Here is a 72,089-nt window from a genome sequence, read left to right as displayed (position 1 = left end):
TCGAAAATAAGAATATGCACGCCAACCATATTTGTGCTCCTTAGTTGTGAGAAAATTTGCATGCTTGCCATCAATTCATATCCCATTTATTCATCATATGAGAAACATTTACAATTTATGATGCCTCAGAACGGACCTGGCATACTTGACAAAAATTGTGATCTAACATTTACCAGCAAGCTGGCCTTTTACTGGTAAAATTTTCATTAATTTTTTGCATTCCATGACCGTGGTATGGGTGTCCCCTCCAAGGTCTCCAAATGATATGCTCCTGGTGCTACTCGTTTGGATACTATGGTCCTTCCCAATTGGGGGATAACTTCACCATAGACCTTGGATCCAAGGCTTCCACCTTGCGTAGGACCAGATCTCCTTGTTGGAATGTTCTAGTTTTCAATTTCGCGTTGTAGTAGCGTGCTATGCGCTGTTGATGCACCATGTTTCTTATTCGAGCTGTTTCTCGGATTTCTTCCAATAAGTCTAAGTTTGTCCTTAATTTCTCATTGCTGATCTCAGGATTGTAGAATTGTATCCTCATTGATGTTTTTCCTATTTCCACTGGGAGTATTGCTTCAGTTCCATATGCCAACATGAAGGGCGTTTCTGCAGTTGCTAACCTTGTGGTTGTGCGGTATGCCCAAAGAATATTAGGTAGTTTTCCGCCCACAATCCTTTGACCATTTCGAGTTTCTTCTTAATTCCATCTAATAGAATTTTATTCGTTGCTTCTGCTAGCCCATTGGATTGAGGATGTGCTACCGAGGTTTTCCTCAATCGAATCTTATATTGGTCACTGTACTCCTTGAATTTCTGTTCAAACTGCTTTCCATTGTCGGTGATGAGGGTCCTCGGGATTCCATACCTGTATATAACCGAATGTAAAAAGAATTTCCAGACCTTTGCCACAGTGATGGTTGCTAATGCTTCTGCTTCTACCCATTTGGTAAAATAATCAACAACCACTACTGCAAATTGTTTGCCTCCAGATGCTTTGGGAAAGGGTCCCAATATATCCATTCTCCACTGGGCGAAAGGTAAGGGACTTGCAATGGAAGTGAGTTCGGTTGATAGTTGACGTGTGACAGGTGCAAACTTTTGACATTTCTGGCATTTGCGGACAAGATCTAATGCTTCTTTGCGGAGATATGGTAAAAAATATCCTTGCCAGATGACTTTGTGGGCTAGTGCTTTGCCCCCCAGGTGTTATCCACAAATGCCTTCATGTATCTCCCGAAGTACATAGTTTGCTTCCGATGGTTGGAGGCATTTCAAATAAGGCATCGTAAACGCCTTTTTATAAAGTGTTCCCCCTATCATTATGTACCGAGCTGCTCTCATCCTGATTCTCTTTGCTTCATTGATGTCGGTAGGCAACACCCTTTCTTGCAGGTAATTGATTAATGGGTCCATCCAGCAAGGTTCTATTTCCACCAATAATACTTCCTCGGATTATGCTATGCTTGGGGAAGTGAGTACATCTAGATATACCGTCCTGCTCAGATCTTGAAAATCCGAGGTGGCTAGTCTGGATAAGGCATCTGCAGAAGCATTCTATGCCCTAGGTACCTGAATTATCTTGAAACGATTGAAACTTATGATTAAAGTCTGTACTTTGCACAGGTATCGGGCCATCCGAGATTCTTTGGCTTCATACTCTCCTTTGACTTGATTAACTATCAACTGTGAATCACTATACACAGTGATATATTTTACCATCAAACTCCGTGCCAGTGTCAATCCTGCAATCAAAGCTTCATATTCTGCTCCGTTATTGGTGGCCTAGAATTCAATCCTCAGTGCATACTGTATAATAAATCCTCCAAGGCTAGTTAATATCAATCTTGCCCCACATCCTTGCGCACTAGAGGAGCCATCGACATACAATGTCCATTCCTCAGTGATCTCCTCTGGTTCTACGATGTCAATGATTTCCTCCTCGGGATTTGTACATTCTACTAAAAAATCTGCCAAGGCCCTAGCTTTTATTGCAGTTCGGGGTTTATAATGGATGTCGAATTCGCCTAGCTCAACACACCATGCTATCAGTCTCCCGGAGTGGTCAGGCTTGGCCAAAATCTTCTTCAGTGGTTGGTTGGTGAGTACTTCGACGATATAAGCTTGAAATAAGGCCTTAGCTTCCTTGCTGCAACAATCAATGCGTAGGCATATTTTTCAACATTGCTATATCTGGTTTCCGCATCTAAAAGGACTTTACTTATATAATATATCGGTTTTTGTGTTCGCCCATCTCCTCTGACCAATACCGCACTCACTGTAACAGTAGAAATGGCTAGATATAGTTGTAATATATCCCCCGGTTCAGGTTTGGATAGAAGCGGGGGTTGTGCCAGATATCTTTTTAGTTCTGTGAAGGCGATCTAGCATTCTTTAGTCCACTCGATGGTAAGTTTAAGTCCTTAGGTTCTTCGTTCTTTTGCTCGGTTTTTAAGTGCCTTGAAGAAAGGTAGACATCGATCCCCCGAACTCGAAATGAATCTCCCAAGTGCCGTGACTCTTCCTGTCAATTCTTGTGATTCCTTGACTCTACCAGGTGGGTGCATCTCAAGTATAGCTTTAATTTTGGCTGGATTTGCTTCTATTCCTCTTCGGGAAACCATAAAACCGAGGAACTTCCCAGATGTAACCCCAAAAGCGCACTTAGCTGGATTCAACTTCATGTTGCTTTCTCTTAAAACTTGAAATGTCTCCTTTAGATCTATGATATGTTCTTGTGCTTTCAGGCTTTTCACAAGCATGTCATCTACATAAACTTCTATGTTTCGACCTATTTGATGTTTGAAGAGATAATTCACCAAATGTTGGTAGGATGCCCTTGCATTCTTTAGCCTAACTGGCATACGAATATAACAGTATGTATCTCTGCCTGCGATGAAAGAAGTTTTCAAAACATCGGGCGCATACATTTTAATCTGATTGTATCCCGAATAGCCATCCATGAAAGAAAGCATTTTATGGCCTGCTGTGGCATCTATCAACAAATCAATGTGAGACAAAGGATAATAGTCTTTAGGGCAAGATTTATTCAAATCAGTAAAGTCAATACACATTCGCCATTTGCCATTAGACTTTGGGACCATTACAACATTTGAAAGCCATTCTGGGTAGATGGCTTCCTCGAAAAATCCAGCATCTAGTAACTTGGTCACCTCCTCAATTATTTTCTCTTGTCGTTTGGGTGTAAAAGTTCTCTTTTTCTGAAATACTGGCTTGGCATTGGGGTAAATGCTAAGCTTATGCTCAACTATCTTTCTATCTATCCCAGGCATATCAGTAGCTGACCAGGCAAATACATTTACGTTTTCTCTCAAGAAATTTATGAGCTCGATTTTTCTCTCTCCACCCAGGTTTGCTCCTATCTGGACAACGCGCGTAGTGTCCCCTTCTATCATCTCTATGGAGGTCAGATCTTCTACTGGTTTGCCTCTTTTTGGCTCTTTAATGTCTCGGTTATCATCCAAATGGATCAGGTTCATTTGAGGTTCTTTTCCCCTGGCCCTCAAGTATCCTTCATAGCAACGGTGGGCCATCACTTGGCTTCCTTGAGATTCCCCAATCCCGCGATCAGTGGAAAACTTCATCATCTCTATTTTTCTCTCTCCACCCAGGTTTGCTCCTATCTGGACAACGCGCGTAGTGTCCCCTTCTATCATCTCTATGGAGGTCAGATCTTCTACTAGTTTGCCTCTTTTCGGCTCTTTAATGTCTCGGTTATCATCCAAATGGATCAGGTTCATTTGAGGTTCTTTTCCCCTGGCCCTCAAGTATCCTTCATAGCAACGGTGGGCCGTCACTTGGCTTCCTTGAGATTCCCCAATCCCGCGATCAGTGGAAAACTTCATCACCTGTGGAGTAGATACCACCGCCTGTAGCGCATTGAGTCCAAGGTGTCCTAATATTCCATTGTGTGCTGAATTCACCTTTACCACCAAAAGTTCATCATCACAGTAGAGAGTTTGGGTTCTGTCCCTACCGTGACCAACAACTCAATTGATCCTTCGACCTGAATAGGGGCGCCATTGAACCCATACAATAGGGATTCTACTCTTTTCAGCATCTCGGGTTTTAGGAGCATCTTTTCAAACACATCATAATACAGGACCTCAACTAAGCTCCTATTATCAACCAAGATTCTCCCCACCGTACAATTGGCGATTACCATCTTGATCACTAAAGCATCATCGTGAGGCATCTGGATATCTATCAGATCTTCATCAAAAAAGGTTATTGGGTAGCTGGTCCTCCTCTTCTTAATGATAGTCTCAGTTTGGAGCACATTCCGCACATGCTGCTTTCGAGAGTTGGAGGTTTTTCCTCCCATACCAGGTCCACCAAATATAGTTGTGATCTCTCTCAAGGGTGCATTCTCAATGTGGGGCTTAGCTCGGAGGGGTTCTTCTTTATCTGCCTTGGGAGATGACTGCGCCTTTCCTCAGGTTCTCGAGCTCGGGAATCCATATTTCGATTGTTCGCCTCCTTTTTAACAAATCGGTTGAGACGTCCCCTTTGGATAAGTGCTTCTATCTTATCTTTTAGCTGTCTACACTCCTCAATATCGTGGTCGTGATCTTGGTGAAAATGACAATACTTATTTTTATTATGTTCATACGCTGGTTTGACCATCTTGGCTGGCCAACGCAGTGCTGCCTGATCCTTGATTTCATTTAACACACATGCCCAGGTGTACGTCAATGCAGTATACTTTGGTTCGGATTCTCTTTCTGGGACCCGAGGTATCCAAGCTTTTCTATCATCTTTTCCTTTCTTTCCATCCTCATCATCTCGGTTGCCCTTTGCTCCGACCTCCCGTGGAATTTCTTCCTTCCTCATCAGAGGTCTCTTCTCGATCTTGTCTTCTCTTTTTGCCGCAAGAACTTCAGCCAAGTTGATATACTTTTCACACCTTGAGAATAGTTCGTACATATCTCTAGGTTCATCCCTGATTAATGATTTTTTCAATTCGATATCTTGGATTCCACTTCTCAGAGCTTGGAATTTTACCATTGAATCCAGGTTTTGCACCTGCAGAGCTTCTTTATTGAATCTTGTGAGAAAATTTTTGATGGATTCTTTTGGTTGCTGCTTTATGGCTAGAAGATTGGCGGTTGTCTTCTTGTGTATCTTACTGCTTACAAAATGAGCTAAGAAGGCCCGTCCTAAAGCTGTAAAATTAGAGAAAGATCACGAAGGGAGGCGAGAAAACCATTGCCATACGGCTCCCTTCAGAGTGGATGGAAAGGCTCTGCACATTATGGCATCTGAAGCACCTTGAAAGAACAAGATGGATTTGAAAGTTTCCAAATGATCCTCCGGGTCAGTTAAGCCGATCTATTGCTCTATAGCTGGCATCTTGAACCCTTTTGAAAGAGGTTCCAACCGCACCTCATCTGTGAATGCCAGATCTGTTGTAAAATGGAAATTGTGAGTCGGAGCTTGGTTCTTTCCCTTTATGACTTCTTATAACTGATCTTGGAGTGCCAAGACTTTGTCGTTCAGAGCTTGTTCAAACTTTGTCATATATGAATCTTGATTCTTGGTGTTCCGTGGGATCTCCCTGTTCCTTCGTCGAACATCATTCGCATTATTGTGGTGCTCACTGTGCTCTGGGGAATAAGATCTTTCTCTATTTGCTGGTGGCGGCGGTGGAGGTATCCCCTGTAGAAGACCGCATTGCATTTCCAACATTTGCTCGATCTTGTCATCCCAGCAAGTTTGCATCACATTGAACTGTTCCACCATGACATATCGTGGTGGATCTCCGAAAAGTCTTAGCCATGATTCAGCCGAGTGTGACAGCTCCTGATCCTCTGGGATAGGATCTTGCATTTCTTGTTGGGGAATTGCTGGTGAAGCTCCTGGTTTGGAGGAATAGCAGTAGGAGCAATGGCTGCGGTAGATCGTGTGATTCTTGCTTGATTTCTTGTGTTTGTCATTGTGGGATCTTCGCAAGTTTTTGTCTCTTGTTCCCACAGACGGCGCCAAATGTTTCACCAAGATTTCTTCTGGAAAACAGATCGGAAGAAATCTTCTTTGATGAAGATGAATTGATTATATCAATAATGAGGAACAAAAGCAAATCTTTCTAATTAATGAGAGAAGTGTCTGACCCCTTCCTCCCACTAATCCTCGGTTTTTCATTCAAAAAGGAATCCCCTTCCCTGTGTGTGCCAATTCCCCTTTTATACATAGAGTCTCCTGGAGAAGACTGTACGTTAGTTATTCGATTCTTCTTTGCTCCACGTGGCCTCCTCCTCTTACCTTCTGGGAGTGGTCCCCTCTTTGATCTTTTCCATAATTGGCGCAATCTGTTGATGATGTTCCAACCGTCACTGGGGAGTGTAGTTATAACCACCTGGTCTCTCAATGAACATGTGAGTTTCTTCTCTAATGAATATTATAATAAATCCAAGATGAGGGCCAGGATTAAAAATAAGAAAAAGGGTATATCAGCCCTAACCCTAGATTTTGGAAGGGGATAGGCCAAGCTAGATCAACTGGAATCGGGATCCGATCCAAATCAGCCAATTCGATTCCAATTCTTTAATGAGAGAGAGAGAGAGAGAGAGAGAGAGAGATTTTTCTCTCAATGGTGAATGGTGAACTAGTGAGGGAAGAGATCTGAATGATATGTTTTAGTTCACGGTATCGGGACCAGTATAAGTTGCTGCCAATATCCATACCAATACAAATCTATTAGACGCTTTTGCCCCCAAGATTCCGATACCTTATTTTACATTTTTGCCTCTCTATTTTGTACCACTGATGCAGTACTGGGCTAGTATATCATTATGAGCCATACCAATATAGCCGATCCGATCCCAATACGGACCTTTATCCGCTGCTGTAATTGGAGCGTTGTTGTACGCACTGTGTAGCGTAGCAATGGCCATGTGTGCACAGTGGGGCCCGCTGTGCACACATGGCTGCTGCTGCACCGCACGATGCGCACAGCAATGCTCCAGTTACAGCAGCAGATAAAAATTAATCCCAATACCATAATCCATGCATAGTGCATATCCAAGGGTTTTGTTGGTCCCCTTGTTTTGCCCTATTATTTTTCATTTCCATAATAATTTAGTTTTTGTCAATTCAGTATTTCAGTTGATTGTTTGTTCCATAATGGCATGTTGCCATGGGGAAGATCCCCTCAAAGCTACCATTAAAGAGATGGAAAGGTGGGTTTCCAAAATTCATGTCTCTAATCCAAGCTGGTCTCGATTCGGATTTGGACGATTCAGGCCGATCCCAATTCTTGACAATCCGTATCAGACTGATCCTACACGAAAACTAGGGAAGTATTTGGTATGCATTCTTGGAATGCATTCTAAGTTGATTTCGCATTCTTGGTTGATAAAAATAATTGTTTTTACTTATTATTGTCCAAGAATGGGAAATTGACCTAGAATGCATTTCAAGAATGCATACCAAACACAGCCTAGGGTTTAGCCATTTATTAAAGAATTTTTAGTCGATTTCCACCGCCCGAATCGGAATCAGCCGGGCTTAGGGTCTAATTCCTCTTTTTCTAATCCTACTTTGCATCCCCTCTTCCTCTGCAACCCCAAAAACCATCTCAACCTCTTTCTCTCCTCTCCTTGGATTCTCAAATTTGTCTGATAAATAATGGCATCTCTCCTTTCCCATCTGTTCTTACAATACCTCCTGTCGGTTACCCTGTTTCATTTCTCCTCTGCCGCTGCAACAATGATTTGTACTTGGATGGTATGATTATCAATCTGGATTGAAGTTTCTGCTTCCTGCCTTGTTTGATCCTTCCATATCTTCTTCATGCTCCACACAGTCCACCCTGGTTTAAGAATCCATGGGAAACAAAAATGAATTTTTTTTTAGGGCATAAAGTGTGCATAAATAGATAGAAGGTCTAGTTCTGCCACTGTATTGACAACATTTCTAGTTTAATGCTCTATATCAACTACTGTGTAAGAAGAATTTATTGGAAAGGAAATTTTTTTGTAAGGCAGTGTAAATAGAATTAGAAGGGCTGCCTGATTCTGTCAATGTATTGCCAAAATGTAAGTTTCATGCCCTACATCAATTGTTCATCAAGTATGAATTTGATTTTATTTATTTATTTATTTACTTTTTGTTTAAACTTAGTAAAAATAGCTAAAAAAAATATTTATCTGGAAGCTTACCATGAATCTATCTCCAACCTGAAGTTAGAATGTCTAGGCTGCAGGGATCTTTATCCCCTCGAGTTCCCTGCCCGGCCTAGTTCCCCCCAGTGCCTCTAATAAGGGGAGGGGGGGCAATGACCACCCTACCCCTACCTGAACACTCTGCCCAGATGGGGCCCACCCTCTCCCCCCCCCCTTATGAGTGGCACTGGGGGAACTGGTCGGACATGGAACTAGAGGTGATAATTTTTCGGTTGCAAATACGGAGCCCTGACAATAGAAGCCCAAGGGGCATTGCATAGTTTTTCACTAATTTGATCCCATGAAGCTTTAATTGAGAACTTTCCAGATGGCATAGGCAGCCATATATAGTTGGAAAACCAGGTTTTCTGACTCGACTCGTTTTTCAGAAAAACCTGGTGACTCAGTCTTATCAAATGCGGTCAAGGCTAGACACGTGTTTTAATTTTTTAATGCAATAAATATGTATATATTATTAAAAAATCATAAATATACAGAAAAAAATTATGGCAAAACGAGAAAAACAAAATCAAGGAATCACATAAATGCATTTTGAGTTTATACCATTGAACAAGAGAAGGGAGTCGAGGAGTTGAGGGTTTCTTAATTACTATTTTAAAATACGGATTTACTCTTTTACTCAATTCAGTTTCGAAGTGAACTGGCTTTATGGCTTTTTAAAAAGCGACTAAACTCGTCGAATTTGTCATGGCTCGGGTAAAAATACTGAGTCTTATTTGACTCGAACGATTTATGACCCAGTCTCTTCATTTTTTACCTTGGCTTAGTCTACACAACTTTTGACCAGGTGTTCCAAAATTTTGACTCGACTTAGGCAACTCGTCCTAGTTGAAACCCGGTTTTCCAACTATAATATATACATGTCCTCATGACTAGAAGACAACACTTTCTTCAACTAGCTCAAAGTATGTTTCAAGAAATCTGAACTAAAAGAAGAAAAAACCCGATATGAAATCCAAAACTTTGCAATTGAAATTCTAAAAGAAATACATCTCCACTCCTGAATTGCCTCCTGTAGAGAAATTTCCCAACCATTTGTCCTTCCAAAAATTAATTTTTTGAGCCATCACTAATTATCAGCCTTTCGTTGTTAGTCACAAATTTTCACACCTTCTGTATACCGAGTAAAAATCAGGAGGACTGAGAAACTTTTTTGAGAATGTCGTCGTCATTAACATTCTTGGCTCTCATAAAATTTCCTAAAATGGATGACTCGTTTTTAATACTCCAACAAAACTTGTTTAATAGAGCCTTGTTCACACTTCTCAAACGCCTAACTCCCAAACCTCCTTTCTCTTTTTGAAGTGACCTAATTTGCCGAAATCAAACAATTTCCTTTCTCCTTGAAAGTTTTGTCCTTCTTAATATGAAGGTTGTTCTTGAACTTTTTATGTTTACCGGACTCGACTAGATGTGCCTTGGTCTTAAACTCATTGGCCTTCTCAGCCTTATCCTTCTCAAAGTTCCTTTCCTTAATTTTTTCCCTGACAATAACTTGGTTTAATTAATTTTTTCTCTTGTGTTTCATTTTAACTTGAAATTATTCCAAGAGAGTCGTAGCTTCTCTAAAAGAGAGGCAGACACAAACTCATCTGAAAAAACTCATTTTTGATTTCATTAGCTAGATTGGTCCTAGTGGATCAAGTCAAGTCTGGGTTTTCTCGGGGTGCACGATAGCTGAAGTGGGCTCTGCAGGCGCAGGTTAAGGATTGTCGTCTTCTTCAGGAAACCCTAGCCGTAAGGTGACCTAGGGGTGACTATGGGGGACCCTCCTAGGGAGGAGTGCCCATCCTCTCCCATGCAACGCACGTCGTATGCATCCATGGTGTCCAGAGGCTTGGCGATTGAGCCTGCGGTGGTGCCCGTGAGGAGTCCCTCCACGCACATGGGATGTCCGGCCGTGGTTTTCAATCAAGATGAGATTGCGCAATCGGAGATCCCATTCAGGTTTTCACTTATACCAAAGTGTGCTTATGGCAGACCGACATTGTTTGATGTAAAGGCTAGGTTGCAGGCCTCGTTTCACATGGTTGGGGATGTGGCAATTTCAAGTTTAGATCAGCGTCATCTCTTGTTTCGTTTTGTGGAGCACGCCGATTTCGTGAAGGTTTGGTTGAAGGAGCAGGTGCATATCAAAGGCTTTCTGTTTAGGTTCTTCAGGTGGACTCGGCGCTTCAGGCCTGGCAATGAGTCTCCCATCGTTCCGGTGTGGATTACGTTCCCGGGCCTGCCGGTGAACTTGTATCAGGGGAATTTTCTTCTCTCTGTGGCGGGTGCTATTGGAAAAGTTATCAAGGTGGATGCTGCGACTGCGGGTTGCACTCGAACGGTGGGTGCAAGAGTTTGTGTGGAGCTTGACCTGCGTGATCAACATCCGAATAGAGTATGGGTGGGGTGTGGTTCGGATGGTTTTTTCCAGAAGGTTGTCTATGAACGCCTCCCGGCGTATTGCAGTGTGTGCTTCAAGGTGGGTCACTTTGCGGAGAATTGTAGGCGCAAGCATTGGAAGGGTGCTGCACCAGGCTTGGACAGCGTTAAAGAGTGTGGAAAGGCTCCTGAGATTGTTGAGAAGGGTAGTGGGGACGGAGACAACCCAGTGACACTTGAGGGGAGTGGTGGAGATGGAGTGAGCCCTAGGGCGATGGGAAAGGAAGCGGGGAACAGCGCCGAGAGGTTGGATGGAAGCAGGGCGGGTCTGGAGAATAGGGACCTGGTGCCTCGTTCAGCTGTGTTCACACGACTGCAGGGCGACTTGGGCGCTCTTGGGAATGTGGCTATGGAGCAGAGGGGTCTTCCCCTTACAGAGCCGTTGCAAGTTTCAGTATTGGAAGAGGGTTGCCTGCCGCATCGACTTGCGAGTGGGGGGAGGGTTGAGGTGGAGCCGAGCCAGGGTGTTTGTAATGATGGGGCGGTTTCCATCGTGGGGGACAGGGAGGTGTTGAACCGGTTGCAGGAGGAAAGCGAAGAGGGGGAGTTCATTACTGATTTCGATCAGGGTGTGGATTTGAGGCAGTGTGGTGCGCAGGGTCTGGGTTTATTGCATCGGTCATCGTGTGTGCTCTTTCGGGTCATTGTGGGAGCACCCAAGGATGATACTTGGTTGGAGGCTGGCCCTGGAGAGGGTGATCGACAGTCCACCACTAAGGCCTTGAGAGCCTTTGGGTGCTCGCTGCAAAAAAGGTTTGAGGGAGTTAGGAAATTTCTCAGTGAAAATCAGCCGGGGGAAGGTGATCCTCCAGGGGGTGCTAGTTTGACATCTCAGCCAGCCCAGGAGGGGAGTCGCATCACTAGAAGCATGGGCCCAGGGATTAGGAAGCCTGCAAGATATTTAGAATGAACTGTTTGTTCTGGAATTGTCGCGGTATAAGCAACAAGCCCACAGTTAGAAGATTGAAAGCATTGATAAAGGATTACAAGCTTGATTTGGTTGCAATTGCTGAACTCAAGATCGCTTTTGACAAAGCCCCTGTTATTATGAAAAGTTTAAATATGCAGCAGTGTTTGAATAATGGCCCTGAGGGAGCTAATAGACTGTGGTTGTTTTGGAAGGATCAAGTCAAGGTGGAGGTAGTTGAAAGTCATCCTTTTTTTGTGTCGCTGGCCTGCGAAACCGCAGGGTTTACTGACAGATTCGGTCTTACTGTGGTTCAAGCCCCTAGCCTTGTGAGGGATAGAAAGCAAGTGTGGGAGCATCTTAGCGACTTTCTTGCTGGGGTGGACTGCCCCTGGGCAGTTTGTGGTGATTTTAATGCAATTCTGGCACCCCAGGAGAAGCTTGGTGGAGATCCCCCCAGTGTAGCTTCGATGGAGGATTTTGCACCTTTTGTGAGTAGATGTGCGCTGGTGGATGTGGGCTTTAAAGGGAATTGCTTTACATGGTCAAATGGGCAAGGCGGGAGAAACCTGATCAGAGCCAGGCTGGATAGAGTTCTCTGTAATTTGGCTTGGCTTTCTACTTTCTAGGTGTCGAGGGTGCACCATTTGAACAAGACCTGCTCGGACCATACGCCAATTTGTTTGGATTTTTCCACAGCTCAGGTACGGTACTTTGCACCGTTCAGGTTCCAGCAAATGTGGATTCATCATCCGTCGTTCAGAGAGTTCGTGACGAACTGTTGGAAAGCGGATTTTGATGGGTCCCCTCTCACAGTGCTTTTCTTAAAGTTAAAATACCTACGCGGCCGCCTCAAAGTTTGGAATAGGGAATGTTTTGGCAATATCCATCAGAATGTTAGAGATGTGGAGGATGTAGTATCTAGAGCTGAGTTTGTGTTTGAGTCAGACCCCTCTGAGCAGGCTCGGAATGTGTTACAGGGCGCTCGCAATCATTTAAATCTGACCCTGCTGCAGGAAGAGATTTTCTGGAAGGAGAAATCCATAATCAAGTGGTTAAGGAGGGTGAAAGAAACATGAAGTTTTTTCATGCTGTGGTCAATGTGAAGCGGAAGCGGAGCGGTATTGGGAAAATTAAAAATGGCCAGGGGGAATGTGTTCAGGACAGGGAGGGGGTGCAGGCGGAAGCGGTTAGATTCTTTAGAGAAAGCTTCTCTTCGGGCCAGACCACGGCTAATGAGGAAATGCTTAATGCCATCCCAGCTATTATTTCGGCAGAGGAGAATGGGATGTTGTCTACTGTGCCGCTATTTGATGAAGTTAAGGAGGTTGTTTTCGCCCTTTCCAAGGATAGTGCTCCAAGTCCAGATGGTTTCACAGGGCATTTTTTTACTGCTGTTTGGGATATTGTGGGTGCAGTTGTTTGGGCAGCAGTAAGAGATTTTTTTGAGGGTGGTTTTGTCCCTCGTAGTTTCACGTCTTCCCATCTTACGCTCATCCCTAAGAAGGGGGTCCCCGAGACTATGTCGGATTTTAGACCGATAAGTCTTTGTAATTTCTCCTATAAGAGTATCGCCAAGGTCATGGCGTCCAGGCTGGCTTTGCTGCTCCCACATGTCATATCTGAGGAGCAAGAAGGGTTTGTTAAAGGGTGATGTATACATGAAAATATTGCCTTAGTACAGGAGGTGACTCAGGAGATTAATAGAAGCACTCGTGGTGGTAATGTTATCATGAAGCTTGATATGGCCAAGGCCTATGACCGTTTGGAGTGGAATTTTTTGGTGGAGGTGTTATGCAGGTTTGGCTTTTGTATAGAGTGGATACGTCTTGTTGAGAAGACGCTTCAGAACTGTTGGTTCTCCATTCTTCATGACACAGGGCCAACGGGGTATTTCAAGTCCTCTAGGGGGCTCAGACAAGGGGATCCCCTCTCTCCTCTCCTGTTTGTTCTAGTGGAGGAGGTTCTCAGTAGAGGGCTTACTAAGCTTTTTGCAGATGCAAGGCTGGTTTCTTCCACCTCCCTCGCGGGTGCCCAGGTATTACTCATAGCCTTTATGCTGATGACACTATTATTTTTTGTAAGGAAACAGGTCCTCCATTCGACAGATCATGAGCTGCATCACGAGGTATGAAGAGTGTTCGGGGCAGCTAGTGAACCGCCACAAGAGCTGTTTCGTTGTTGGTTGCAAGGCTCCTGTTCGGCTCAGTAGAAGGGTGAAAGAAAACATTGGTTTTGAAAGAAAGTCTTTGCCTCTTACTTATTTGGGGGCGCCTCTATATTCTAGGAGGCTCAGGGTGTCCTACTTTGAAGATTTTTTGGCCAGGGTTAGAAAGAAAATTGCTGGGTGGAGGGTAAATTGTTATCTACCGGCGAGCATGTGATTCTTCTTAAGTATGTACTGTCGTCGACTCCTATCCATATCCTTGCTAGTTTGGATATCCCTCATTCCATCATGCAGGGTTTTAATTCCTTATGTGCTAATTTTCTGTGGGGTGACTCGAATTTTGGCAACAAGAGGCATTGGGTTAGCTGGGAAAAGGTGTGCAGGCCAATCAAGGAGGGGGTTAGGGATTCTGCCTTTAAAGGAGGTAAATGAGGCCATGAGGCTTAGAGGCCTTTGGCGTGCTTTGTCAGGGGACACTCTGTGGAGCAGATTCTTCAAGGCAAAGTTCTTGAAAGGGGAGCACATATCTTTGGTACACCGGCTGGTTAAGGGCTCCAAAACACATGGAAGGCGTCTTTGGCTTTAAGGGAGCTTGTGATTGAGAACTCCATTTGGATTTTGGGGCAGGGAAACATTTTTTTTTGGTTAGACAATTGGAGTGGGAAGGGCCCTTTTAATTGATTATGTGGATGGCGCGATTCATGTAGACACTACTCTGTGCGTTAAGGACGCCATGCAAGAGGTGGGGAGATGGGATAGGGAGGCAGATAGAATTGACAGTGCTGAGATCCAAGAAAGGGTGTCTAACAGCAAGGTCCAGCTCTCTTCAAGGGAGCATAAATTGGTGTGGACTCCGGCTAAAGATGGGCGATTCTCTCTTAAGTCAGCATGGCATACAATTCGGAGGACGCATCAGTTGGTTCCTTTTGCTAGCTGGATCTGGAATGGGACTGTACCCACCAAGATCGGTTTCTTCTCTTGGCAGGTTTTAAGTGGCTGTATTGCCACGGATGATGCGGTGATGAGGGTAGGGATTCCGTTAGCTTCTAAATGTGTTTGTTGCCAGCACCCAAAGCAAGAAACGGCAAGCCACATTCTGGTGAGTGGTGCTGTGGCTGCAAAGGTATGGATGTTTTTTGCGAAGCTTTTCGACGTCCAGGTCATCCTCACGTAGGGTGTCAGGGCAAGAGTGTGTTTTTGGCATTCCAACCTATCCCTCAGTAATGCTTTCAAGTATATGATTGGAGTCATTCCGTCTTTTATTATTTGGGAACTGTGGTCACACTATGCATCTTGGGTTTGGGGTAACCCATGTATTGTTTGGTTTTGTTTATTCTAATAAATCCTAGGGGCCAGCCCGGGTCCCAGAGAAGGTTCGGGTTAAAAAAAAAAAAAAAAAAAACATACCCTCCTTAGAGTCGATAGGGATAAAAGTCAAAGTCTTATAATCATAATCTTTTGTTTTTGGTCAAAGTCTTATAATCATTATCTACAACCTTAGGAATTTTAGTAATACATAACACCAAAGATTATAAGAACTTATCTTGTATATAACAATTTCCACCAATTAAAGGAGAATGTATGAACTTCACTTGATTTCGATTCACCATTACTAAAAATCGATTCAAACTTAGCAATACTTGAATGTGTTGAATCGTGCCAAATAGTCATTCTCCTTAAGGTTGTAGAGGTCGCCTATGGTGCAACCATTTACTTGCCAATCAACCCCCAATTTGTGAGGCTAGTTGATGCACTTCACTTACTAGACCAACTAATGACACCGAGACTTGTGCTAAACACTCACAAAACACAAAAGAAGAGAAGAAGCAAGAGTGCTCAAAATGTGTTTCAGGAGGAGAAAACATTTTTGAATGAATGAAATGGTAGCCAACATCTTTTATTTATAGATGTGAAAGAATCCCTTCAAAGTGTCACTATGAATGTCGAAGTCTGTAAAACGCAGTTCAAGATTCAATCTCCCTTGAAGATACTGAATCTATAAATTTGGGGCTTTCTCACGTATGGATGTCTCTGTGAAGAGACAACCCATATGTAAAGGTATGTCCAAAGAAAAGACACAAATACAAATATACAATGTCTGTGTCAATTTGTATTGGGCCTTAAACGAGGCCAAAAAAAAAAAAACAAAACAAGGCCCCCGACTTAAATTTATGTCAAGACCAAGCTTAAAGGAACTTGAAGTCAATTGTCCAAAAAATATCATTTACTGGGCCCAAGGCTAAGCCCACGTATATTCATACCACACCGCAACACACCATACTACACCGACTCTACCTAACTTGGCTTGGTGCGTGTGTGTGTGAAAAGCACCCTCAGACCAAACTTGGATATGAGAGAGGAGAGATACATCTCTTCAAGGAATTGTACCCTTATATCCCCTTAAGTATATGGCAGAGTCATTTTATGTGTTCATGAGCAATGTGGAATTAACGGGTTATTCCTTTTGCTATATTAAAGCAAATCATGGGTAGTCAAGTGTTCAACCCTTGAAGGCAAAGAACATGCAATATTAATATGCAAAAGGGAAAAATTTTAAACATATTTTGAACATAATTTGAGACTTAAATAAACATATAAATACAATAAAATGTCTACAAAATTCAAAGGTCAACAAACTCCACCTTAGGGTATAAAACAAGTTGGTTTAGGAATGCTCTCTACATTGCCAATCTAGGTTCCCTACTATTTCTTTTTTATTCTTTTAAACCCGAGCACATCAGGATCAAATCTCGAGGAACGCCTCGCTCAGTTAGAGGCCACCCTCGTTCAAAAGGATGCGGAGATAATTGCACTTAGAGCGTGTACCGCTCAAAATCCTCTTCCGATAGTAGAAGTCCCACATGTGGTCCACACCACAGCTCCTGCCCAGCAACAAGTTGCCTTTATTTAAATGAGAGGGGTTAGCCTTAAACACCTTTTTCTCGTGCACATCATCGAGGTCTCCGCAAGTAAGCCAATTAAGAAGAGATCCCAGTGCAAACTGAGTAACATTTCTGACGCCATATATGATCACTCCACCATCTTGTCTTATCATGCTGAGAGAAATCCTCATGACTTCCAACATTCCAAAAGGGACAATGTTTATTGAGGACCCATTGTCGACCAGGCTTCTCATAAATGTCCGAACCCACCTAATCAGAAGAATACAAGGTTAGCTTGTGATCCGGGTGCCATTATTTTTTGTCTTCTTCATAAAATGCCTTTGTTAGCTAAAGCATCATTCCCTACGAAAGTGTACAAATCTTCTTCCTCTATCGTGTAAGAAACATCACTCCTAATTCCTATTCAACTGTTCTAACCACTTCTTTTTTTCTTTTAGAATGGACTCGCTTTGTACCATCACAGTCTCTACGAAGATTACGACAAGCGTCAGGGAACCTGCCCCCAACCTTTTGCTGATAGTGATAGCGAGGCCTAGATTGACAATGTAGAACATTGACAATATGCAGAAGGAAAAAAAATTTTAACAAAATTTGAACACAATTTGAAACTTAAATATTTTTTTTGCTAAAGGTCAGCAATTTGTATTCAGAAAAGAAATGGAAAAAGTTACAGCAACTGATAGCTAAAAAAAACTATCAACAATATGTACATAGGCCCCTCCCTTTACATGAATCTATAGTGTGGCCTCCCTAGTGCTTCCCAATTGACCACGTGAGCAACAAAACTCGGAGCTGAGTCCCAACTCAGTGTAGTCCTTCCTTTTACCGCATGGTTAGCAAGAGCGTCAGCAACTGAGTTTGCTTCTCAGAAGCAGTGCGTGATGCGCCATTGGATAGTATCTAGATAGTCCGAGACCTCCCACTACTCTTGCATGTATCGCCAAGGTAATGATCGACTAAGGACTGCTGAAACAAGAGCTGCAGAGTCACTTTCAATCCACAGGTTATCAATTCTTAGGTCTTGGGCTTGCTTGACTCCAGTTAAGAAGGCTCCTAACTCTGCCCTGTAGTTGGTCACTATCCCCTTAAAAGCCGCAAAGCATCTTCTTACTATGCTGTTATGGTCTCTAAAAATTCCACTTGCACCCATCAAACCTGGATTACCCAAAGATGACCCATCGATGTTCATCTTCCACCATTCAGCAAAGGGTTGCCTCCAAGTCACCTCAATTATCTTTCTGGCCGGGGGTTTTGAAATTGCACACTGCAGCTGCCTCGCTAGAACCAAGTCCTGAACCGTTCTAACTTGCACTCCATGCACTTGAGAGCAGTACATAACTTCTTTGAAGCAAATCTTTGTCACCTGCGATGGAGTTCTTCTGCTGTTGTCATAACGTCTTCTGTTCCTTTCCAACCAGATTTGTTGGCATGCAATTAAGAATAACGCATTCCACGCTTTCGAGAGGGAAACAACGTTTGCTTTTCTTCGCCACCATGAGAATAGTAACTCCATGGTTGGGAAGCCGCCCCAAGTAATAGGAAATAAAAGCATTATTTCTCTCCAAATCTGTTCAGAAAATGCGCACTCCAGGAACAGATGTTGGAGCGTTTCACTTGCCTCCAAGCACAAATCACACCTGGACGCCATAGATACTTTTCTACTGATAACTTTGTTGTCAGTAGGAAGAGCATTGTATGCCAATCGCCATCCGAACACTGACGTTCGAGGGTGCAAATCCTTATTCCAGATCAATCCATACCAAGCAGGCTTCTCTGCTTTCCTTCTCAGTTCCTCCCATGCCGACTTGACTGTGAATTTTCCATTCGCAGTATGAGCCCAATAGCTCCTATCCTCCCTAGCCGATGGTTTTATGTTCTGAGTAAGGATCTTATTAAAAATATTTTGGAGAACATTGTCACCAATAGCCCGGAGATTCCACTGCCCGTCTTCCACCGCATCAGGGTATAAAAGACGTTGGTTTAGGAATGAATGCTCATTGCTCCGTTTGCAGAGAATGGCTGATGCAATGATAGATCAGTAGCCATACGTCACTAGAGACCACTACGAGAGGCGTAGACTTGCTTGGCAAGAGCAGGCTTACGCGTAACTCTATCTAAATTGTGTCGTCGTCTATGCCCTCTCTCTCTCTCTCTCTCACGTCCCCAGCTCTATTTATTATTTATACTCTCATTCCTTAAACCCACCTTCGACGAAGCTACTAACCGACCGACCAAGCCCCCCTACCCTTTGAAACTGCAGCTCTCCTCCCTCTTCCTCTGTGCGCACTAAGTAAGTTAGCCATAATCAAAGGTACTCTCTACCGGCATCCGGCTTTCAAGCTTGCCGTAGAGTTACGTCAGACCGGAGTCTGAGAGACCTAGGCTCTCGGAGGTGAGCAACTGCAAAAATGTTCCGGTGATCGACTTGGGTAATGCGGACAAGACCCAAATAAGCCGACAAATCGGTGCTGCTTGTCGTGCTTATGGCTTCTTCCAGGTTTCTTTTCCTCTACTTTTGATCTTTTTTCTTTTATTATTAAGGTAATTATTGATACTAATAAGCCATGGCTGCTTCTTCTTTCTTCTAATGTTTTCCATTCTTTCTGCATCACTCTTTATGTTCTGTATCAGTACAGTATGTAAGGTTATAAGGTACTTTTTAGATCTTTTTTTCCTTCTTAACCCCCCCCCCCAACACCTCAATCCCAACCCCAACCCCACCCTATTACCAAGAGAGCCCCACCTATGACTTAGTCTACCATTTTGGGTTTGTATTTTTTGACTTGGGTTTGGGTGATGATGAATTAAATATGATGATGTATATATGTATGTGTGTATAATATATTATTATATACATGGGGTATATATATATTATACTGTGAGATATATATATATATATATATATATTTTTTTTTGTTTTGGGGAATACAAAATTACGTGCTACTAACTAGGTGATCAACCACGGAGTGGATTTGGAGTTAACGGAGAAAATGCAACAGATGGCACAAGACTTCTTCAACCTACCGTTGGTTGAGAAGTTGAAGTACTATTCCGTCCTCCAATTGTGAACCGTCTCTTTCTTCACATTGAAGCTAGTGGACAGCCTCAGCATCTTTGATGGATCCTTGGAATAGTACTTCAACTTCTCATCCAACGGTAGGTTGAAGAAGTCTTGCGCCATCTGTTGCATTTTCTCCGTTAACTCCAAATCCACTCCGTGGTTGATCACCTAGTTAGTAGCACGTAATTTCGTATTCCCCAAAACAAAATATATATATATCAGTATAATATATACATATCCCATGTATATAATAATGTATTATATACACACATATACACATACATCATCATATTTAATTCATCATCATCCAAACCCAAGTCAGAAAATACAAACCCAAGATGGTAGACTAAGTCATAGGTGGGGTTCTTTGGGGGTAATCGGGACATAGGGTGGGGTTGGGGTTGGGGTTGGGGTTGGGAGGGGGGGGGGGTAAAAAGGAGAAAAAGATCTAAAAAGTACCTTAGAACCTTACCAACTGTACTGTTACAGAACATAAAGAGTGATGCAGAAAGAACGGAAAATATTAGAAGAAGGAAGAAGCAGCCGTGGCTAATTAGTATCAATAACAAAAGAAAAAAGATCAAAAGTAGAGGAAAAGAAACCTGGAAGAAGCCACATGCACGACATACAGCACCGATTTGTCGGTTTATTTGGGTCTTGTCCGCACTACCCAAGTCGATCACCGAAACGTTTTCGCAGTTGTTCACCTCCGAGAGCCTAGTTCTCTCAGAATCCGGTCTGACATAACTCTGCGGCAAGCTTGAAAGCCGGACGCCTGTGGAGAGTACCTTTGATTCCATGGTTAACTTACTTAGTGCTCACAGAGGGAGAGGGAAGAGAGCTGCAGTTTCAAAGGGTGGGGGTAGCTTCGTCGAAGGTGGGTTTAAAGAATGAGAGTATAAATAATAAATAGCTGGGGACATGAGAGAGAGAGAGAGAGAGAGAGAGAGAGAGAGAGAGAGGGGGCATAGACGACGACACAATTTAGATAGAGTTACGCGTAAGCCTGCTCTTGCCAAGCAAATCTACGCCTCTCGTAGTGGTCTCTAGTGACGTATGGCTGTTGATCTATCATTGCGTCAGCCATTCTGCAAACGGAGCAATGAGCATTCATTCCTCCACAACCCCACCTTCTACATTTGGAAAAAAAAAATCTTCAATTTGTAAACCTATCGTAATTCTCCTCACACTGAAAAAATTGATATAATTTTGAATCTGTCACTTGAAAAGAATGATGTAATAAATTTGATTGTCAGTTATTTTACAAAATTTCTTTGCTCTGTCACGTTATATTTCAATTCCAAATTCAATTATGAAAAAGAGGTTCTTTTGCTACCGGGTCAAACTTTATGTCAATTTTTTTTTTTAAAAAAATTGAAATAATTTTACTGCCTTCTTATGTAGGATGTAGAAAATCACTTAACTCTGCTCGCGTCTTAATCATTTTATTGGTCACTCTTCCTTGTTGCACTACCTACCCCCAGGACCCTGATCTCCTACGGCGCATTGCCAGTAGCGGCGAGAGCGGCGCAGACCATGTCGCGCGCACAATGATCGCCTTACCCCCGCTCGGGTAAGGGGCTGGGTAGGGGGTAAGGCGGTCATTGCGCGAGCAACATGGTCTACGCCGCTCACGCCGCTATGGGTAGGTGCGCCGTAGAAGATCTCGATAGCCTCGGGCTCTAAAAATCTTCAACCACAATTATTTATCTATCCATCTACTGTCAAGTCATTCTATGTGAAATATCCACGCAAGCTCTGGCACTTCTTTGTAGTCTTGAATTCTATGATAAATTGTGAAACTTGACATGTGAACAGGTGATCTTAGAGGATCTCTATTTCTAAAAAATGTCAGTTTCTAAATGTCCATGTAAAAATTTTATAATTAACCCACCCACATGCAAGAAAACGTCTGAAACCCAAGAGAACCATAGAAACATCGTGCAAGTGGCCCTGAGGGAGTCTTTCCAACCCTTTTGGGGTCAACATCAAATTGCGGCTCCGTTTGGTTGTAAGGGGAATTAAAGGAAAGGGAAGGGAAAATTTTCAAACTTAAAAAAGAAACTTTTGTAATCATTACCCCATGTGATTGTATAAACTACTTAAATTTCTTACCATATATAGTAAAGATATATTTCACATGTAATATTTATTTTACATTTTAAACCAAAAGGAATTGGATGCAAAGTAAAATAGAATTTAGGAATGATTTGGAGTTATTGATATTGTCACATGGTGTCACATGGGGTAATGATTACAAAAATTCCTTCTTTAAGTATGAAAATTTTCTTTCCCTTCTCTTTAATATCCCTTGCAATCAAATGGAGCCTGCATTAAATTCAATTGAAAAGACTCCAAAATAGGAGGAAACAGGAATCTGGAAATTAATTGGAGATGCAGTGGGAGAAAAGTTAAATAAAATCATATCCTAGAAATCTAGAATGCTACTTAAGTTTTATTATTATTATTATTATTTTAGACGGTATCTCGCCATAGTGGGGAACATCACAAGAAAGAGGGAGGAGAAGGGGGATTTGGGTCTTGGGTATGTAGGTAGTAGTGTCACAAAGTGAAGACAAAAAGACAAAAAACAAATGGCATGGCCGCATATATGAGACATGATAATAATCTTCCTGCTTTATATTAGCCAGCTTAGAAGCTTCTTCAAGCTAACCAATCTGAAATGTCCACCTTCGTGGATATGGTGCAATATAATTTTTTTGTATAGAAGAACTCACTCTTCTTGAGGATGGGATGGACTCGATCATATGGTATGTTGTTGATGGTTGAAGAAGATTGCTCACATACCACCCACGCACAGGGTGGGGAAGCAATTTGAATTGGTCTGATAATATTATTGCACTCAAAATTGCAAATGCTGCTATTGCGATTAGCCATATATAACTTGTGGAAAAGAGAGATGATGGATGCCAAGTGATTGATCTATGTACTTAATGTGGAACAGTTGAACATGCTTCGATCTTCACTCTAAATTTCCATATGCAATGAGGGCTGCTTCTTCTTCAAGGAGGGAGTGATTTTTGATCATTTTTCTTTGTATTTATTGCTTACTCTCAATAAGTTAATATTGAATCAAAACAGTCATTCACCAACCTCTCAACTACTCAGCCATTTGGGATTTAGCTATGCATGTTCCACCATTCCATGGTTGGCGACCTAACACGAAAACCCTCCTCCCTGTTGGGTTGGGTTTCCCTCCATGTGGAGGATGGCCCAAAGGTTTTTTGGTGAAGCCCACTGGGGGTAAAGTCCATATGAAGGGTATTTTTATCCAGTGATTTGTTTAATGAGGTTTTACCTCATTTTTGGTCTCATCGAGGCAGAATAGAGTGGCTGATCGTGTGAGAAAAGAGAGAGAAGAAAGGGGGAGGTGAACAGTTTTTCTAGTTTTAGAGGCTCTGCGCAGTCAACTTTGAGAGCTCGATCGGATGGTCATTCGTGGTCTATTTGAGCTGATTTTTGGACAGAAGATTCATAAGACATAGATATTCATTCTGAACGGTGTGATTGTTGATTTGATTCCTCTAACTCAGTCCGATAACTACGTTCTTGTTACTCTTGTTTTGGTGAGATCTCTTCTTTTTTCTTTCGTTCCTTTTTAGGAGTTCATCTTGTTGATGATAGATGCCAATGATATATTGTTCTTGATGTTCGGAATGGTTGTATGCCTCTAATCTTTATTAGAGAAGACTCTTGTGTATTCCCATTACTTGGAGATAGTGAAATTTTGGTGGACTACGGTCCTGTGGTTTTTACTCCTCTCATTGAGGTGGTTTTCCACGTTAAAAATTGATGGTGTTCATGTGTATGCTTGTGATGCATTGAGTTGCTGATTTGGGAGCTTGGTTATTACTTTCATTGTGTTCAATATATATTGTTCCATATTGCTCTATTTGTTTGTTTCCTATCAGGTTCACTCAAGAAGGGAAAAATTGCTTGTGTTTGTTGACCGGGTACACATCGGCTTCTTTATTTTTTTCCATTAAAGTGGTATCAGAGCGTGGTTGCTATTTGGAGTATTTGTCTTGAGTTGAACAATGGAAACGAATACAAGTAGAATGGTTACTTTGAATGGTTCAAACTATCCTGTTTGGAAAGAAAAAATGGAAGATCTTCTTTATGGGAAAGATTATTATCTACTTGTGTTTGCTAGTGACAAACCTGAAAACAAGACTGATGAAGAGTGAAATATATTTCATCGGTAAGTGTGTGGGTATATTAAACAGTGGGTGGATGATAATGTGTTGAACCATATTAGTGGAGAGACACATGCACGCACTCTATGGACTAAAGTTGAGCAATGTATACCCGAAAGACAGGGAATAATAAATTATTTTTGATCAAACAGATGATGGTCCTAAAATATCAAGATGGAACTCCGATTACAGATCACTTGAACTCCTTTCAAGGAATTATTAATCAGTTGTCCTCGATGGGTATCAACTTTGATGAAGAAATACATAGGTTATGATTTCTTGGCACCTTACCGGACTCGTGGGAGATGTTCAAAACGTCATTGTCAAACTCAACTCCAAATGGTACAATCTCGATGGATTTGGCTAAGAATAATGTCTTGAATGAAGAGATGAGAAGAAAATCGCGGTTCCTCTTCACAGTCAGATGCTTTGCTCACCGAGAATAAGGGGAGGAGTAAAAGTCGGGGTCTCAAGAATAGAGGCAAAAAGTAGAGGTAAGTCCAACAGGTTTGCAAATGTTAAGTGTTATCACTGTGGCCTAAAGGGACATACCAAGAAGTTTTGTAGGAAGTTAAAGAGAGAAAAATAAAAGAAAAAGAGTAAAGAAAAGAAAAAAGATGATGAAGGGAATGATGATCAAGTTGCCACTACTTCCAAGGATTTTCTCATTGTTTACGATGGTGATGTTGTTAATCTTGCTTGTCATGAGACAAGTTGGGTGATTGATAGTGGTGCTTCCATCCATGCTACATCTCGAAAGGACTACTTTACATCTTACACACCTGGTGACTTTGGGACTGTAAGGATGGGCAATGATAGTTTGGCTAAAGTTGTTGGCATTAGAGATGTTTGTTTGAAAACTAATATTGGCACAAGATTAGTTCTTAAGGATGTGAAGCATGTTCCTGACATTCGTTTGAATTTAATTTCTACGGGTAGACTTGATGATGAGGGTTTTTGCAATATTTTCAATGATGGCCAATGGAAGCTCACCAAGGGTATCATGCTTATGGCAAGTGGCAAAAAGTGTTCAGTATTGTACTTGTTGCAAGCAAAGCTTTCCAAGGGCATTGTAAATGTAATTAAAAATAAAAGTACAACTGAGTTGTGGCACAAGAGACTTGGTCACATGAGTGAGAAGGGAATGATGTTGTTGTCAAAGAAGAAACTCCTATTTGGAATGAAAGATGCACATTTGAAAAAATGTGCTCATTGCTTGGCAGGAAAACAGAACAAAGTCTCCTTCAAAAGCTCACCTTCTTCCAGGAAATCAGATGTACTTGATTTGGTGCACTCTGATGTGTGTGGTCCTATGAAGACAAAGACACTTGGTGGTTCTCTTTATTTTGTGACCTTTATTGATGATCACTCTAGGAAACTATGGGCTTACACCCTGAAGACAAAGGATCAGGTACTAGATGTATTCAAGCAATTTCAAGCTCTAGTTGAGAGACAAACTGGAAAGAAGTTGAAATGCATTCGCACAGATAATGGGGGAGAATACATAGGACCATTTGATGATTATTGCAGAGAACAGGGTATTGGACATCAAAAGACCCCTCTAAAGACTCCTCAGTTGAATGGTCTAGCTGAGAGAATAAATAGGAAATTGGTAGAGAGAGTGAGATGTTTACTCTCACAGGCAGGACTGCCAAGATCTTTTTGGGGTAAGGCATTGAGTACAGTTGTACATTTGTTGAATTTGTCACCATGTGTTCCATTATAATTTGATATGCCAAATAGAGTTTAGACAAGTAAGGATGTTTCTTATGATCATCTGCGTGTCTTTGGATGCAAAACATTTGTGCACATTCACAAAGATGAGAGGTCTAAACTTGATGACAAGACACGACAATGCATGTTTGTGGGGTATGGCCAGGATGTGTTTGGCTATAAGTTCTATGACCCGATTGGGAAGAAAATTATTAGAAGTCGGGATGTTGTATTTATGGAAGATCAGACCATACAAGATATTGATAAGGTTGAGAAGGCAGTGCCTCAATATAGTGATGATTTGATTGACTTAGATCTAGTTCCTCCAACATTGGTGCCAGAACATGTTGAAGAGAAAATTCATAATGACCAGCAAGATATAGGTGATGATGAGGTTCCCACACAGGTTGAGACAAATAATGATTCTTATGAGCAGTTGTCAGTACCAGAAATTCCACCACCTGTTCCTATCAGAAGGTCTACTAGAGATAGACAACCTTCCACACGTTATTCTACTGGTGAAAATGTATTACTAATTGATGGGGGAGAACCATAGTGTTTTGAAGAAGCAATGGAAGATGACCACAAGAATGAGTGGGTTGAAGCCATGCAAGATGAGATGAAATCATTGCATGAGAATCACACCTTTGAGTTGGTGAAGTTGCCTAAGGGCAAAAGAGCTTTGAAGAATTGGTGGGTGTACAAAGTGGAGCAAGAAGAACACTCCTCACGCCCACGATACAAAGCTAGATTGGTTGTCAAGGGATTCCATCAAAGAAAAGGCATTGACTTTGATGAGATATTCTCTCCAGTTGTTAAGATGTCATCTATCCGTGTGGTTCTTGGTCTAGCAACTAACCTTGACTTAGAGGTTGAGCAAATAGATGTGAAGACTACTTTCCTTCATGGTGATTTGGAGGAAGAGATTTACATGGAGCAACTAGAAGGTTTCAAGGTCATAGAACAAGAGGATTATGTGTGTAGATTGAAGAAAAGTCTTTATGGCTTAAAACAGGCACCAAGACAATGGTATAAGAAGTTTGAGTCAATTATGGGGGACCAAGGCTACAAGAAAACTACTTCTGACCATTGTGTTTTTGTTCAAAAATTCTCTGATGATAACTTTATTATTCTTTTAATATATGTAGATGACATGTTGATTGTTGGCAGGAATACCTCAAGAATTGACAGTTTGAAAAAACAGTTGAGCAAGTCTTTTGCCATGAAAGACTTGGGGCCAGCAAAATAGGTTCTTGGCATAAGAATCAATCGGGATAGGAATGCTAAGAAGTTGTGGTTATCACAAGAGAAGTACATTAAAAAGGTGCTTCAAAGATTCAAGACGGAAAAAGCTAAAGTGGTTAGTTCTCCTCTTGCTACTCACTGATTGAGCACCAAGTAGAGTCCTTCTACTGTTAAAGAAGAGAAAGACATGGAAAGAGTTCCATATGCCTCCACAGTGGGAAGCTTGATGTATGTCATGGTTTGCACAAGGCCAGACATAGCTCACGCAGTTGGCACAGTTAGCCGTTTTCTCTCAAATCCCGGAAGAGAGCATTAGAATGCAGTTAAGTGGATTATGAGATATCTTTGTAGCACTTCAAATTTGAGACTTTGTTTTGGAAGTGAGAAACCTTTGTTGGTTGGTTACACAGATGCAGATATAGCTAGGGATGTTGATTCTCGTAAGTCTACTTCAGGCTACTTGGTCCCTTTCTCAGGTGGTGCTGTAGCTTGGCAATCAAGATTACAAAAATGTGTTGCTCTCTCTACCACCAAAGCAGAGTTTATTGCAGCAACAGAAGCTTGTAAAGAGTTGCTATGGATGAAGAAGTTTGTGCAGGAGCTTGGCTTCAAGCAAGAGCGGTATGTGTTGTTCTGTGATAGTCAAAGTGCTATTCACCTTGGTAAGAATTCTATTTTTCACTCTAGATCAAAACATATTGATGTGAGATATCATTGGATAAGAGATGCCTTGAATTCCAAGTTGCTAGAGATTGAGAAAATCCATACTGATCACAATGGCTCCGATATGTTGACCAAAGCTTTACCAAGAGAGAAGCTTGAGGTTTGTCATTTGATCGCCGGCATGGCGAATCCTTTCACATAGTCGGGAGGGGGAGATTTGTTGGGTTGGGTTTCCCCTCTATGTGGAGGATGGCCCAAAGGTTTTTGTGTGAAGCCCATTAAGGGTAAAGCCCATATGAAGGGCATTTTTGTCTAGTGATTTGTTAATGAGGTTTTACCTCATTTTTGGTCTCATTGAGGCAGAATAGAGTGGTTGGTCATGTGAGAAAAGAAGGAAGAAGAAAGGGGGAGGTGAACAATTTTTTTGGTTTTAGAGGCTTTGCGCAGTCAACTTCGAGAGCTCGATTGGATGGTCATTCGTGGTCCATTTGCGCTGATTTTTAGACAGAAGATTCATAAGACATAATTCTTCATTTTGAACGGTGTGATTGTTGATTTAATTCCTTTAACTCAGTCTAATAAATACGTTTTTGTTGCCCCTGTTTTGGTGAGATCTCTTCCTTTTTCTTTCATTCCTCTTTTGGAGTTCATCTTGTTGATGATAGATGCCAAGGATATATTGTTCTTGATGTTTGGAATGGTTGTATACCTCTAATATTTATTAGAGAAGACTCTTGTGTATTCCCATTATTTGGAGATAGTGAAATTTTGGTAGACTACGGTCCCTTGGTTTTTACTCCTCTCATTGAGGTGATTTTCCAAGTTAAAAATTGATGGTGTTCATGTGTGTGTTTGTAATGCATTGAGTTGCTGATTTGGGAGCTTGGTTATTACCTTCATTGTGTTCAATATATCTTATTCCATATTGCTCTATTTGTTTGTTTCCTATTAGGTTCACTCAGGAAGGAAAAAATTGCTTGTATTTGTTGACCGGGTACACATCGGCTTCCTTATTTTTTCCCATTACTCCTTTATCTAGGCTTGGAACCAGCACTACAAAGAACACTGGTGGGGATAGCATCATTATGTGAATGCATTCACTACAAGAAATTGATGCAATGACGGCACTTTGGGTTGAGTTATTGCGGCATATTTTACAAACGTCGTCATATGTGAAGATATACCGACATTTTAATAAAAATGCCGTCATATATAAAGGTATAACGGCGCATGGGTTTAAATGCCGTCATATATAAATATATAACGGCGTTTAATCACAATCGCCGTTAAATAAAGCAATTTTCGCGGCATTTTTTAACAAGCGCCACTGTAGTTTACTGTGTAATAATGGTTTAATATATTTTTTTTAACGGCGTTTTCAAAGAAATGTCGTTGTATTTCAAAATACAACGGCGTTTATCTATAAACGCCGTATAAAGTAATAGTTTTCAGCGAACAAAAACCCCAAAATCTTTTCACTTCCCCGCGCTTTCCATCTCCATCCATAAACATTTTCGTTTCCCCCGCTCTTTCCATCTCTCTCTCAAAGTTCTCTCAAGTCTTTTTCCCCTCTCAACCGTCAAACTTCTCTGAAATCCCTTTCCAAAGACAGAGCAACGGTGAATCGGCGACACCAATTCTCGCAAGTCCCACAAGGTTCGATCCCATTAAACCCTTCTTCTCTGCTTTTTTCTTAGATGTTTTGATTTGTCAGAAAGTGTTAGTTATTGTATTTGATCTGTTGTTAGTATTTCAAGTTTTTTGTCCAAATTCATTTGTTTAGGGTTTCTGTTGTTAATTCTGTTGTTTTAAATTTATTTTTTTTTAATCTTAAACTCTCCTTTCTCTATTGCTCTCTGTGTTTCTGCTTTGATTCATTCTGTGTTTGTCTTTGGATTTGCTTATGTTTATATTTGTAATGTGATTTTGATCTTTAAGGGGGAGAGTATTTTCTACTTTTCTCTTTCGTCTTCGTTCATTCGATTCTTTTGCTTCATTTAAGCACCACAGAAGATGGGTTTGATTTCTAGAATTGTAATGGGGATTATCGTCAGCATCGCTTTGAGGGCATGAGCTTTATGGCCTGTGGGGTGTTGATATATCAGACTACAGTACTAATACTACTGGGTATGGTCATATGGACTATGGATAGAGTCAGATCGACCGCCACTAACTTCTCTGTCAATGATTGAGTCAATTCACGAAAAAGGAGAGGAGGAGAAAGATGGAGAACCCAAGAGAAGATGTTGACATTTCAGCAAGCAATCAATATAAAATAGAGCAGTTAAAGAGATGGGTAAAACTTATAAAACATAAAAGGATGGTTAAAGGTGGAGGAGGGGAGAGGAGAAGAGTGGAGTGGAGAGATGCTATTCTAGTGAATAGGAGTCAACGTAGAAAGACAATAGGAGAAGTGTCAACCCAACCCAATCCCATAGAATTCAAATTCACCATTTTTATATTCTTTACTATTAGGTAACAGGTAGGACACTTTCTTTTTTTAAAGAGGAAATTGAAGAAACCACCCAAGATTTCTGTTTTTTTTTTTTTTTTTTTTTTTTTTTTTTTTTTTTTCTTTTCCACCTTTGAAGGTGCATGAAGGAATATCTCTCTCTCTCTCTCTCTATCTCGGTGTGCTGTAATGGGAGTGTCAAAGAAGATATAGAAAACAAAGAATGGCATCCCTTGTATACAAACAATGGCGTACGACTAGAGATTAATACCCACCCACATTATGAAATTCCACAATAAGAGATTAAGAGTGCTTGAATAGCCCAACAAATGTGTATGATCAAGCCAAATTAATGAAGCTAACCGCATCTGCATTATATACTTGAGATGAACTCAACATGAAGAAAAATGTCTATTTCTGTTGAGTTACTCTCCTTTCTAGGTTTAGCCAGAAAAAGAGAAGAACAAAAAGGATAGAGAAGAAAATAAAAGCAACTATTCTCAGTTCATCACCATCTATAATCAAAACAGCTACTCACAGAAAGAGGTATAAAGGGAAGAACTTATAAGCACATGTACTTTGAGAGTACTATTATTAAGCAAAAACATCACAGTTTCTCCCCTTCCCCAAAGCAAATTGACTATGTTTTTGAGTCGGTTACCTAAATTTTTTTTTTCTTTCTATCTGCCAAGATCATCTTTACTGAAGATGATTAGCGCCGCCTCCAAAGGATCGACCAAAAGCTGACTTCATTTATGGATCCAGGGAACTGATATCAATACCATGTTGTTCTCTTTGTGATAACCCACCTCCCATGCTCCTTACCATCCCTCCAACACCTAAGAAGTCTCTTGTTAACCTATCAGATCCTCCAAGACTCACTGTAAGATTTTGATGCAACTTGGGTTCTTCCATGTTTCCAAAATTGGTATTCTGATGGTGTTGTTGTTCCAATGACATTCTGTTTGTATTGAATCCACCAAAATTGGTCTATTGTTCATGTCCACCACTATTACAATTCACTCCAAAGGTAGGGATTCCTCCTGAAGCACCTCCAAAAATGGAGGAGCCACCATTTGCTAGAGAATTCATTAGATTTTGGACATGATTTTCATTTTCCATCTGTGACAATGTTTCACCCCCACCACCTCCAAAATTAGCCCTAAAATTAGACGTCAAGTGAGACCTGTCAGATTTAGGACCACTTAATGAAGAACTGCCAAAACCTCTAAGCAAAGAACCACTTCCACTGCTTGCTGTTGAACCCGTTTGAGCAGCTTTTTGAAGCAAAGCTGTTGCAGACATTTGAGGAATAACAACTTCAGTTTGTACTGAATTGTTGTAAAGAGAAGAGACACTTGACCCAATGTGATCACCCATTAGGTTAGAAGAAAAGAGGGAATTTCCTTCTCCACCAGCATTTCCATTGAACTGTTCAGGAATTAGTAACCCAGAAGAGGACAATTGACTGTTGTTATTGTTGACATTGTTGCTATTATTGATGCTGCTATTGAAAAAAAAGCTGAGATTGAAGAGATTGGCAGCAGCTGCAGCTGCAGAAGAAGAGGAATTACTTGTACTGCTTTGAAGTTCAAGTAGTTGCATTAGTCCTTGGAAGGTCTTATTTTGTAACAGTCCATGGTGGGGCGCTTCATGGTATTCTTGATTTGAAGCTCCTGGTAGGAAGAAGGCAGATGAATGGGTTTGCTGAGGTGATCGAAACGATGAAGAAGGATTCAATTGCGAGATGAAATGATTAAATTGTGCTCCTCCGGCACCATCCCTTTTTAGAGGAGTAGAACCTCCTTGACCTTACATATTTCCTGCATCAAAATTCTATACAATTGATTTGCTTCCGCCCACCATCCCTTTTCCTACAGATCTATGCCAAAGCTTACAGATAAGATATTTTTTTTAAGTTATAAATCATTTAAGTGTATCAGTTTTTGGGTAGACAGTTTGACTGCATTTGTATTTTTTGAAAAATGTCGAAATTGATGCTACCCACTAGGATATTTGGGTGTTTTGAATTAGTTTGTTGGCACAATAGCTTATCAATGTGTGGGATCTTTCATATTTATTGCAAAGCCTCTCCCTATCAGACTAGTTCTTGAGTCTCCTCTCAATTAGAGGAACATGAAGGAAAAGAAAAAGAGACAAAAATGAAAAGGACAGTTATTGGATGTCTGCTTTCAGTAATGGAGAGCACCTTGATCTAAAAAAATGAAAAAACAGGGCCCTGCTCTTACCTGCCATTCATTGCTTCTTTTCTCAGTAATTTCTTTGTCTTCCCTAATCCCAATCATTTGTATCTCCCCTGTCATACCCAGACCTATATCATCCAATCAAGTCCTTCTGGGCTGAAGATCACATCTCATGATAAATATCTTATTAAAATCTGACCTGTTTCAAGTTGTAGAAACAGGTCAGATATCCATCTTTGGATGTTATGAGATTGCAGCCTGAGGCTAGATATCCATCTCCTTCTGGGATGGTTTATTGGGTTTTATTAGGCATGGTAATGGGGTAGGGTTATGAGATTGCAGCCCTGAGGTTAGATATCCATCTCTGGATGTTATGCATAAGGTGAGTGGGGTCATTGCATTGGTTTTTAGCCAGTCATATGAAATAGCATGTAATGGAAAAGATAGATAAGAAGAATTTTTAATCCTCAATGGTGGTCTGGTTGGAGAAAAGCAAATTGGATAAAAGGTTCAGGAGGGAAGAGTCTCTTAGGTGCTCAGTTATAAGACATAGAGGTCCTGCTACCTAGAGTCTCTTTGAGAATGGGCAAGAGAGAAAACGATGTCACATTGTTTCCTATTCAAAGTATTATTGGGTGGACCAGTCCATTATAGATGGATGTACCCTTTTGAAAGGTTAGTCATTATTCTATTTGCATTAATTTTGTATGTTTGATTTCTTTTATTTATTTTTGTTTTCATGTAGTAACTTTGCATGCTAATAGGTTCAACAAGACCCTTAAGGATTACAAACGTAATAATAGACACATAGAAGGGTCTATTGCAGAGGGATACATTGCAAATGAATGTCTGACATTTTGTTCTGCGCATATCAAAGTACTTGAGACGCGTTTAACCCGTCCAAATAAGATTGTTGATAACAAAAATCTACAAATGGAACAACAACATTGGATTTTTTCATGCAAAGGTAGACCTTTAGGAGCTGCTACAATGGTGCAATTAGACTGGAAAAACATCCAACAAGCACATCGATATGTTCTCTTGCATTATGAACCCATTGATAAATATTGGAAGTAAGTGTCAAGATTAATGTTACTTTACTTCACTTCAATCAAGTCTTCGTTTTCCCTAATAGGACTTCTCTAAATGTAGGGTCCATTTAGAAGTGCTTAAAGAGAACCTAAGCTATAAGGTTCGACAACAACAAAGAGAGAAGGTGCATGCAGAGCAATTCACTGAATGGTTTAGAAGTCATGTGAGCAGTATTAAATTTTTTTGCTTTAAGTTTTTTTATATAAAAAACACCTACCTTTGATTGTCTCCATAACAACAAATGTTGAATTGAGTAGGTGAACAAGCTACGGGAAAGTGGAGAAGTAGTACCTCACATTATTCAAAGGCTAGCCCAGGGTCCCAATCGGGAAGTAAAGAAATACAAGGGGTACATATTGAATGGTGTACGTTTTCACACCAAGGATCGTGAAGCCAATCGACGAACTCAGAATAGCGAAGTCTTAGTAATGGCAATAACATCTTGTTGCAGTAGTCGTAGGGACAATAAGCCCCGTGATGGACATCTGCATTACTATGGTGTGTTGAAGGAAGTGGTTGAGTAGTAATATTCAGCGGACTTGAAGACAATGTTATTCCACTGTGACTGGGCTGAAACAAGCAATAGGGCAATGTTTAAAGAAAATATTGGTTTCACACGTGTGAACTTCAATCATTTGATGCATACTGGTAAACATTTATCTGATGACCCATTTGTCTTCCCTGGCCAAGCAGAGCAAGTGTTTTATGCATCAGACCCTATCAACCAAGGCTGGGTTATTGCTCTTAAAGCATCATTGCGCGATGTGTTTGATACGAATGGTGTTGTGGAAGAAGACTATATTCAAGAACACCAACATATGACCATGCAAACTAGGGACCTGAGACGAGTAAATATTGGAGATGTCGAACTTAGTTGGGAAAGGACAGACTTGGAGGGAACAACAATTGATGCAACTAACTGATCTTAGTTCTGTTACAGTTTTTGGATTATAGATCTTATATATTATAACTTTTTTCTCGTGGCAAGGTGCATACTGTGCTTAACTTCTCTTTATTTGTTTTAAGTTCGCACTTGACAAGCACATATACTTATTATAATTGTGATTTTGTTCCAATGCAGGTTTAGGTGATGGCTGAGCAACAGAGTTCTAGGGACCCTAATGCCTCATCGTCATCATCATCTACAAGTACAACATTCGGTTTCTAGTTTTAAATACTTAATAATTAGGCTGATTGCATTAATTGGACACCACATTAATCACTAATACTTTCACATTTTTTAACTGTAGGTCGTAAGAGAGGGCGCACAAGAGGCCTTTCCATCAATTCAAGGACTGGCTCTAATAAGAAAGATTTGGAATTAGATAAGCATGACATTGTAGTTGGCGCTAATGCAGCTGAGGCATCCACATACTCTGGACTACTTGCTAGGATGCCAACCCTGCTACCATTAAACTATCCTGACTGGAGAAAGGTTCCGAATCATCATAAAGAAGATGCGTGGAAGAAAATTGAGGTATGGTGATATCCCATCTTATTTTCACTATAAGATTGATCTAATTTCATAGGTAAGTATTGATTTTCTATTTGGGTTTAGACTTGTACTAATTGAATTTGTTTAATAGGAAAAATTTAATGTTTCGAAAGATGCCCAACGTGTTATTTTCATGAGAATGAGCCACTCATGGCGGGATTTCAAGGCAGCTCTGAAAAAAGAGACAGAGATAAAATATCCTAATTTTTATAATGCTCCCCGCCCTACTGATCCCGTAGACACTCCAGCTGATCAATGGGCATACCTCATAGGGAAGTGGACATCTGAGAACTGGCAGGTAATATGTTTTTTTTTTTAGACAATGAATTGTTCTGATTTCATTTTACTTAATTAAGTATGACACATATTTTAATGATGGGAGAGAGAACCAACAAGTGTCTCATACAACTGGCCGGAAGAGTTTCGCACAGGTAGCACACGAGATGGTAATTTTCTTATGCACATCTCATGAACATTTGGTAATATCATAAATGGATGTGATTATATTTAATCTAACTATGATATCTGCTTGTTCAGCGGCTTGAACACCCTGATGGTGCAGATCCTACCAGAGTGCAGGTGTTTAAGAAAACCCACCAAAGGAGAGATGGCAGTTACATAAATCAGGCGACAAGAGATATCATAGTAAGTATTTGTCAAGGTTAATAATGTTTATAAAATTTATGCATATTCTTGGGTATCTATTGGAATGTCCGTTGTTAACCTGTTATACATTGGTTTATAGGATAAGTTTGAAGAGAAATTGGAAGAACTACCCCCAGAAATGAGAGAGACGAGTGTTGTCCAAAACGATCTTTTTGTGGAAGCATTTGGCGTTGATCCTCCAGGCCGAGTGCGCGGTGCAGGCCTAGGCGTAAAGCCGAGTACTCTTGGCCTTACACAAAGAAATATTGAGGAGAGACGGGAGAAAGAAGAAAGACAAAGAGAATTTGCAATGATGAAGGAAGAAATTGCTGATTTGAAACGTGTTGTAGCTGATCTATCCCAAATACTTCGGGGTAGAAGTAGTTCGGAAAGTTCAACTCACTTATGTAAGTAATAAAATTACGAAATTTTGTTGGTTTTTTATTTTAATTTTTATCTGAAGTACTATATATATTGATTTTACTTACCCATTCATTTGAACAGCTGATAATTGAGGCCATTGCATTAGTTGGCTTTTTTTTGTCCGTCTATCTGTACAGGTATGCTTTCAGTACTTTCAAGATTTGAGTTTCATTTGAACTGTTGAATGGATTAGTTTTGAGTTTGATTTGGGTTCTTTTGACAGTCTTCTTCCTACTCTTTAATCTTCTTCCTACTCTTTAACAAACCCCAACTTTGAACAACAAGCACATGTGAAAACAAACCCCAAACCCCCGGCACCGGCTTAAGCCAATTTGCCTAAATAGTGAGCTAAATATGTTTTCACCTTGCATTCATTTTTCTCTTGTATGTTATACCTCAACACTTTCCACAATTTAAATCCTTGATAACATAGTATCCAAAGATCAATTCTTCCAAGAAACCTTAGACTAATGGCAATTCAGTATTCATATTCCTGCAACCATAAGTAATTGTATTGTAGTGAAAGCTCTATTTGATGATAGATTAGGTCTTTAATTTGGAACATTTCTTAGAAATAGTCAAACTTGCATTTGTTATTCTTTTTCTTGCTGTTCTTGAGGAATATTGTTGTTCTTTTTCTCTCTCTTCTTCCAAAGATATTAGTTGGGCCTAAATTATAAGTTACAATTGCTATTTCATTTTTTTTTTTTGCAATTGGCTATGCATTAATGCTGAATACTAAATTGATTAGATTAAGTACCAAAAATCAGCTTGTTTATATGAAATCCTAGAATCTGGTTCATCTCATAAGACTATCAGCTTCAGGCAAATTGAATTTTGAACCAGATGGTTACTATCATCTGATGAGATGTTTTTTTGTGTCTTCCTAGTGATGCAGTAGTGTCTTTGAAATACAGATCTCACAGGTTCTGTAGTGATAATCTTTTGTAAAATCAAAGGTACTCTTCTCCAGCCAGACATCTTAAGGGGTATCTTCTTTGCATTGGAAAAATACAAGATATTTTTCAAAGAACTTCAAAAAAAACAGAAAGAAATACACTTGAAAGGGAAGCAGAGATAGAGTCTAACCAACTATGAAGTGATCGAGGCTTGCATTTGGCAAGAATTCATAGATCAGGAGCTTTTCTTCTCCTTTTAAGCTGAAGCCAAGGAGTCGTACAAGATTCCTGTGCTGCAACTTGGCCACTAACACCACCTCATTCTTAAATTCTAGTTCACCTTGTCCAGAATCTCTAGATAGCCTATTCACAACAACTTCTTGTCCATTCAAAAGCTTACCCTGTATACTATTTGTGTTAGAGGATCCTCTCAAAAGAGTGGACTTGTATAGACTGATTTAAAACCACCTTTAAGAATTCAGAATGCAACTTTAAACTGTATATGTTAAGATTTTGTTGCATGCTTGTATCATAGTAATGGATCATTAGCTTGTAGACAGCACCGAATCCACCTTGTCCAAGCTTATTCATATCAGAGAAGTTGTCTGTGGCAGCTCTTATTGTATTAAAGTCAAATTGCAAGGATTGTGCCACATTGATATCAGCCACACCTTAACAACCAACCCCGAAAAAAAAAAAATCAACCAATACTTCCCAAATAGAAATGCTTTGATGAAAACATGCAGACAATTTTGTATAGTGAGCATAGCTGGCCAAAGCTTTCTTTCTTTGGATTCAAACTAGTTCTCTAGGGACTTGAAGACAATATGTTCCACCCAAGAGATTTTCCAAGGGAAATTAATGTTTGCCTAATAATTTGTTTTTCCCTACACTGTTCCTCTTGATTCCTCGCACAATCAAAAGAATATAATGAAATCAATCCATTATAAATGTTTTAATTTCCTACATACAAAATTTCGTATACATTGACACCTAAATAAAATATAAAAGATAGAGAAAGATTTAAAGTACGGTTGCTCACCATCAATTTCACTCTTTGGCTTCCTCATACAAAACCATATAAATAGGGTAGAAACAAGAATAACTGTTGTTATTGCCACGACGACAATAATAATGACAATAGTCGACAAATTTTTTCCTTTCCCTGTAAAAACCAAAATCTTTCTTTTAATGTGTGATCCAATTGATTGGTTTTAAAAGGATTAATAGCAAATGATGCATGAATACACATAAAAAATAGACAGTCTTGAAGTTAAATGGTGTGTGTTTGAGGGGAGGGGGGTCAATCTTGCTTCTAATAGAAAAAAATTAGAAGTAAAAAATAAAATGAAACTTCAATCAGTATTAACTAGAGCTCCTAAAAGCATAACATTCCCTGTGTTACTGTACTGTTTGCCGGTGGAGGCGAGGAAAGAGGAGGAGGAGTTGAAGGAGGTGATGGAGGTGTTGGAGCAGCTATTGATTCATAGAAAGGATCATTGAGCTCAAACCTCAAATTACAGTTGGGCATGAGAACTCTCCCACATTGCTTTGCATTGCAACAATTTGGGATATGAGCAACAACTTCAACTAAGCATCTATTGCAGTCATTCTGAGATATATCAGGAGTACACTGAATTAACCCATGAGTCTTCTCAAAGCTGTTTGTATAATTCACAGCCCCAGCTGCAAACATTCGAGTGGAAGAACCAAAGACAGCTTGGTTCACAAGGTCATTCATTAAATTTGCCAAAGTCTGATTAAATTGAACTGGGTTTGACACATTATTCACATTCCACAAATACCAAGTTGGATTTTCTTGCATAGTTGAGAAGATGAACTGATCGGAGTACCTTAACATGCATAAATCATACCATACTATTGCACCTGTTTGATTGGGACAACGTTGTGTGATATCTTTACTTGCTATGTTAACACAATTTTGACATTCTTGGGAAGTAATATCGCTTCTGCACAGTAAGAGACCATAGACTGTGTTGGAATTCTGGGTAATTGTTGTGTTGTAAAATCCAGTACTGTTGATAGCATTAGAGGATAGAGAAGATAGAAGATGGTTGAAATTGTATGATCTGTGTTAGATTTGTTTTTTTGGACCTCCGGTTCATCTTTCTCTGTGTATTTCAGTATTTGTGTGCATGTGTATGTAAATGCATTTATTTCCTTGATTTTCATTGAATCTAAAATCGCTAGGCATTTGGGTATTCTCAGCATTTTCTGATTGAAGCATGATTCTTGTCTCTATGTAAGCAATTCCAAGGTTTCAGTAGGAAGTAATGCTACTTTTTAATGCTTACTTCTCCTTGAGACAAGCTTTAATTATCCAGTTAAGAACATCTAGGAAAGTTGCACAATTCAAGGCTTTGAGTGTGGGCTTGAGTGTGAAGATCTGTGAAGAGGTTTTATTTATACAAGCCAGTGAAGGATGGTTGATTGGATTGTTTATCTGTCCCTATAATTTTTTGTTTACTTTGTTATTGGTACTTGTGCATACCTCTTGTCACCTTCAGTCTTACTAATTAGTTTATATTGCTATTTGATGGTTTTGTGTAGGATGGAGATGGTGTTCAGGTCTTGGAATTTCACTTTTGGGCTTGATTTCCTCACTGGGAGTATAACTTTGGTGGCTTCAGAGATCCATGAACTAATATTATTTTATTTGCTAATTGGGTTATGAATTTTGTATAGAAGGGGGTCTCTTTGTGGTCTTTTTGCAGTATCGGAACCTTAGTACTATGGATTTTGTGTAGGAGGGGATCTTTTATCTTTTTGTAGTATTGGAACCTTAGAACTATGGATTCTGTGTAGGAGGGGATCTCGTCTTTTTGCAGTATCGGAACCTTAGTACTTTAGACTCTATTTTTATTTTATGTTTAATGGATATTTTACATAGTTCAATATATCTTGGCATTAGTAAAATCATTATTTTGTGGGATTTATGTGTTCTATATGAAACAAGTGGTCGAAAAGATTAATATGGATGAATGCATTATATATAAAATAGGTGGCAGAATGAATCTATTATATTTGAAACAGGTTAATGGAATAGATACAGAAGCTGTTTTTAAATTTAAAAATATAAAAATAGCACCTATAGCGGCGTTTTTAAAAACGTCGGCAAAAACAAAAAGCGAGGCCTCATTTACCGACGTTTATTAACAAATGCCTCAATATTATTGCCTACAGCGGCGCTTTTATAAACGTCGTTTTAGTGTACTAAGCCCCGGCATTTGCTACAAACGTCGCAACAATTAGAAATTCAGTGCCTACCTCGGCACTTTTAAAAACGTTATTGTAGGACATTTTTCACGACGTTTAATAGAAAACGCCGCGGTAAAGGCACATACACTCTCAAAAACGGTACAAAAACGGTGGTACCTTCGCCGACATTTCTACGGCACAAAGTAGAAACGTTGTTGTATGATACAGCGGCGGTTTTGGGATCTATAGCGGCGTTTAAAAACGCCTAGACCCAATTTCTTGTAATGCATTGAATGCATGGCACCCTCAGATAATGTTGTGCGTGATGGCCTCACCTCCAAGTACCGAGATGTCCAAAATCTTTGTTCTATGCTTACGTACAAACAGGTAAAGGAGCTTCTTTTTTTGGTTATTCAGACATGTAAAATTACATTTTTAAGCTTGATTGGTTAAGGCCATTGAAAAAGGTTCCTCGATTTGAGTTCCAAAGTAGCAAACTTCAACTGAGAAAACATTACCCTTGGAGTTCTTAAGTTGATTTATGATCACTGTTATGTGTGTCTGTTTTCTTATTTTGTGATACTAAAACTAGAGCTAATTGTTATTGGGCTAATCCTGTAATAACAAGGCATCTGAATCCATAGTATGAAAAGCAGAGCCATGAATAGGTTACCTGAGAATTTCATGAACCTTATAAAACATAGGTAAATAATCAAATTAGAAAGAGATAAAATTCTTTCAAATTTATATATTAATCCATTGCCTAATAACAAAAGTACAGTAATTTTTTTATGATGTCATAGTAGAGAAGAACTGCATTATTTTGTTGCAAGTTTTTTAAGCTTCTATGATTGCATACTCAAATATGTCATTTTTCTCTAAAAGCTCCCCGAAAACCCCTGCAATAATCTCCAGCTCATATCTGAGATTGTTCCACTTAAATTTTTTCAAACAAAGGCTGACCCAACTTGCTAGGGTGAGACCAGAGCAAGCATGTTACAATAGACGTATAAACAATAAAATTAAAGCTTCCAATTTGGTACATGATTGATGAGATAATTAAAAGTAAGATGGTGTTCCCAAGACTATAGAGACCCTATAGAAGAATTAGGGAGCTTTGATTGGGAAGATCTTGATTTCATATCCCCATTATAAAGTCATATGGAAATCAAATAGGAGGTCACGTTTTATTTATTTATTTATTATTATTATCATTTTTGTTTTTTTGCAAATGGAGGGCATGTTCAGGAAGGAAAAGAATAAAGGAATGGCTGACAATGAAGATGGGAAGCTGGGAAAGGGGTGGCAGGGCCTCACTTGGTCCCCTATATAACACATCTCTGATTCTCCACAAACAACCCCAACCGTGTGTGTGTGAGAGACAGAGAGAGAGAGAGAGAGAGAGAGAGAGAGAGATGGGGGAGTAAAACCCTTTTAAACAAAAAATATAAAAATTTGAGAACCAATGAGAAATTATTCTGTGAAATCTCACAGAAAACGTGGTGAGAGCTGATAATTCTGGTTAAATTGTGTCAGTATTTCAATACAAAGATTGGAATAATATACATGAATGTCATTTAATAGGACAATATCTAAATAAGAAAATTCAATATAAGGGGAAAAAAATATACTTGGAATATATACACAATATTACACATTATACAACTAACACTCCTTTCAAACTCAGGTGGAACGGAGTAAACCAACTTGGTGCCCGCTTGATAACCTTACGGGTGTTTCTGTTCTAGTTATGTGCTGAGAAACAACAAAACAGTTTTTTCATTTTCTATGCTGAGAAACCGTTTTTGACCCGCTTGGTAAACCTGTTCTAGGAAGCAAGCAAAACCTTCTTTTTTTTTTTTAGAAAAAAAAATTAACAAAAGGTTATGTTTGGCACACTTTTCCAATTTTACAAAAGAGCATAGTGAACGAATATATGAGTTTTTATCGGGCACACTTTTCTAATTTTCAGCCAAGAAATGACATAACATGTCCAATATGTTCTGTCAAAAGTCTTCCAAGGAGCATAAATTTTGATTTATATTTCCAAAAACAGTCACAAAAAACACTTGGTTATCAAACGATTTTTAGGTGTTTTTCTATTTCTCAGAACGGAAAAACACCAGAAACTGTTTCTCGTAAGGTTATCAAGCGGGCTCTTGATTTCAGATGAAAAACGCTAGGAGGATCTATTTTGGTAAATAGATCTGTAGGTAGCACCACGAAGCAAATGATAACGAACAAAATGACTAGTGATCTCAATATGCTTGGTGTGTTCATGAAACACATCATTGTGAGCAGTTTGAGCAGCACTCCTACATCCTGATGAATCCAATGTAACCAAGGAAGTTTAGAAGTTGCATCAGCTAGAGCACAATACTCAGCTTCGCTACTAGAACGAGAACAACACTTTGTTTCTCTTACTACAATTAATAAGAGAATCACAAAATAAACAGCAGTAGCCTGTTGTGGAACGTTGATCAGTAACATCACTTGTTCCGTTAGCATCATAATAGGCCCTCAACTCAAAAGATGAGGTGGAGGAGTATAGTAAGCAATGGAGAAGAGCACCCTTGATGTAGCGAGGAATCCTACGAACAACAACAAAATGAGTGGACTGGGGTGCAATCATGAAATTATTATACCGTTACCAAAACAATATAAGTCAATCCAGACAATAGATGCTGCCCCACCTTTACAATTTTTTTTATTCATTCTCCACTTTTCTCTCCCAGCACCAGCATCCGATCATATGGCTAGGTTCGTAGGAATTCAGATCCTCTATGGCGCGCTGCCTATAGCGGTCTGAACGGCGTAAACACATGGGTGCGTGTAATGACCGCCTTATCCCTGCTTGGACAAGGCGCTCGGGCAGGGGCAAGGCGGTCAATGCGCACACCCATGTGTCTGTGCCACTCAAACCACTACGGGCAGCTCGCCATAGTAGATCTGGATCCGGTTCGTAGAGTATGAGGAACTTGGGTTCCACAGAAAGCTGCTGGCAAATAGGAAGAGTGCATGTCACCCGGTTGAGCAGCGCACGTTGCTCTCCATCTTGATAGAGTGGTGTGCAAAATTACCACCGCACCCTGATGAGTCTGATGATCATTTTGGGTGCCCTAGACACGCCAGGGTGGCTTTCTTTCTCCCATTTAATATATTAATCATATAAAAGAGAAAACACTATAGATACCTTGAGCACCACTCTTTTGACCTACCATTGATTATTATGGGATGGTTTTTGGATCCAATGACCATTGATTGCCCCCCTTATCACATTACCTGGCAAAGCAAGGCAGAGTCAAACGAAATACGTTTGGATCGAAATCAAACTGTGAAGTCAGCGCTGACGTCCTCTAAAGGTTCTGTCTTTTTTCTTGTTGAATTTGTGTATCCTCTAGAACCCAACCCCAAAATCCAGCTCTATTCAATTCATGGATGACGCAACCGATGATGAACATCAGTAGTACTATAGATCGAAGTTTCTAGAATTCTAATATATCAACATGGAATGCAAGACGAGACAATTTTGTTACTAATTAAGTTTCAGATCAAATTAAATCTCTCTATAAATACAACCCTTCAGCTACATGGATTAAAACACAAAAACACAAACCGGCCTCATCAAATTAGTTAAGCTTCTTCTATTCTGTTGTGACTTGTGCTACGCTTGATCGATCAGATTCAGTAACAATGGCAGACGAGGTGGTTCTCTTGAATGCTTGGGCCAGTTCCTTTGGGATCAGAGTGAGAATCGCCTTGGATGAGAAAAGTGTGGAATACCAATACAGGGAAGAGAACCTCCAAGACAAAAGTCCTCTTCTGCTGCAGATGAACCCAATTCATAAGAAGATCCCTGTCTTGATCCATAATGGAAAACCCATCTGTGAATCTCTCGCCATTGTTCAATACATTGATGAGACATGGAAGGACGACAAAGCTCCTCCATTGTTGCCTTCTGATCCTTACCAACGAGCCCAGGCCAGATTCTGGGCTGACTACATCGACAATAAGGTATTTACTTAATTCTCTTACTCAAATTAATCTATGATGCAAGCAAGAGATTGGAATTCGTCTGTTAGGAAATAATCTTTTATCAATTCGAACTTTTGGGATAGAAAATTTACATGGTATGTTCTTTATTTGTGTGAATTAATTAAATTGCAGGTTTTCAGCAGTGTTGGGGGAATATTGCGGAGCCCGAAAGGAGAAGAACAAGAGAAGGCTAAGAAGGAATTCATAGAGGGATTGAAGGTCTTGGAAGAAGAACTTGGAGACAAGGCTTACTTTGGAGGTGACAATTTTGGGTTCTTGGATTTGAGTTTTGTGGCCTTGTACTCCTGGTTTTATGCCATGGAGACTTTAGTCAATTTCAGCTTAGAGGCAGAGTGCCCAAAGTTGATTGAATGGGCCAAGAGGTGCATCGAGAAGAAGGAAAGTGTGGCTAAGTCCCTTCCTGATTCACTCAAGATCTATGATTACGCTCTTCAAATTAGAAAGAGGTTAGGTGTGGATTAGATGGGAAGACAGGTACAGACGACTAAGGAGCACTAGTGTGAGAATCTTGGATTTCAAATAAAGTTCCTCTTTTGAATTTTTTTTTTCCTCTTTTCTTCCAATTATATAAAGGTTAGACGTTAGTGGGAGTAAGGCGGGGCTAGATTATCAGATCATGGGGAGTCCTAAGTCCCACATATTATTGTTATCATGCTAAATTACTGTTAATTCCTTAATAAATCGTATGCTAAATTTATCTTATTAAAGTTTTATTATAGTTTATGTTAATAATAGATAAGAAATAATAAGTAATAATTTTAAATTTCACATGAATTCTATATTAATTATTGGATTTAATATACTTTCTCACCTGAAGAAGACACCCTTCATGATGTTTTCTCTTGTTCAAAATATCCTCTATATTAACATTTTTCAATGAATTCTACTTTCATTAAATAGAAGGGACTCTCTCTCTCTCTCTCTTGGGCAAGAGATCTCTACTTTGTCGCATGGTCTCTATACAAACGTCTGGACCAATGTGTGAGCACATCTAGGTATCTACCCAAGGGGCAGAGACGTCATCTCATGGTGCCCTATGAGAGGACGTAGGAAACACCACCAAGTAGAGATCTTTTTCCCCAAATTTATTTGGGAGAAAGAACTTTTACTTGGTCATATGTGGCGCACGGTCTCTATGCTCACACATGGTCTTGTGAAATGATCATCGTACACCCATGAAAAGGCAAAAATCCCTAAAAAAGCGGCAGTCATTTCGTGCGTCTTGTGTCTTTCCCTGTGCCTGGATGCAGGGGCCACGCACCATGTGACCAATTAGCTTTCTCTTTCCCTTGTTATTTTTAACTAATCTACTTTCCTTGTACAAATAACTAGGGATGCAACCGTGTGGGTAGGGTTTTTGAAAACCTATATCTAACTAGGAATCCTTATCCCTCAGACTAAGCATTTTGATTGAGAAAATCTTCATTTGACATGGTCATTTAAATAATTCTAATTTTATAACGAGGTAACTCATGGTCCCACCCTTCAAACCTGGAAGAAGCCACAAGCACGACATGTAGCACCGATTTGTCGGCTTATGTGGGTCTTGTCTGCACTACCCAAGTCGATCACCGGAACGTTTTCGTAGTTGTTCACCTCCGAGAGCCTAATTCTCTCAGAATCCGGTCTGACATAACTCTGCGGCAAGCTTGAAAGCCGGACGCCGATGGAGAGTACCTTTGATTCCATGGTTAAGATAGAGTTACGCGTAAGCCTGCTCTTGCCAAGCAAATCTACGCCTCTCGTAGTGGTCTCTAGTGAACCGTATGGCTGTTGATCTATCATTGCATCAGCCATTCTGCAAACGGAGCAATGAGCATTCATTCATCCAGCTATCGTAATTCTCCTCACACTGAAAAAATTGATATAATTTTGAATCTGTCACATGAAAAGAATGATGTAATAAATTTGATTGTCGGTTAGTTTACAAAATTTCTTTGCTCTGTCACGTCATAGTACAATTCCAAATTCAATTATGAAAAAAAGTTCTTTTGCTACCGGGTCAAACTTTGTGTCTATTTTTTTTTTTTTTAAAGTTGAAATAATTTTACTGCCTTCTTATGTAGGATGTAGAAAATCACTTGACTCTGCTCGCGTCTTAATCATTTTATCGGTCGCTTCTCCTTGTTGCACTACTTACCCCCAAGATCCTGATCTCCTACCGCGTGCTGCCCGTAGTGGTAAGAGCAGCGTAGATCATGTTGCGCGTGCAATGACTGCCTTATCCCTGCTCAGGCAAGGTGCAGGGTAGGGGGTAAGGCGGTTATTGCACGCGTGACATGGTTTGCACTGCTCACGCCGCTACGGGCAGGCGCGCCATAGAAGATCTTGATAGCCTCGGGCTCTAAAAATCTTCTACCTCAATTATTTATCTATCCATCTACTGTCAAGCCATTCTATGTGAAATATCCACGCAAGCTCTTGCACTTCTTTGTAGTGTTGAATTCTATGATAAATTGTGAAACTTGACATGTGAACAGGTGATCTTAGAGGATCTCTATTTTTAAAAAATGTCAGTTTCTAAATGTCCATGTAAAAACCTTATAATTAACCCACCCACATGCAAGAAAACGTCCGAAACCCAAGAGAACCGTAGAAACATCATCAAGTGGCCCTGAGGGAGTCTTTCCAACCCTTTTGGGGTCAACACCAAATTGCGGCTCCGTTTGGTTGTAAGGGGAATTAAAAGAAAAGGAAGGAAAAATTTTCAAACTTAAAAAAGAAACTTTTGTAATCATTACCCCATGTGATTGTATAAACTTCTTAAATTTCTTACCATATATAGAAAAGATACATTTCACATGTAATATTTATTTTACATTTTAAACCAAAGGGAATTGGATGCAAAGTAAAATAGAATTTAGGAATGATTTGGAGTTAGTGATATTGTCACATGGTGTCACATGCGGTAATGATTACAAAAATTCTTTTTTTTAAGTAAGAAAATTAAATTTTCCTTCCCTTCCCTTTAATTCTCCTTGCAATCAAACGGAACCTGCATTAAATTCAATTGAAAAGACTCCAAGGTAGGAGGAAACAGGAATCTGGAAACTAATTGGAGATGCAGTCGGAGAAAAGTTAAATAAAATCATATCCTAGAAATCTAGAATGCTACTTAAGCTTTATTATTATTATTATTACTATTATTTTAGACGGTACCTCGCCATAATGGGGAACGTCACAAGAAAGAGGGAGGAGAAGGGGGATTTGGGTCTTGGGTATGTAGGTAGTAGTGTCACAAAGTAAAGATAAAAAGACAAAAAACAAATGGCATGGCCGCATATATGAGACATGATAATAATCTTCCTGCTTTATATTAGCCAGCTTAGAAGCTTCTTCAAGCTAACCAATCTGAAATGTCCACCTTCGTGGATATGGTGCAATATAATTTTTTTGTATAGAAGAACTCACTCTTCTTGAGGATGGGATGGACTCGATCATATGGTCTGTTGTTGATGGTTGAAGAGGATTGCTCACATACCACCCACGCACAGGGTGGGAAAGCAATTTGAATTGGTCTGATAATATTATTGCACTCAATATTGCAAATGCTGCTATTGCGATTAGCCATATATAACTTGTGGAAAAGAGAGATGATGGATGCCAAGTGATCGATCTATGTACATAATGTGGAATAGTTGAACATGCTTCGATCTTCACTCTAAATTTCCATATGCAATGAGGGCTGCTTCTTCTTCACGGAGGGAGTGATTTTTGATCATTTTTCTTTGTATTTATTGCTTACTCTCAATAAGTTAATATTGAATCAAAATAGTCATTCACCAACCTCTCAACTACTCAGCCATTTGGGATTTAGCTATGCATGTTCCACCATTCCATGGTTGGCGACCTAACACAGAAACCCTCCTCCCTGTTGGGTTGGGTTTCCCTCCATGTGGAGGATGGCCCAAAGGTTTTTTGGTGAAGCCCATTAGGGGTAAAGTCCATATGAAGGGTATTTTTATCCAGTGATTTGTTTAATGAGGTTTTACCTCATTTTTGGTCTCATCGAGGCAGAATAGAGTGGCTGATCGTGTGAGAAAAGAGAGAGAAGAAAGGGGGAGGTGAACACTTTTTCTGGTTTTAGAGGCTCTGCGCAGTCAACTTTGAGAGCTCGATCGGATCGTCATTCGTGGTCCGTTTGAGCTGATTTTTGGACAGAAGATTCATCAGACATAGATATTCATTCTGAACGGTGTGATTGTTGATTTGATTCCTCTAACTCAGTCCGTTAACTACGTTCTTGTTACTCCTGTTTTGGTGAGATCTCTTCTTTTTTCTTTCGTTCCTCTTTAAGAGTTCATCTTGTTGATGATAGATGCCAATGATATATTGTTCTTGATGTTTGGAATGGTTGTATGCCTCTAATCTACTTTTGTGTATTCCCATTACTTGGAGATAGTGAAATTTTGATGGACTACGGTCCTGTGGTTTTTACTCCTCTCATTGAGGTGGTTTTCCATGTTAAAAATCGATGGTGTTCATGTGTGTGCTTGTGATGCATTGAGTTGCTGATTTGGGAGCTTGGTTATTACTTTCATTGTGTTCAATATATATTGTTCCATATTGCTCAATTTGTTTGTTTCCTATTAGGTTCACTCAAGAAGGGAAAAATTGCTTGTGTTTGTTGATCGGGTACACATCGGCTTCTTTATTTTTTTTTCATTAAAGTGGTATCAGAGCGTGGTTGCTATTTGGAGTATCTGTCTTGGGTTGAACAATGAAAATGAATACAAGTAGAATGGTTACTTTGAATGATTCAAACTATCCTGTTTGGAAAGAAAAAATGGAAGACCTTCTTTATGTGAAAGATTATTATCTACCTGTGTTTGCTAGTGAAAAACCTGAAGACAAGACTGATGAAGAGTGAAATATATTTCATCGGTAAGTGTATGGGTATATTAGACAGTGGGTGGATGATAATGTGTTGAACCATATTAGTGGAGAGACACATGCACGCACTCTATGGACTAAAGTTGAGCAATGTATACTCGAAAGACAGGGAATAATAAATTATTTTTGATCAAACAGATGATGGTCCTAAAATATCAAGATGGAACTCCGATGACAAATCACTTGAACTCCTTCCAAGGAATTATTAATCAGTTGTCCTCGATGTGTATCAACTTTGATGAAGAAATACATAGGTTATGATTTCTTGGCACCTTATCAGACTCATGGGAGATGTTTAGAACGTCATTGTCAAACTCAACTCCAAATGGTACAATCTCGATGGATTTGGCTAAGAATAGTGTCTTGAATGAAGAGATGAGAAGAAAATCGCGGTTCCTCTTCACAGTCAGATGCTCTGCTCACATAGAATAAGGGGAGGAGTAAAAGCCGGGGTCTCAAGAATAGAGGCAAAAAGTAGAGGTAAGTCCAACAGGTTTGCAAATGTTGAGTGTTATCACTGTGGCCTAAAGGGACATACCAAGAAGTTTTGTAGGAAGTTAAAGAGAGAAAAAAAAAAAGAAAAAGAGTAAAGAAAAGAAAAAAGATGATGAAGGCAATGATGATCAAGTTGCCACCACTTCTAAGGATTTTCTCATTGTCTACGATGGTGATGTTGTTAATCTTGCTTGTCATGAGACAAGTTGGGTGATTGATAGTGGTGTTTCCATCCATGCTACATCTCGAAAGGACTACTTTACATCTTACACGCCTGGTGACTTTGGGACTGTAAGGATGGGCAATGATAGTTTGGCTAAAGTTGTTGGCATTAGAGATGTTCGTTTGGAAACTAATATTAGCACAAGATTAGTTCTTAAGGATATGAAGCATGTTCCTGACATTCGTTTGAATTTAATTTCTACGAGTAGACTTGAAGATGAGGGTTTTTGCAATATTTTTAGTGATGGCCAATGGAAGCTACCAAGGGTATCATGGTTATGGCAAGAGGTAAAAAGTGTTCAGTATTGTACTTGTTGCAAGCAAAGCTTTCCAAGGGCATTGTAAATGTAATTAAAAATGAAAGTACAACTGAGTTGTGGCACAAGAGACTTAGTCACATAAGTGAGAAGGGAATGATGTTGTTGTCCAAGAAGAAACTCCTATTTGGAATGAAAAATGCACATTTAAAAAAATGTGCTCTTTGCTTGGCAGGAAAACAGAACAAAGTCTCCTTCAAAAGCTCACCTTCTTCAAGGAAATCAGATGTACTTAATTTGGTGCACTCTGATGTGTGTGGTCCTATGAAGACAAAGACACTTGGTGGTTCTCTTTATTTTGTGACCTTTATTGATTATCACTCTAGGAAGCTATGGGATTACACCCTGAAGACAAAGGATCAGGTACTAGATGTATTCAAGCAATTTCAAGCTCTAGTTGAGAGACAAACTGGAAAGAAGTTGAAATGCATTCGCACAGATAATGGGGGAGAATACATAGGACCATTTGATGATTATTGCAGAGAATAGGGTATTGGACATCAAAAGACCCCTCCAAAGACTTCTCAGTTGAATGGTCTAGCTGAGAGAATAAATAGGACATTGGTAGAGAGAGTGAGATGTTTACTCTCACAGGTAGGACTGCCAAGATCTTTTTGGGGTAAGGCATTGAGTACAGTTGTACATTTGTTGAATTTGTCACCATGTGTTCCATTATAATTTGATATGCCAAATAGAGTTTAGACAAGTAAGGATGTTTCTTATGATCATCTACGTGTCTTTGGATGCAAAACATTTGTGCACATTCACAAAGATGAGAGGTCTAAACTTGATGACAAGACACGACAATGCATGTTTGTGGGGTATGGCCAGGATGTGTTTGGCTACAAGTTCTATGACCCGATTGGAAAGAAAATTATTAGAAGTCGGGATGTTGTATTTATGGAAGATCAGACCATACAAGATATTGATAAGGTTGAGAAGGCAGTGCCTCAATATAGTGATGATTTGATTGACTTAGATCTAGTTCCTCCAACATCGGTGCCAGAACATGTTGAAGAGAAAATTCATAATGATCAGCAAGATATAGGTGATGATGAGGTTCCCACACAGGTTGAGACAAATGATGATTCTTATGAGCAGTTGTCAGTACCAGAAATTCCACCACCTGTTCCTATCAGAAGGTCTACCAGAGATAGACAACCTTCCACACGTTATTCTACTGATGAATATGTATTACTAATTGATGGGGGAGAACCAAAGAGTTTTGAAGAAGTAATGGAAGAAGGCCACAAGAATGAGTGGGTTGAAGCCATGCAAGATGAGATGAAATCATTGCATGAGAATCACACCTTTGAGTTGGTGAAATTGCCTAAGGGCAAAAGAGCTTTGAAGAATAGGTGGGTGTATAAAGTGGAGCAAGAAGAACACTCCTCACGTCCACGATACAAAGCTAGATTGGTTATCAAGGGATTCCATCAAAGAAAAGGCATTGATTTTGATGAGATATTCTCTTCAGTTGTTAAGATGTCATCTATCCGTGTGGTTCTTGGTCTAGCAGCTAACCTTGACTTAGAGGTTGAGTAGATGGATGTGAAGACTACTTTCCTTCATGGTGATTTGGAGGAAGAGATTTACATGGAGCAACCAGAAGGTTTTAAGGTCATAGAAAAAGAGGATTATGTGTGTAGATTGAAGAAAAGTCTTTATGGCTTAAAACAGGCACCAAGACAATGGTATAAGAAGTTTGAGTCAATTATAGGGGAGCAAGGCTACAAGAAAACTACTTTTGACCATTTTGTTTTTGTTCAAAAATTCTCTGATGATAACTTTATTATTCTTTTAATATATGTAGATGACATGTTGATTGTTGGCAAGAATACCTCAAGAATTGACAGTTTGAAAAAACAGTTGAGCAAGTCTTTTGCCATGAAAGACTTGGGGCCAGCAAAATAGATTCTTGGCATAAGAATCAATCGGGATAGGAATGCTAAGAAGTTGTGGTTATCACAAGAGAAGTACATTAAAAAGGTGCTTCAAAGATTCAAGACGGAAAAAGCTAAAGTGGTTAGTTCTGCTCTTGCTACTCACTGATTGAGCACCAAGTAGAGTCCTTCTACTGTTAAAGAAGAGAAAGACATGGAAAGAGTTCCATATGCCTCCACAGTGGGAAGCTTGATGTATGTCATGGTTTGCACAAGGCCAGACATAGCTCACGCAGTTGGCACAGTTAGCCGTTTTCTCTCAAATCCCGGAAGAGAGCATTAGAATGCAGTTAAGTGGATTATGAGATATCTTTGTAGCACTTCAAATTTGAGACTTTGTTTTGGAAGTGAGAAACCTTTGTTGGTTGGTTACATAGATGCAGATATAGCTAGGGATGTTGATTCTCATAAGTCTACTTCAGGCTACTTGGTCCCTTTCTCAGGTGGTGCTGTAGCTTGGCAATCAAGATTACAAAAATGTGTTGCTCTCTCTACCACCAAAGCAGAGTTTATTGCAGCAACGGAAGCTTGTAAAGAGTTGCTATGGATGAAGAAGTTTGTGCAGGAGCTTGGCTTCAAGCAAGAGTGGTATGTGTTGTTCTGTGATAGTCAAAGTGCTATTCACCTTGGTAAGGATTCTATTTTTCACTCTAGATCAAAACATATTGATGTGAGATATCATTGGATAAGAGATGCCTTGAATTCCAAGTTGCTAGAGATTGAGAAAATCCATACTGATCACAATGGCTCCGATATGTTGACGAAAGCTTTACCAAGAGAAAAGCTTGAGGTTTGTCGTTTGATCGCCGGCATGGCGAATCCTTTCACATAGTCGGGAGGGGGAGATTTGTTGGGTTGGGTTTCCCCTCTATGTGGAGGATGGCCCAAAGGTTTTTGTTTGAAGCCCATTAGGGGTAAAGCCCATATGAAGGGCATTTTTGTCTAGTGATTTGTTAATGAGGTTTTACCTCATTTTTGGTCTAATTGAGGCAGAATAGAGTGGCTGGTCGTGTGAGAAAAGAAGGAAGAAGAAAGGGGGATGTGAACAATTTTTCTGGTTTTAGAGGCTTTATGCAGTCAACTTCGAGAGCTCAATCGGATGGTCATTCGTGGTCCATTTGAGCTGATTTTTAAACAGAAGATTCATAAGACATAATTCTTCATTTTGAATGGTGTGATTGTTGATTTAATTCCTTTAACTCAGTCTGATAACTACGTTTTTGTTGCCTCTGTTTTGGTGAGATCTCTTCCTTTTTCTTTAATTCCTCTTTTGGAGTTCATCTTGTTGATGATAGATGCCAAAGATATATTGTTCTTGATGTTTGGAATGGTTGTATACCTCTAATATTTATTAGAGAAGACTCTTGTGTATTCCCATTATTTGGAGATAGTGAAATTTTGGTAGACTACTACTGTCCCTTGGTTTTTACTCCTCTCATTGAGGTGATTTTCCAAGTTAAAAATCGATGGTGTTCATGTGTGTGTTTGTGATGCATTGAGTTGTTGATTTGGGAGCTTGGTTATTACCTTCATTGTGTTCAATATATCTTATTCCATATTGCTCTATTTGTTTGTTTCCTATTAGGTTCACTCAGGAAGGAAAAAATTGCTTGTGTTTGTTGACCGGGTACACATCGGCTTCCTTATTTTTTTCCATTACTCCCTTATCTAGGCTTGGAACCAGCACTGCAAAGAACACTGGTGGGGATAGCATCATTATGTGAATGCATTGAATGCATGGCAACCTCAGATAATGTTGTGCGTGATGGCCTCACCTCCAAGTACCGAGATGTCCAAAATCTTTGTTCTATGCTTACGTACAAACAGGTAAAGGAGCTTCTTTTTTTGGTTATTCAGACATGTAAAATTACATTTTTAAGCTTGATTTGTTAAGGCCATTGAAAAAGGTTCCTAGATTTGAGTTCCAAAGTAGCAAACTTCAACTGAGAAAACATTACCCTTGGAGTTCTTAAGTTGATTTATGATCACTGTTATGTGTGTCTGTTTTCTTATTTTGTGATACTAAAACTGGAGCTAATTGTTATTGGGTTAATCCTGTAATAACAAGGCATCTGAATCCATAGTATGAAAAGCAGAGCCATGAATAGGTTACCTGAGAATTTCATGAACCTTATAAAACATAGGTAAATAATCAAATTAGAAAGAGATAAAATTCTTTCAAATTTATATATTAATCCATTGCCTAATAACAAAAGTACAGTAATTTTTTTATGATGTCATAGTAGAGAAAAACTGCATTATTTTGTTGCAAGTTTTTTAAGCTTCTATGATTGCATACTCAAATATGTCATTTTTCTCTAAAAGCTCCCCGAAAACCCCTGCAATAATCTCCAGCTCATATCTGAGATTGTTCCACTTAAATTTTTTCAAACAAAGGCTGACCCAACTTGCTAGGGTGAGACCAGAGCAAGCATGTTACAATAGACGTATAAACAATAAAATTAAAGTTTCCAATTTGGTACATGATTGATGAGATAATTAAAAGTAAGATGGTGTTCCCAAGACTATAGAGACGCTATAGAAGAATTAGGGAGCTCTGATTGGGAAGATCTTGATTTCATATCCCCATTATAAAGTCATATGGGAATCAAATAGGAGGTCACTTTTTTTTTATTTATTTATTATTATTATCATTTTTTTTTTTTTTTTTGCAAATGGAGGGCATGTTCAGGAAGGAAAAGAATAAAGGAATGGCTGACAATGAAGATGGGAAGCTGGGAAAAAGGTGGCAGGGCCTCCCTTGGTCCCCTATGTAACACATCTCTGATTCTCCACAAACAACCCCAACCGTGTGTGTGACTGTGTGTGTGTGTGTGTGAGAGAGAGAGAGAGATATGGGGGAGTAAAACCCTTTTAAACAAAAAAATATAAAAATTTGAGAACCAATGAGAAATTGTTCTTTGAAATCTCACAAAAAACGTGGTGAGAGCTGATAATTCTGGTTAAATTGTGTCAGTATTTCAATACAAAGATTGGAATAATATACATGAATGTCATTTAATAGGACAATATCTAAATAAGAAAATTCAATACAAGGAGAAAAAAATATACTTGGAATATATACACAATATTACACATTATACAACTAACACTCCATACAAACTCAGGTGGAACAGAGTAAACCAACTTGGTGCTCGCTTGATAACCTTACGGGTGTTTCTGTTCTGGTTATGTGCTGAGAAACAACAAAACAATTTTTTCATTTTCTATGCTGAGAAACCGTTTTTGACCCGCTTGGTAAACCTGTTCTAGGAAACAAGCTAAACCCTTCTTTTTTTTTTTTGAAAAAAAAATTAACAAAAGGATATGTTTGGCACACTTTTCCAATTTTACAAAAGAGCATAGTGAACGAATATAGGAGTTTTTATCGGGCACACTTTTCCAATTTTCAGCCAAGAAATGACAGAACATGTCCAACATGTTCTGTCAAAAGTCTTTCAGGGAGCATCAATTTTAATTTATGTTTCCAAAAATAGTCACAAAAAACACTTGGTTATCAAGCGATTTTTAGGTGTTTTTCTATTTCTCATAACGGAAAAACACCAGAAACTGTTTCTCGTAAGGTTATCAAGCGGGCTCTTGATTTCAGATGAAAAACGCTAGGAGGATCTATTTTGGTAAATAGATCTGTAGGTAGCACCACGAAGCAAATGATAACGAACAAAATGACTAGTGATCTCAATATGCTTGGTGTGTTCATGAAACACATCATTGTGACCAGTTTGAGCAGCACTCCTACATCCTGATGAATCCAATGTAACCAGGGAAGTTTAGAAGTTGCATCAGATAGAGCACGATACTCAGCTTCGGTACTAGAACGAGAACAACACTTTGTTTCTCTTACTACAATTAATAAAAGAATCACAAAATAAACAGCAGTAGCCTGTTGTGGAACGTCGATCAGTAACATCACTTGTTCAGTTAGCATCATAATAGGCCCTCAACTCAAAAGATGAGGTGGAGGAGTATAGTAAGCAATGGAGAAGAGCACCCTTGATGTAGCGAGGAATCCTACGAACAACAACAAAATGAGTGGACTGGGGTGCAATCATGAACCGACTGGCAAGATGGGCAACATAAATGATGTCAAGACGAGTGTCAAGTACACAAGACTACCGGCAAGCTGGCAGTAGAGGGTTGCATCAACCAAAAGTTCTCCATCAATTGTTCGTAGCTTGTTTAAGACCATATAAGGTCATAAACGACGCACTTGATGACCAAGATAAGGATATAATGGTGGTGATTTCATATACACCTCTTCCTGAAGATCACCATTTAGGAAGGCATTATTCACATCCATTTGAAAAAGAGGCCACTGCCGGATGATTGTGATAGCATTGAGTTTGAATAGAGGTCAATCAAGCAACAAGGGCAAAATGTTCTTCATTGTTAATGCCATATTCGTGATTGTATCCATTTGCAACTAGACGAGCCTTGTAATGCTCAATTGAACCATTAGATTGAGCCTTAATCTTTTACATCCACTTACATCCAACTGTAGTTTTATCGGAGGGAGATCAACCGAAGCCTAGGTATGAGTCTTGTGAAGTGTATCAAGCTCATTTGTCATTGTTTTCTGCCAATGAGGATTAGCAGAAGCTTCATGGAAGGAGGTGGGTTCATTTAAAGAAACAAGAGCATAAAAATAACAATGAAAATCTTGACGGTGAACACACTATTCTTCTACTTGGTTAGGATATTGACGAAATGGGTTGGCAAAGGATTCTAGGGACGGGTCAGGACCATTAGGTAGGAAAGTAGTTGACAAGTCTATACCAATGAGTCTATAGGCAAGACAGTAACAGAGGAGTCAAGGGAAAGTGGTGAGGCTAGGAACATCATGGTCATGAACCGGTGGAGGAGGGGAGCTAGCGGGTGGGGCAGAAGGAGGGAAAAGATCTGGGATAGGGTCAAGTTGAAGGGAGAAAATTGAGTCAAAGACAGGAGAACTATGAGAGGCACTAGAGAATAGACTATTCTTTTGAGAGACAACATGATGAGATATGCAGAGACAACCAACAGCAAGGTCATAACGCTAATAACCCTTTTGTTCGATGTCATAACCAAGGAAACAACACTAGATAGTGCGAGGAGAAAATTTATTGTGCTCTCTATTAAAAAGAAGAGTATGACAGACAAAACAAAAAACACGAAAGATAGAATAGTCAAGAGAAGTAACATATAAATGTTCATAAGTGGAGATATTTTGAGTTACCGGAGATGGTGTACGATTGATAGTGAAAACAGAGGTAAGGACAGCCTCTCCTCAGAAATATAAAGGAAGTTTGGCAAAGAAAATAAGGGCACTAAGTGTAGATGCCAAATTTTGTCACCCTAGAAATCCATCCGGATGATGATTGATGGTATAAACCCAACATCACCCTTGGAGATTGTACAAACAATAGACCGTTTTACTCCTGTGGTGATTCGGATGCTCGGGGCCTCTCCAAAGTTAGCCAATGCTTTTGGAATAGGTTAAATCCAATATTTTGGAACCTTGTTTAGGCTCTGGCATGAATGCTATTTGACCATCTTACTCTCAAAATTAGGGTTTCATGGAACCCCCTCTTTGAGAATAGTTTTTGATATGTCTTTAGTAGAATTTGCGGTTGATCTTTGCATCATTGAATAGTACTTGGAGAAACCTTTCTGACGATATAAGGATCGTCGAAATCCTACAGTTGGATATCCGGTTATCACCCTTGGAAATTTTAGTAAAAATGATAAAACATGAAACAATGGCCGCCAAAGCCTTGCTAAAATGTACTGACAAATTCTTGTGATTTTCGTTGAAAAATAGACCAAAATTCGTCAATGAAAGTGCAAGAGAGGGCTATAAATAGCCATTCCTATAATAAATATAAGACATATAAGATTAATCAGGAAAAAAAGGGGAAATCTAAGAAAACAAAAGGAAGGGAGAGAGAGAGAGAGAAAGAAATTACCAAAATACCCTTAGAGTCCAAATTCCACTGAAAGGGTAAAAAGAGTACGTGCCAGAATTCTACGAAACTATTAGTAGGAGCCAAAGGCAGGTAATTTCTTCCCTTTCCCTTTATTTTCTAGTTATTTCCAATATTATCAACCAAATTATAACCAGCTCATCAGTGTGTGGTTCAATCCCCTGGCCAATCAATGTTCAACCTTTTGAATTAATAAAAAATTTCTTTCTGAGTGTCTTGATCAATACATATTGATTTCTGAGCATTTGAACACAACAACAGATGAAAAGGGAAACCTTGTATAAAGATTGAAATCAGACGGTACCAATTGATTTTAATTATGACCACCAACATTAGTTGAGATCCGATTTAAATTTGGGCCAGAATTTAAAATAGGTTTAGGTTGAGCCTTAATTTTGGGGTTTTATTATTGTACTGGACTGAAATATAAAGCCCAACAGTGATAACCAACAACCATGGATCATTACCCAAACTGTAAAAAAAACAAAAAAAAAAAAACAATAAAGTCCATTCAAGCTTCAAAAGAAATTATTATACCGCTACCAAAACAATATAAGTCAATCCAGACAATAGATGCTGCCCCACCTTTACAATTTTTTTTATTCATTCTCCACTTTTCTTTCCCAGCACCAGCATCCGATCATATGGCTAGGTTCATAGCAATTCAGATCCTCTATGGCGCGCTGCCTGTTGCGGTTTGAATGGCGTAAACACATGGGTGCGTGTAATGACCACCTTATCCCTGCTTGGACAAGGCGCTCGGGCAGGGGCAAGGCGATCAATGCATGCACCCATGTGTCTGTGCCACTCAAACCACTACGGGCAGCTCGCCGTAGTAGATCTGGGGGATCCGGTTCGTAGAGTATGAGGACCTTGGGTTCCACAGAAAGCTGCTGGCAAATAGGAAGAGTGCATGTCACCCGGTTGAGCAGCGCACGTTGCTCTCCATCTTGATAGAGTGGTGTGCGAAATTACCACCGCACCCCTGATGAGTCTGATGATCATTTTGCGTGCCTTAGACACGCCAGGGTGGCTTTCTTTCTCCCAATTAATATAATAATCATATAAAAGAGAAAACACTATAGATACCTTGAGCACCACTCTTTTGACCTACCATTGATTATTATGGGATGGTTTTTGGATCCAATGACCACTGATTGCCCCCCTTATCTCATTACCTGGCAAAGCAAGGCAGAGTCAAACGAAATACGTTTGGATCGAAATCAAACTGTGAAGTCAGCGCTGATGTCCTCTAAAGGTTCTTTCTTTTTTCTTTTTGAATTTGTGTATCCTCTACAACCCAACCCCAAAAACCAGCTCTATTCAATTCATGGATGACGCAACCGATGATGAACATCGGTAGTACTATAGATCGAAGTTTCTAGAATTCTAATAAATTAACATGGAATGCAAGACGAGACAATTTTGTTACTAATTAAGTTTCAGATCAAATTAAATCTCTCTATAAATACACCCCTTCAGCTACATGGATTAAAACACAAAAACACAAACTGGCCTCATCAAATTAGTTAAGCTTCTTCTATTCTGTGACTTGTGCTGCACTTGATCGATCAGATTCAGTAACAATGGCAGACGAGGTGGTTCTCTTGAATACTTGGGCCAGTCCCTTTGGGATCAGAGTGAGAATCGCCTTGGATGAGAAAAGTGTGGAATACCAATACAGGGAAGAGAACCTCCAAGACAAAAGTCCTCTTCTGCTGCAGATGAACCCAATTCATAAGAAGATCCCTGTCTTGATCCATAAGGGAAAACCCATCTGTGAATCTCTCGCCATTGTTCAATACATTGATGAGACATGGAAGGACGACAAAGCTCCTCCATTGTTGCCTTCTGATCCTTACCAACGAGCCCAGGCCAGATTCTGGGCTGACTACATCGACAATAAGGTATTTACTTAATTCTCTTACTCAAATTAATCTATGATGCAAGCAAGAGATTGGAATTCGTCTGTTAGGAAATAATCTTTTATCAATTCGAACTTTTGGGATAGAAAATTTACATGGTATGTTCTTTATTTGTGTGAATTAATTAAATTGCAGGTTTTCAGCAGTGTTGGGGGAATATTGCGGAGCCCGAAAGGAGAAGAACAAGAGAAGGCTAAGAAGGAATTCATAGAGGGATTGAAGGTCTTGGAAGAAGAACTTGGAGACAAGGCTTACTTTGGAGGTGACAATTTTGGGTTCTTGGATTTGAGTTTTGTGGCCTTGTACTCCTGGTTTTATGCCTTGGAGACTTTAGTCAATTTCAGCTTAGAGGCAGAGTGCCCAAAGTTGATTGAATGGGCCAAGAGGTGCATCGAGAAGAAGGAAACTGTGGCTAAGTCACTTCCTGATTCACTCAAGATGTATGATTACGCTCTTCAAATTAGAAAGAGGTTAGGTGTGGATTAGATGGGAAGACAGGTGCAGACGACTAAGGAGCACTAGTGTGAGAATCTTGGATTTCAAATAAAGTTCCTCTTTTGAATTTTTTTTTTCCCCTTTTCTTCCAATTATATATAGGTTAGACGTTAGTGGGAGTAAGGCAGGGCTAGATTATCAGATCATGGGGAGTCCTAATTCCCACATATTATTGTAATCATGGTAAATTACTGTTAATTCCTTAATAAATCGTATGCTAAATTTTATCTTATTAAAGTTTTATTATAGTTTATGCTCATGATAGATAAGAAATAATATGTAATAATTTTAAGTTTCACATGAATTCTATATTAATTATTGAATTTGATATACTTTCTCACTTGAAGAAAACATCCTTCATGATGTTTTCTCTTGTTCAAAATACCCTCTATATTAACATTTTTCAACGAATTCTTCTTTCATCAAATAGAAGGGACTCTCTCTCTCTCTCTCTCTCTCTCTCTCTCTCAAAGAGATCTCTACTTCATCGCATGGTCTCTACACAAGCGTCTGGGCCAATGTGTGAACACATCTAGGTATCTACCCAGGGGGCAGAGACGTCATCTCATGGTGCCCTGTGAGAGGGCGTAGGAAACACCACCAAGTAGAGATCTTTTTCCCTAAATTTATTTGGGAGAAAGAACTTTACTTGGTCATATGTGGGGCACGGTCTCTACGCTCACACATGGCCTTGTGAAATGATCACCGTACCCCCATGAAAAGGCAAAAATCCCTAAAAAAGCAGCAGTCATTTAGTACGTCTTGTGTCTTTCCCAGTGCCTGGATGCAGGGGCCACGCACCATGTGACCAATTAGTGTTCTCTTTCCCTTGTTATTTTTAACTAATCTACTTTCCTTGTACAAATAACTAGGGATGCAACCGTGTGGGTAGGGTTTTTGAAAACCTATATCTAACTAGGAATCCCTATCCCTCAGACTAAGCCTAGAATAGTTCGGTCTGGTTAGAAATCAGGCTAGGACATCCTCAGCTGAGGCCTAGCATGTATGATCTCAAGGCTGGTCGATTGGATTCAACTTTTGACATTTTCCTGAAAGGTAGCGTTTCCCTTGCACCTAAAAGGAGGGGTACAAAATGACCACCCCCTCCTAATGAAGGATGAAAATCATGTTTTTATTGATGCTTCTACAATCTACGCACACTCCCATTAACCCCGTATTGATGTTGGGGCCACGTTGCTTTATAGGCAATCCTCTCTCCCATAAGACGTATTAATAGGGAAAAATCTTATCTTAATACTTGAAATGGTGGGATGAGACTCAAAATTCGGCATGCACCTAATCTTAGAGGAGAGTTTAAAAAAAATTGATGCGACATTTTGATTGAGAAAATCTTCGTTTGACATGGTCATTTAAATAATTCTATTTTTATAACGAGGTAACTCATGGTCCCACCCTTCAAATGGACCTGTTAGACCCCGGGTCCATGTAATGATGTAAGACCCCACAATCCCAATGGAAGTCATTTATATAAGTGTTGGACAAAAAGCGAGTGAATTTCTAACCTTCACTACTTAGCATAGACAGAGAATTGCATTCAGAGTAAATCATGTTCCGCTTGATTTGGCAAGTGTAAAAAGTAATGAAATCTTGATACAAAGGATCTGAACGGTTAAACCCCCTTACCAGTTTTCTTGATTTTTCAAAAAATATTTTGAAGGTGGTTTTTTTTTTTTGTTTTTGGGTAACAATATTTTGCACGCAACTGAATTGGCTCCAAAGGAGAGATGATGATCTTTTTCTTCTTTTCTCTGCTTTCCTTCCTCGACTCCTTGTTGCAGCATGGACAACAGGATAATTGGGTTATTAGGGTGTATAATAGTAATAAGTACACCTCTAATCCTAAAAACCAAATCAAATTGGACAATTTTTTTCCAGTTTATAAACTCTTTCCCATTTGATGCCAATCCGATTATAAAACAAATTGAGAAAAATCTTGGTATAATGTTTCGTATGGTCAAAATTTGACATTTGCCATTCGATCGAGAAAAATTTTCTTGACAAGGTTATATAAACACTTTTCTTTCTTAGAAGAGGGAACCCATTGTCCACCCTTCAGCCAAAGCATCACAATCCCATGAATGCCATTAAATTAATTCTTTTGAAACCATTGTGGGTTTTTTGTTTTGGTAAAATTGTTGGGGGTTTGATGTCTTTTATTCCATCATTTGCATAACTATGCTAAATTCAAAGAGCTCCTAAGAAGTTGTAGGGATCGAAGGCGGGGGTTAACATAAGTTACTTGCGGGGCGCCTCAACAAACTAGCAGGTCCATGCGGGGGTTCTAGGGCAGCAATCCCCCGTAAATTAACCTTATATAGGATTTTGTTATATAATATTGTAGCGAGGTTTCTTTCTTTGTAAGCAATCTAAGAGAGGCTTAACGCCGAGTGATAATAATCCTATTCTCCAGTGATGGTGAAACAAATCTCATTTCATCATGGATGTAGGCAATCTTATCGAATCGTATAAATCCTTGTGTGGTTTTAGGGATCGGTAGCGGATAGGCAAAATCGTTTGGACCAGATTGGTATCAATCATTAGAGATCTTGATTTTGGGATAATCCTGTGTCAATGGATTGGGCCAAGGGTAAAAGGATTAAAACAATACATTTTTTAAATAGGAAAATTATTATCGTAACAAGGGTCTATTATTTATCCAAACATAACAAGACACCAATTACCCTCTTGGAATTACAACTGGGATATGATTGGATATAAATTCATGAGGATAATTGTGTAAAATCACATTCATTGTTGAAAATAAAAAGAAATTTAAAAAAATAATAATAACTCAACTAAATTTTATAACAGAGGGCTAAAATGTAATTCAGCACAACACATCTTCCCCAAAACTGCTGACATCTGTTGTTGGTCGGAGAATTGTCTCCTTTTCCTTAAGACCAAGTTTGAGTCTGTCAATGAGAGCGCACTAAGCACAGAGAGAAGGGGACCGAAAGAAAGACAGAGAAGTAAAGGATGAGAATAAGATTTCCGTCATCAAAGTTTCTGTCCACGAGCCATCATTGGTCGCTGCTGGCAGGTAATCTCCGAGTTTTACCATCTAGGGTTTACGGTTTTTTGTCTTCCCTTCCCGTCCCTTCTTCTTTCCCCCCATTTTTCGGGTGAGAATATAAAAAATTTGAGTGTTGCTTTTATCTTAATGAATCAAACTGGATTCGCTTTTTTTTTGTTTTTTTACCATTTCTGTTTAAATATCAGATGAGAGGACGTATAGGTTCTCCATATTAATGTAGTTCTTACTTTTTCAATTTATTTATTCTTGTATCTTTTTGTTTCTAGTGTTCATATCATAGTTCTAAATTACTTCTAGCTATAAAATAGAGTTGTAGAGTACTAGATTTGTTTGATGAAGAAACAATTTGACTCATTGCTCTCTCTATCTCAACATGATTATTTTGGCTTTGTATTGTTTTATGTCAAAGAGATGTGCCATAATTTTGCTTATTTTTTTGGGGGTGGGGGATGCTGTCTCGATTGGTCACTGCTAGCATGTTGGGAAGTTACTTTTCTTAATGGTTTAACTGCAAAGGACTAGTCCCTGCCTTTGTGGAGATCCTTGGACTGACCCTGCATTTCCCCATAAAGAATACAACTATTCTGTATTTCAAGAATCGGTTACCGTCTATGATATCTAAATTCGTAAACTTGGGCATGCTACCAGACTACCAGTATGAGTTATGATGTTGTGTTTTGGTACTTGAACCTCAACATTGTTATCACTGAAGCTGTCCCTAATGGAATGTGGCTGTTATGTGAAAGATATTTATATAAAGAGTGCTCTTTTGTGATTTGATTTTATCAGCAAGATGGTGTCTTCTCTTGTTTAATTTCATTCCAAGTCTCATGCTAACAGAATTGATGAGATCGCAGACTTGATCTCCAAAGTTCAGGTGTTCCAAACCAGTCCCTTGTTTCTTCAGTCCCTCTGCAAAACTGCAACCTACTTTCTGTTCCAAACTGCACTCTCTCAAATCTCAAGTTGAGACTCTCAACTGAAACAGAAACAGGGCGTTTTGCAACACCTGAACTTTGGAGATCAAGGGTCCGATCTCATCCATTTCAGTCTAACCTTCACCTCTGTTCTTCATCCATTGCAGTATCACCTTCACCAGTCCCCACCTTTGGAGGTGTTAGTGAAGCTTGCTGGTTTCACACGCAGGGCTGAGACCAGTCTCCGTAGAAAATATTGAGCTGCACTTGTGTGTTCCCTTCCTTATTTTTGGAATGAGCAAGAACCATATTTCTTTGCAACCATTTTTCATCTCTCTCTCTCTCTCTCTCTCTGTGGCTGTATTTGGAAATGAAGATCTAATAGGCTAACTGTGGATTGGATTTGTTGATGTGGAACTGAAGCATTGTTAAGTCTTTGTTAAATAGTAATGGTAAGTAGATGCTAAAATATGCCATTTTTGAATTTTTATGATAATTCCCCTATTAATGTTCTCATTTGCTTTCTTGTATGTTAGTCTTTAGCTCAAATAGGTAGAGAACTTTGGGATTCTCAAAAATGTCTCATTTTTCTGTTGTTTCCAAATTGGTTCTTTAATAACTTTTACAAGTCATGCTAATGGATCCTTGCAATTGCTTAGCTTCAAGGGACAAGGTCTTACATTTCCCCCCTTGTTTTTAGAACTTGATCTTAGTAAGGATTCATATTGAAACATATTTTATTCAATTAAAATTGCCCTCATTTGCTTTCTTGTGTGAGTCTTTAGCTCAAATAGGTAGAGCACTTGGGGATTCCCTAAGAGATGATGGTTCGAATCCATCAAGATTCTTTTTTTTTTTTGTGAATTATTGTGACATGGGTGCAAATGACAATTGTAGGCATTATATAACTCAAAAGAATAGTCAAATATGTTGAAACGACCTTCTAGTACACCTTGTGGAAAAGAAAGATAAAAACCCCCTACTACCTTTATGGCTTTTCAACTTGTCTAGCAAAAACAAAAAATCAATGAATAAGTTGCAAAGAGGAGCTACAAAGAGGATCCTAAAGCTGAAATCTGGAATTTTTTTTGGAGTGCATTAAATATTTGAAGATGTAGATCTTGAGTTCATATTAGCTTCATGTGTTTCTCTGCACAAGCAGGCCTGTCGATATTTGTGTAATTGTTTCTTTCTATGAGCAAAGTGAAGTTGCATAAAGAAAATGTATGTCATTTTTTTATGTGAAGGCATGTCCCGTTCAACATTAAGTTGCAAGGAGGAGTTACAAAGAGGATCCTAAAGCACCATAACTAAGGAAAGATTCGATTGAAAACGAAAGTACTAATAGATCAACTTTTGTTGGCAGGAGATTCGCACTTGCTGAAAATATAGTTTTTGATGAGTTTGGAAGCAGATTAAGTAGTATTTCAAATTTCAACTTGCAGTGGGTCTTGGTGGCTCTCAAGAAGTTAATTTTCTTCAAACTATAGGAAACAAAATCCATTGCCCAACCATTTCACTCATAAAAAGAGGTGGTGAGTGAATGAAGATGCCATGATCAACGCAATGTGACCCCTGTAGACATAGGGGGTGCGAAATGATCACCCCACCCCTCATGAAGGGCGGAAATCCTACCCTTGTTGATGCTTCCGTGCATACTATCATTGGCCCTGCGTGGCAGAGTTTCTTAGCATGCATCATTGACAATTCCACTGTAATGCCTTAAATGTGTTACCATACATCAATTTCAGGTTAGTGAAACCAGTTTGTGTCTATTGTGAGTCTTACTACTTCCCTTAACCTCATTAGCATGTTTCAATTGGCATCCTACATGGAAAACCCAACTTTAGGTTCAAGTGTATAACTGGAGCTGGTAGATTTGGAATTGCATTTTTATACAATAGTTGTAAGCACAAAGTTGGATAATGTCTTTTGAATTCTAAATCATCTCATGAATCTTTTCATTTAACCTAAATTCAAGGGCATAATAAATGCAACCAAGGCACTACGAAGGTGAAATTTCTTCTGGATGGTGGTTGGGGATATATTTTTCTTAGAAGCTCATCTCCATCACAAAACAGCATTTCAGCAGGTCAAAGTATATACTTTGCAACACTATTGTTGTGATCAGCATTCAGCAAGCATACTTTCAACTTTTGGGGAGACCTTTCCATTCCATTTCCATTCTCAATAAATCAATGGCAGAAACTCAAGAACACTATCCTTCTGTTTTTTTCTCAACATTTTGTTCACAAGGTCTATATTTTAGGTTTTATTTTTCTGGTCCGGTTCGGTTTAAACCATTTAATAAAACGGTCTCAATTTTGAAACCATAATCGAACAATTTATTAAACGCTTTCACGGATTTGATTTAAATGGTTTGGTTTCAGTAAACGGTTTCTGTTTGATTTTGGCACATTTATGTACATCTAAGAGTGTTGAATGGTCCGGTTCGGTTTAAACCATTTAATTAAACGGTCTCAATTTTGAAACCATAATCGAACCATTTATTAAACGTTTTCACGGTTTCAATTTTAATGGTTCGATTTGGTTTCGGTAAACGGTTTTTGTTTGATTTCGGGACATTTATGTACATCTAAGAGTGTTAAACGGTCCGGTTTAGTTTAAACCATATAATCAGACGGTCTCAATTTTGAAACCATAATCGAACTGTTTATTAAAGTTTTCACAGTTTCGATTTTAATGGTTCGGTTTGGTTTTGGTAAACGGTTTTTGTTTGATTTCGACACATTTATGTACATCTAAGAGTGTTAAACAATCCGTTTCAATTTAAATCGTTTAATTAAATGGTCTTAAACAATAATCGAACCGTTTATTAAATGTTTTCACGGTTTCAATTTGGTTTCGGTAAATTGTTTTTGTTTGATTTCGACACATTTATGTACATCTTAGAGTGTTAAACGGTCCGATTCGATTTAAATCGTTTAATTAAATGGTCTCAATTTTGAACCTATAATCGAACCGTTTATGGAGATTGGAAGAAGATACAATGACCCAAAGCAGAGACATACAATGAGAAAGATTGCTGCCCAATTAATGGAGATTACAATGGGAGAGGTTACTACCCAATTAATGGAGATTACAGTGAGAGAGATTGCTGTTTCCATCTAGCTGAGGAATTCCAAGCAAATATGCCATACAGGTGTATGAAAAAAAAAAACCATATAACACAAGAGAGCCTTGATGGGTTTGAACCATCATCTCCTGGGTGCAACCCCAGTTGCTCTTCCTTTTTGAGCTAAAGACTCAATTTAAGCTAAGAACTAATCCATGTTTAAATAATTACAATAAATATTTTCACTTGGAAGACAAATCATATTGATGCAGCTTAAAGTTTGTTTATGAATTTTCTAAGTTATGTAATACTAATAACAATACTATATGGTTTCATTTTAAGCCGATACACTAAGCCACCACTGCTAGAAAAGCATTTCAAATTTTGTGGGACTTGCTAACCATGCCTAAACAGTCTGGCGATGAAGTTGTAAACTTCCACAACATAAGCAGTTGCATTGATTTGTCCACAAGTCTCTTGCTTTCAATTCAAAATCTCAGACTTATGGTTGCTTTAGCTCTCAAGCCACCTTTTTCCCAGCTGCTGCGGGCTTGGGAGAAAAGTATAGAAGCTTAAGCACAGTTGGAGAGGTTTCAGCTCTCCACCTTGTTTGCTTAGCTTTGTTGTGATAGTACATATTATGTTATGCCAGTACATGAATCATTTTTCCTTGTTATGAAAACTTTAAGTGATATTTAATAGTTCCTGAGAAATTATATGGGTGGTAAGATTCACAGGATGGTCTCTTTGTATTGTTGTATGTAGGTTTTTGGGAAGCTCCTGGAAGCAAGGCAACATTGGAAACTACATGAGAAAAACAGATGCTTGAGAGAAGCAAAGAAGTTGTTCCTGTTCTTGTGGCAGATCATCTGCTTGATGATTTTATAGTCTTATATGGTTTCACTAAGTGGATCTGAATGCTCTCCGGCTACATGGCATGGCTGGTTCTACCTTGAAGAAATTATACCAGCTGGCTCCTTGATTTTCTGTATTGATTGGCAAACAGAAATTATTCACATGCTGCTGTTTTCTAAAATCTGAGAAGACCAACAATCACACCCCTTATAACAAGAAATCTATCTTTGCTGGTTTACTTGCTAGTACTAAACACTACACTTGGAGTATGGGAATTGAATTTCAGGTTATTTGACCCAAGGGATTCCAAGTTAAATATCAGTTAGTCCAAGTTTTCCTCATCTGACCTGTTCTGTATCGGTTGCTGTATGTCAGATCCTTCAGGAATAGATGTCTAGGCGTGTATTTTCACCTTAAGTTTTTGTAGATTCTTGGTTGCATCTGATTTTAAAAACAAAGATTGTAAATTCAAAAGACTAGATTTAAATAATGCTTTATATGCATGGGTAGCTAGCTTGGCATCTGACAGAAATGATAATCAAGAACGTTAAAAAAACTATACTTACAAGAACTCTGTTATGAGCATCCTTTAGCACTACCACGTTAGATGAAGTTCAAGAGAAGAATACTTGGCAATTCTAAGATATGCGTATTTTCTTCCTCATTTTCAACTCTGCATGAATAACAACCCTTAGTTTAACTTAATGGTATTGTGGCATCTTGGCTTGTCATAAGATATGCATATTTTCTTCCTCATTTTCAACTCTGCATTATGAATATGTGTTCATGGAATGATCAAAATTTTCTATTCATTCATCATCATAAATTGTTGGGAGGCTCCTAAGAGCTCATACATATTTATGGGCAGCAATATCTTGCCCCTAAAGAAATAGGAAATTGAAACTAACTTGGAATTGGAAACTAATACAAAAGGAATCTATTGAAAATAGAAATTTCTAAATAAACCTCTACATCGCAAGGTAATGTACAGCTAAAAGTCTTGACACCCAAGAGAAAAAGAGAAAAGCCTTTACTGGTAGAAGGTAAAAACGAAAAAAAAAATTCAGAACGACAGCAACTAGCACGAAAGATCATAAGCAATGTATCCTTCCATCAGATCCTTCCTAAGAGAACCACTTTATTGTTTTATGCTATAATGATGTAGAACTATGGTTTTACAATGAAATTGTTTCCAAGGAGTGGCCGAGTGGGTTGAAGTCCCAACTAGCCCTCGGCCTTGATGGAAGCAAGAGATAGAAAACTTGCTGTTTTGGCTGTTGACAGTATAAATGGAAAATGGAATATAACGTTTAGAGTGAAACCAGGACTATTTTGACGGTTGATGAAGATGTTAATTGATAGGGATGGTTTGGCCAGTGTTTTGTGAAAGTTTAATGTAGATTATGGTGAAAAGAAACTATTTCAGTGCTTCAAGAACTACTGTAACAAAACTAGAAAGTAGCAAGTAGAAGAGAAATGAGAAAAAGGAGGAGAAAATACTTACCTAGGAATCCCACTTACGATTGAAGGAGTCCACATTCAAATAAGTTTGTGGATCCACACAGCAGTAGCTCAACAGCTACAGAAAACTTTCATGCGTTCTATTTCATCCGAAGAAGAACATTACATATATATGTAGTACTTATCCTTAAAATAACTTGATACTTATCTACTACAGAACTAGAAAGTTCATCCATCACAATATTACAGTAATAAACTTATCTAAAACCCTTAATTACAACTATGCCTCCAAAAAAATATTTAACTGAAATTAACTCTTAACTGACTAACCCTATAACAGAAAAGTTTTAGCCATTCATACTACCTAATAAATCCTACTTAATTACATAAACATAAACACCAAAAAGTTACCGAAGTGGCCCACAAACAGAAGAACCCAAACCCGGCCTGCAAAAGTGTTCTGCTCTACATCATGTAAAGCCTTTACTGTGATCAAATTAGCATTGCCATTGGGCCCAGAAAATGGTAAAATAATCTTTCTGATGCAGTTTCTTGTACCTCCACTGCCAGATGAACCAGGGCTATCTCTATATCTCCATCAAGTTAAACTTGAAAGCACTGGAGGGGGCACTGCTGGTGCACTAAGGTGACTGTCAATGGTGCAGTTCCATATCCAGAATACTAGGCTCTTCTCAAGGCTAGGGTAGCACAATGAAACCCATATCTTGTTCGGAATACTACGCTCTATCTGCTAGACACCAAACAACAACTACTCTGCCTTATCCCAACAAAATGGGGTCGGCTACATGGATCCTTGCCCTCCAATCAACTCTATCTTCTAGACACTAATATTAGCAATTACTTCTCTGATAAGAAAACCTATAATAGTAGTTATGCTATAATAAAAGAGATCAAACAAAAAAGAGATGAGAATGTCTAGAGATCCCATATGCCAAATTTTTCTAGGCCCACAAATATCCTATAAGAATTATATGAAAAAAAAAAAGGGCTTAAAAATCAAGTTGCTGTTCAGTAGGTTTTGGTAATAGGATAATAATTATACATAACAATACCATAAGTTTGTGAAATACTCTGTTCCATCATATATAGCAAAAGCACAAGTATTTATCAAAGAATTTCATTTTTATTCTATGCTAGAAGGTAATTTGTTACAGACAAATGGCAAAAACAAAAGACAACTTGTTTGCACTAAAACCTGTTAGATCCAGAGACATGTTGACATAGAACAACTTATGCAAAGAGGTGGAAAAACATAAAGACAATGGTATGAATGATGGTTGATGTCAAATGTATACACCTAGTTCTGAGAGACCATAATGACTAAGTTTTCACTAGATAATCCTAGGCTCCCGTCCTTCACAAGGTGCATTGGAAGTTGAGTATACTGTATACCACTCAAAATCTAGGGAATTTGGGGGCAAAAAGAGCACATAACGAATTGCTAACTTGTGACTTGCTTCAAAGGAAATGCCCTGTGGTTTCTCCTTTCTTGTCTATAATGTGCAAAAGGATAGAGAATTTGTTGACCATCTTTTCCTGTTTTGTTTCTTTCTCGAAAATGTTCGAGTAATTTCATGTCATTTTTTCTGATATCTTGGGCATGTCTCAAGGATGAGAGAGTTATGTTAGTTTTGGCATCTGGTACTGATTGACATGGGGGTTTAGTTTCTTGTGGCTGGTTGTTCTCTTTTGCTCCCTCATAGAGTGTGCTGGAAGAGCAACACAAGGCTCTTCTGGGACAAGTTTTCTGATGTGCAAGTCACTGCTAAGATCTGATCTAAAGTAACTCATTCCAGAAGGCTTCTTGCCCAGAGATTGGACTCTTTTAATCAACTCGAGAATTCGTGGGAGGTCAATATTCCTGCGGCAGCCCCGGGTAAGAAATGTTTAAACTCAGTTTTGATGGATATTCTTTGAACAACCTGGGTCCCTAGGTATCAAAGGAGACTGGAGACATTAGATGTTGGGATGGAAAGGGTTGTTATATCATATTCTGGACCTACTGTATAAGGAGAAGAATTGAAATGTGAAGAATCCATGCATCAAGCTGCCAAAATGGATTTGGATTTTGGATCACTGGATAATGGGCTAACTGCTGTGACAAAATACTATTTGATTATCTACTGGCAGTTTATGAATTTTCTGAATGGTTATTTCTTGTGCAGGCTATTCCCATTCCTTTGTCAAAGGCACCTGCTATTCAAGATTGTTTCATTTCAGCTTCTGAAAAGTTGGGATTTGAATTTGGAGTCATGAATTCGAGTAAGTGTTGATGAACGCATATCTAATGAAATATCTGCATCAGGTAATTGCAACAAGCATTCATGAAAAAACAACATCTAAAACAATGGCACGACTGTAAAGATCTACTGTGCTAAGCAGAATGATGACATGAGTAATTAATTATGCCCCATATATAACAGGTTACAGCTTGTGAATTTCAG

The 72,089-nt window shown here is 39.2% G+C and overlaps 4 protein-coding genes across 4 annotated transcripts; 3 read left to right on the top strand and 1 right to left on the bottom strand.

Annotated features, from left to right (window-relative positions):
* The first annotated feature begins 34,339 nt into the window (after nucleotides 1-34,339).
* LOC122659125 lies at nucleotides 34,340-35,804 on the top strand. The gene is made up of 6 exons (XM_043854273.1): nucleotides 34,340-34,397; nucleotides 34,500-34,726; nucleotides 34,836-35,042; nucleotides 35,101-35,190; nucleotides 35,282-35,389; nucleotides 35,490-35,804. Exons 1-6 carry the CDS (start codon nucleotides 34,340-34,342, stop codon nucleotides 35,802-35,804), a joined length of 1,005 nt encoding a protein of 334 aa, XP_043710208.1.
* A 2,285-nt stretch (nucleotides 35,805-38,089) lies between these two features.
* LOC122659124 (cysteine-rich receptor-like protein kinase 25) lies at nucleotides 38,090-38,572 on the bottom strand. The gene has a single exon (XM_043854272.1). It carries the CDS (start codon nucleotides 38,570-38,572, stop codon nucleotides 38,090-38,092), a length of 483 nt encoding a protein of 160 aa, XP_043710207.1.
* A 5,043-nt stretch (nucleotides 38,573-43,615) lies between these two features.
* LOC122657500 (probable glutathione S-transferase) lies at nucleotides 43,616-44,448 on the top strand. The gene is made up of 2 exons (XM_043852216.1): nucleotides 43,616-43,944; nucleotides 44,098-44,448. The coding sequence occupies exons 1-2, from the start codon at nucleotides 43,624-43,626 to the stop codon at nucleotides 44,446-44,448; spliced, it is 672 nt and encodes a 223-aa protein (XP_043708151.1). The 5' UTR covers nucleotides 43,616-43,623.
* A 14,961-nt stretch (nucleotides 44,449-59,409) lies between these two features.
* Nucleotides 59,410-60,251, top strand: LOC122660000 (glutathione S-transferase U22-like). The gene is made up of 2 exons (XM_043855172.1): nucleotides 59,410-59,747; nucleotides 59,901-60,251. Exons 1-2 carry the CDS (start codon nucleotides 59,427-59,429, stop codon nucleotides 60,249-60,251), a joined length of 672 nt encoding a protein of 223 aa, XP_043711107.1. The 5' UTR covers nucleotides 59,410-59,426.
* Nucleotides 60,252-72,089: the final 11,838 nt, after the last annotated feature.

The sequence above is a fragment of the Telopea speciosissima genome, chromosome 4 (genome assembly GCF_018873765.1).
Source record: "Telopea speciosissima isolate NSW1024214 ecotype Mountain lineage chromosome 4, Tspe_v1, whole genome shotgun sequence".
Taxonomy (NCBI): domain Eukaryota; kingdom Viridiplantae; phylum Streptophyta; class Magnoliopsida; order Proteales; family Proteaceae; genus Telopea; species Telopea speciosissima.
Note: the sequence above shows the minus strand (reverse complement) of the source record. Positions and strands in the feature narration are given on the sequence as shown.

Excerpts from the sequence above, each read along its gene's own strand:
- LOC122659125 (XM_043854273.1), top strand. The coding sequence starts at position 34,340 with ATGGCTGAGCAACAGAGTTCTAGGGACCCTAATGCCTCATCGTCATCA. Across the intron at positions 34,727-34,835 it reads ATGCGTGGAAGAAAATTGAG|GAAAAATTTAATGTTTCGAA; the intron begins GTATGGTGATAT and ends TTTGTTTAATAG. Across the intron at positions 35,043-35,100 it reads GGACATCTGAGAACTGGCAG|TATGACACATATTTTAATGA; the intron begins GTAATATGTTTT and ends TACTTAATTAAG.
- LOC122659124 (XM_043854272.1), bottom strand. The coding sequence starts at position 38,572 with ATGTTAAGGTACTCCGATCAGTTCATCTTCTCAACTATGCAAGAAAAT.
- LOC122657500 (XM_043852216.1), top strand. The coding sequence starts at position 43,624 with ATGGCAGACGAGGTGGTTCTCTTGAATGCTTGGGCCAGTTCCTTTGGG. Across the intron at positions 43,945-44,097 it reads CTGACTACATCGACAATAAG|GTTTTCAGCAGTGTTGGGGG; the intron begins GTATTTACTTAA and ends ATTAAATTGCAG.
- LOC122660000 (XM_043855172.1), top strand. The coding sequence starts at position 59,427 with ATGGCAGACGAGGTGGTTCTCTTGAATACTTGGGCCAGTCCCTTTGGG. Across the intron at positions 59,748-59,900 it reads CTGACTACATCGACAATAAG|GTTTTCAGCAGTGTTGGGGG; the intron begins GTATTTACTTAA and ends ATTAAATTGCAG.